General features: G+C 45.2%; 1 protein-coding gene across 1 annotated transcript; it reads right to left on the reverse strand.

Moving 5' to 3' along the window:
• Positions 1-9,756: 9,756 nt before the first annotated feature.
• RASSF2 (Ras association domain family member 2) lies at positions 9,757-58,509 on the reverse strand. The gene is made up of 12 exons (XM_060124109.1): positions 58,350-58,509; positions 57,413-57,487; positions 37,482-37,571; positions 35,197-35,272; positions 32,443-32,594; positions 29,273-29,361; positions 19,656-19,816; positions 18,304-18,405; positions 16,778-16,829; positions 16,170-16,291; positions 14,864-14,961; positions 9,757-13,705 (listed from the first exon to the last, which is right to left on the reverse strand). Exons 3-12 carry the CDS (start codon positions 37,538-37,540, stop codon positions 13,636-13,638), a joined length of 981 nt encoding a protein of 326 aa, XP_059980092.1. The 5' UTR covers positions 37,541-37,571; positions 57,413-57,487; positions 58,350-58,509; the 3' UTR covers positions 9,757-13,635.
• Between the last annotated feature and the right edge of the window lie 13,580 nt (positions 58,510-72,089).

The following is a 72,089-nucleotide window of genomic DNA, read 5'->3' on the forward strand; positions in this document are numbered from 1 at the left end:
AATGACTTTTTGCTTTGGGACTGCATTTGATCACCCTAACCTTGACTCTCCAAGGTGTCCTCTCAGGCTGAGCGGATGCAGAATGTGGAAGTGGTGAGGCAGAGTGTGAGGTAAAACAGGGGGCTAGCAAGCAAAGCTTCATCTGCTGCTCCCCATCGCTCGCATTACTGCAGGAACCAGTGCTTTCATTACTGACAGAACCATATATCCCCCCCACACCTCCCCCCCACACACACATACACACCCCCAACCCGGGAAAAATTGTCTTCCAGGAAACCGGTCCGTGGGGACTGCTGAGGAAAGAGCTCTGACAGGTTCACTCCCCCTAGGCCCAGGGACTAAGAGTGTTATTAACCTCAGCATTACCTGCATCATCTTGTATTCCTTTCCACCAAGGGGAGGGCAATGTCAAATCCCAGAAAATACCCTGGGTGAGTTTGCAGCATTAGAAGTCAGGGTTTTATGCTCATGCAAATAGAAAAGACCAGTCATTAGTTCATTCAGTGCAACAGAGAAGGATGTCTTGACCATGAGGAATAACAGAAGTGAAGGAGACTGAAGAGAGCTCTGTTTTCTGGGAGCTTCCATTTTAGAGGGGGAGACAGACAACATACAAATAAACAAGAAATGTTCTACAGAGCTGAGTGAAGTTGATGAAACAGACAGATAACAAAGCACTGAGGAAAGGTTGTATCTTGATTTGGGATATTGCTACCTGGATGTATACATTTGCCAAAACTCTCTAAGCTGTACATTTAAGATAGGTACATTTCATTGTATGCAGATTTTATCTTAATAAAAAAAACTTTCTTAAATAATGAAAAGAGTGACTGGAGAAGGAAGACATTACTGGGGTGATCAGGATGGCCTCTTTGCAAGGAGACATCTGAGCTGAGACTTGAAAAATGAGAATGAGCTAGAATGAGAATGAGCTAGTTAGCTATGGTAACTATGCAGCCAAGACACTTCAGGAAGAGAAACCCATGTGTTCAAATGGCCCAAGTTGAGAATGTGTTGGTGGCATGAGAAGGAAAGTGTGAGCAAGGGGAGAAGGAGGACAGGTGTGTGAGATGAGCTTAAGGAGGTAGCCAAGGGCTGGTGATGAGGACCTTGAAGACTGTGTAGGAGTTCATTGTAAGTGCAGTTGGAAGCCAGTGGGGGACAGCTTAGAGGAAAGAGAGCTCCCAAGCCTGATGGGCCCCAGGGCCATCTCCAGGCAGAGTCTATGGAAGAGGGAGGAGGAAGCAGCCAAGATGAGAAGCTACCTGAGAACTAATGGTAGGAGTGGCCTGGACAGCAGGTAGCCAACTGGGATCCAAGTTGTCTAGGGTGGGCATTGTGGCCACAGGTGGAAAATACAGCAGGGAACGTGCAGGACCTAGACAAGTCAGAAAGATCCAAGTTCACTTGGCGGGCTCTGCGGCCTGGAGTGTTCTACAAGTGGGCACCAATGTATGACCCCTGAAATGAGCCCCTGGAACAATTGAAAAAAGAATCAGAAGAAAAAGGACAAGGCTGAATGTCACAGCAGGAAGGGCACTGCCCAACCACTGGTCTGAGCTCCCTATATGCCCCCTCCTAGGAGTCCACAAGCCATCTTGTGGACACAGCCTAGGAAGTCCAGTGTTCCAGGAAAGAAAAGCCTGGTTGGTCCCTATGGTGCATAAATTAGTCCCTGAGTCTGCAGAGCAAAGGATTTCTCTAATGTGGTTGGGTGACAGAAAACTCAGCAGTGTGTCCCCAAAATGCCTGCAGTCATTATTTCTGTCTGGCAGATACCTTTGGGTTGTCAGCTGTGTTCTCTGAGGAGAATGAAGGAAATCACCTCAAAGTTGCCCCCGAAAACCTAAATAACCTGGACTACTTAGAGAAAGAAAACCTAAGCTGAATATCTGAGATGGGGCCATCTGTTGTAATCTGAGAATGGAGGCAACCTCACCAAGGTGAAACAAGTTGGAGCTAACTGCTTGGGCCGGAGCAAGAAAATAGAAGGGCAATTTCAGCATTTCATTCAGGCTTGCAAAGAGAAGGGCTCCTCCCCTGGGACACACTGTCTTTCCAGAGATGAAAACACCCTCTTTCTCATCTCTCTGTGTCTGGGGTCTTAATTGATTCTAGTGTTAAATGAATGACAGAGGAAAAGAACCAAAGCTTCCTCAGTTCACTAATTGCTTTGGGAATTACCCATAATTTTTTGGTGGCCTTGAGATGGCCTAGAAGAAGGGAATGAGCTTTGAGACGTGTGGGTGCTGGGAGCTGGGGGTCTGGGGTCAGCCTTGCCTTGGTCTTGTTTCTCTTATCTTTGTTTTTCATGGCTGGGCAGTGTTCCAGGCTTCAAAGTTATGCATTTTCTTGTCTGCTAAACAGGGTCATACAACCGACTGTGGGCATCATTTTTTTCTAACTTCACTTTTTCCAAAGCAGTCCAGGCTTTCCATAGTGTAGTAGGTTGAAAATTCCCCCCAAAATATAAGGTCCTGATCCCTGGAACCTATAAATATTATCTTATATGGAAAAAAGATCTTTGCAAATGTGATTAAGTTAAGGATTTTGAAAGGGGGAAATTATGGTGAAATATTTATGTGGGCCCTAGATAAATTCCTGGAATGGAGGAGAAATGGATGCCCTTTCTATTTAGGGCATCCAGGAAATTGCAAGATGAAGAAATGCAGAAACAAGTTTACAAAAGTGTGGAATAGCTTAAATATTTACATCTAACAAATTGTCACTTTTTTCTTTTTTTTACCTTGAGAATAGGAAGCATGTATTTCTTTTTTTATTGGAGTACAATTGCTTTACAATGTTGTGTTAGTTTCTACTGTACAGTGAACTGAATCAGCTATATGCATACATATATCCCTACAACAACTTCATGTAGCAGACATTGTTCGTATCGCCTGCTATTTCTGTGTACATACACATGACCACTAACAGCCAGCACCTGTGTCCCTTGGCCACCAGAGTCTGTTCTGCCTGTGTACACTGCAAGCCAGATATGCTGGGGAATTAATGGATCCCCCTCTCCCAAGAGCAGCCCCCTACCAATGCCTGATGAAAGTTGGTGTATAAATACCCCAGCTCTCTCACCCTTCAGTGGGAGAACTCTGAGGTGTGCTCTACCCTGGCTCCCAACAGTCTGCTGTGGGATTGAGCTGTAGTTGCCCATAGTGGTAACTTAACTGATAACTCACCCTATATTGGCTTCCTTCCCTTCCCCACTCCACTTCCAGTCTTTCTTGGAATCACCTCCCAAATAAACTTCTAGTCCTCAAATCCAGGACTTAGAGTCGCCTTCTGGAGGAACCCAAACTAAGACACTATTGTATATCATCTAGTGATAGTGTTAAAAGCGTATATTTAAGGCCCTGCATTAATTTGAGCATGAGCCAAATGGCCCTGCTGGTCCTGGTGGAAGCTCCAGATAGGAGGTAGAGCATTAACTCTGGGTATGACAGGTCAAAGCAGACCCAAGCCATTGGTTTGAAGATGCTAGAATGTGTAACCAGTATGGAAAGAGTCAATGGTGTGAAAAGGACCACATGGGCCTCTGGTCAGTCATGTAGCCAGATGCCTACAAGCATCTCTCTACAGATGCCTCTTGTAGAGAAGAGGCACTCCCCTGCTCAGGCCTCAGGAGAGAATGATGTTCTGCTTCCTCCCCACCTTCCAGGGCCCTGGGGCACCCAGGTGCCTAGCTGAGCGGGATGGGTTGTATCCTATTGGATAAGGGCTTGCACTTCAGCCACCACAGCTGGAATGGTGGAGATGCAGATGCCATGATAGTAGCAATGGGATGAATCATAACTTTATTTCAGGGAGGAGGTGAGTCATTGGGACTGGGGTAATCAGAGTCTGGAGAGGCCATCCATAAAGTGTCTGCTCCATTGCCTGTTAGGGTTTAGGATTGCTGACTCATTAATGTCAAGTTTATTAGAGTTGTTAGCATTAATGTCACTGAGACTGGGAAAGTCAGGCTCAATAGATCTAGGCTCCATTGAAACTGTTTCAGGTTAATTTGGGTTTGGGATAATTTTGGGTCAATTAGAATTGTTTAGGGAATCTGGAATTTAAGTGTATTTAGGATTTCTTGGGTTTTTTATGGCCTTTTGGACTGAAAGGGTTTAGAGTCATTTAAAGCAAATTTGGATTTTAAAGGTGCTATAGGGAGGTGTAAGGTTTAAAATCTTTTACAGTCTATTGTGATCCTTAGGGTCATGTAGAGCTGTTTGAGTTAGTTTAGGGTCACATGGGATAATTTGGGGCTTAGGATTTTAAGCATCATTTAAGAAACCTGAGGATGTTTAGTGCTGCTTAGGATTTAGGGTCTAGTTTTGTTTAGGATCTTTGAGGACATTTTAGAATGTAGGGTTGTTTTAGTTTTCTTAGGATCCTTTGGGGCCATCCAGGTTTATGTGACTTCTCTCCTTGTTGTTCAGAGTGCGATTTGTGAACCAGCAACAATGGCATCCCCTGAGAGTTTGATAGTAAGACAGGGTCTCAAGCCCCACCTCAGATCTACAGAATCAACATCTTAACAAGATTCCCTCAAGAAGGCCTCTCTTCTAGCACAGTGCAGGGTCATGTGGGACCATTGCCAGTCATTAGAGCTTTAGGGTTTTTAGACACATTAGCCATTGGGTCATTGAAATTATTGGATTCTTTAAAGTCCTTAGAATTAGGGTCATTTTCATCATTCAGGGTATTTTATGTATTTAGAGTTAGGATCATTTAGGAGGCAAAATATTGAAGGTCTTCTAGATATTTCCAGTGTTTAGCTTCTACTTGGATTGCTTAGAGTTTTGAAGGATGTTTTATATCATTTGGCATCATTTAAAGTCATTGACATTCACTTAGGGCTTAAGTCATTTTGAGTAATTTACTTCTCTTCAGGATCTTCAAGATTATTTGAAGTCTTAGGCCATTTCAGGTATTTAGGATCACCAAGGGTTTAGGATCATTTGCAGTAATTTATGGTCCATTTGCAGTGATTTGTGGCCCATCGGATAGTTTGGGATGTTCCAAAGTCATTTTAGGGAGTTCCCTAGTGGCCTAGTGCTTAGAATTCCAGGCTTTCACTGCCATGGCCATGAGGCACAGCCAGAAGCAAAGAAAAGAAAAGTCATTTTAAGAGGGATTATAGTGATTGTGATAAAGAATTTGGGTCAAGACCTTGAGGTTGTTAACCTTGGTGGTCTTCGCATTTTGAGGTCTTTGTGTTTGGGGTACATCTGGATATTCATTTGTTCATTGCACAAATATTATCAAGGTGCCTACCAAGAGTCATGTCCTACTCTGGGTGTTGAGGTTACCCTCATAGAGTTTGGGTTCTAGTGGAGAAAATAAATAAATCAACAATGCCACCTGAAGTTCAAAACCACTGGCATGGAATTTACAAGGATCTTCAGGATCCTCGAGTTTTTCTAGGGTGGGGAGATTCTAAGGGCATTTTAGGATCACTTAGGATCATTTGAGTTATTTTAGTATTATTTATTGTTGGAAGAGTGTGCATATGTTTTTAGGGTGCTGGTAGATACCTGATTAAATTTATCAATTTATTTGATAATTATCTGAGTCACTCCAGGAAGAATCTTCAATGCCACTATCCCCAGACATTATCTTCCTTAAAGCCCTTGGGAAAAGTACTTTGAGGGAATGTAGGTCAAACCTCCTGGCTCAGACCTCCAGGTGCATGAGACAGGATCGGGAAATAGGGAGTGTCCTGTGTGCTAGAGTGGGGTGAAGCATACATTTATCCAGAATCTACCATAAAAGGCTTTGATTAGCCAAGCAGGCCTTGCTTCTGGTACCCAATTCTTAATAAAGAGAACTTCAGAATGTGAGAAACTGAAAGCAGAGCAATCTGATGGTATATTCTGGCGAACCTCAGGTTTCCAGAATTCGTGATAGGCATTTTTTTTCTCCTTTCGAAAGCTTTTGCTTGTCCAGTTCCTGAAAGGAGCATTGAGAGTACAATTAGAAAGTGAGTTTGGTGTCCAGTGTGACTGAGACTAAACACAGGGAGCTCCTGAGTTTCTCACAAGGAGACTCCATCCTTCAGCACAGTCAAGACATCAGAGTGGCTGGTTTTCTCAAAGATCTTAGAACTATGGATGTGATCTTTCCATTCTGGTGTCTATATGTGTGTGTGTGTGGTGCGTGTACATCGCACACACACACACACATATGGTTTTGGCATATAGAGACTGCATTTCAGTTGCACGATGGGCCTCGTGTTACAACGGGATTTTGAAGTCTTGTGCTTAGAGAAAACTGACACTGGCAGGGAGATGAGAGCCTAGCTGGCTTTAATCCTCTGGCCATTGTTTTCATTGTTTTGTGTTTTTACATTTACATGTGCTTTTGGACACACTAAACAGGAAATTTTAATCCAAAAGCCAATGTAGGGAATTCCCTGGCAGTCCAGTGGTTAGGACTCTGAGCTTCCACTACAGGGGGCACGGGTTGCATCCTTGGTGGGGGAACAGAGATCCCCCAAGCCATGTGCCGGCAAAAAAAAAAAAAAAAAAAATCCAATGTAATAGAAGCATAAAGAAAACATAATCTCACCACTCCAAGGTAACTTTTTCAATAGGCTTTTATATATAGGCCTGCAATCATACTGAACATGCAATTTTATTCACTTTATGTAATGTTTTCCAATGTTTCTAAATAAATGTATAATTATACTTTTAATGGCTGCATAATACCCATGTTTATGGTTTTTATTTTACCTGTAGCATTATCACAGAAGGAAAGAAGAAAGAAAGAAAAAGTCCTACTCGGCTTTGGCTTTTTTTTGATTGAGGTATACCTACTTGGCTTTTTATTGGGATTAATTAGATCAATTTGAAGAGAGTTGCTATCTTTCCAATTCATAAATGAAGTATACCTTTCCATTTTTAAATTTTATTTTATGATCTTTTATTGCTGATACATAGAAATAAAATTAATTTGTATATAGTCACATTGTTTTAGCAACTTTGTAAAATCAATTTATTGTTTCTAATAACTTCTCTCTAGATTATTATGACCACTTTAAATTCAACTTTTATTTGTTGGTTTCTTTTAATGGGTCATGGATGTTGTAGTTTGCTCTTTTTGCTTAGTTAACTTAAGGGTTTTGGCCAAACTACTTATATTAATTTTTGTGACGACTCATGTTATTGCCAAAATTTGGTGAAGGAACTTTTTAAGTTAAACAATACATTACATTTCTGTAAGTATGTCCCTTGCCTTTAAAAATCTTTCTTTGGGGTCATTTTGGATTCCAGGCTTTTTATGGCCCCAGACATTCAATATTGGCTATGTGTGGGAGTTCTCATCAGCATTTTGTTCCTGAAATTACACTCCAGACATCTCTGAGACATAATTATTCCCATTAGTAAGACAGCCCACGCTGTCCTGTTCCTTCTGATCCAAGCTTTGGCACAAGCTACCCTCTGGGAGCCCAGGTTTCTCTCAGTGGAGGATATTTTAAGAGACCCAAATATAGGTGCTGCTGATCCCTTAGATGGTTCTGCAGACACGGGTAGTGTGACATTCAAAGTCACAAGTTAGTGCTAATGTATCCAGTTTTAAAACTCCAAAAGAAAAATGGATTTTGCTCTAATGCAAGAACATTTAAATCAGCATTATCAAAACAGTGATATATAAAATATCCATATTATATTCTGCCTTCCACCGAAACATCGGTTTAGATTTCAGTTCTAGCCTAAAGCTTAAACTTAACATTTAAATTCCAAATTACAGCTTTTCTTAAAAATCTCACATATTAAAATTGTGATAAGCTGCCTTTTGGCCAATGCATAGAGTGACCATATATATCATCCACAATGGGACATTTTGAGAGCAAAAGGAGGTGCTATTAATAGTTACACTAGAGCAACAGACATAAATTGGAATTGTCCTGAGCAAACCAGGACTTACAGCCCCTACCAATGAGCCCATAGTTTTAAAACTTCTAAACTTATGTACTTAAAAAGTATATATTTATAAGGTATTATTTCTATAAAGTTAATTTACATAGTTATTGTTATATAATTACATACTTAAATAAAAGTAATCATTTTTATTTTGTTTGGTTGGGTTTTTTTCTCCCCTGCATTCCCCCCACCTCCTGTTTTTCTTGGTTTTAAAATGAAAAGAGCAATGTCAATTTTATCCAAGTTCAATTTTCAGTAGGTTTGCTTGCATCTAAAGCATTCCAGCAAAACCTACTCAAATGTATTCAGAACTTTAAAGTCTGGTGCTCACAGCAAACTCCATTCAGTAAGAGCTTCATTACCTAAAATGGATACCAATAAATTATTTCATAAAATCTGTTTTCATAAGGCAAGACAAAAACTGCCGACTCCTTTGGCAGCGGCTATTAGTATTTGTTGGGTGACTTCAGGCACTCTTAAATTCTATAAAGTTTACTGCCTGATTTGGGGTCTTGGTGGGGCCCCAAACAGACCATTTATCTTTTGTTTATGTTGCCTACATCCACATACTGTACAGTACAAAACCCTCACTGCCTTGGAAGTGTTACCTTGGAAGTGTCTCCTCATCTATTTCACTTAGTTTAGTTAATTCAGCACCTAAAAAGCTACTGCTTGGAGTGAAAACTCTAAATGTAAGAAATCAAAACAACAATTAAAGGGGAACCACCATTATCCAAACTTTTCTCTCTTTTTAAGTACCTATAAGCATTGTTCGGCGGCATTGATAAAAATCTTGTCTTGGTTGCTACCTTTTTCTAGAGGCCAAATTATGTTGGTCACTCTTTATGCTCCATGGCCAGATTTCCTAGAAAGACAACTGTCAATCACATATTTAAATGTTATGAACCAGCCACACAACGTCTCTCTGTGTTAGAGTTCTCCAGAGAAACAGAACCAATAGGATGGAGAGAGATGATAGATAGACAGATGATAGATAGATAGATAGATAGATAGATGACAGGGATCTACTTTAAGGAACTGGTTCATGCAATTGTGAGAGCTGGGAAGTCCAAAATCTGAAGGGTAGGCTGGCAATCTGGAGGCCCAGAGAAGAGCCAATGTTGCAGCTGAAGTCCAAAGGCAGACTGGAGGCAGAATTCCCTCTCCCTCAGGTGAGTCAGTGTTTTTCTGTTACAGCCTTCAATTGATTGGATGAGGCCCACCCACATTGTGGAGGGTAATTTGCTTTACTCAAAGTCTATTGACTTAAATGTTACTCTCATCTAAAAACACCATCACAGCAACACCCAGACTAGTGTTTGACCAAATATCTGGGTACCATGACCTAGCCAAGTTGCACATAAAATTAACCATCACACTTGTCTCACACCATAGCGTGGAACTTGGGCCCTAGTCTAAAGGTCTTAGGCTTGGCAACCCCTGGGGGGTTGTGCCTCCAACAGAGGCAAGCCCAGGTCCCCAAACCCTGACAGTGGCTTGGTCATTTTACAGATGAGGAAACCAAGTCCTAGAAAAAGTTTCAGTGAATTGGCCCCAACAAGCCAAGGGTAGAGTTAGGACAAAAATCCAGTCTCACTGAATAGCTGTCCCCAGCTGTTTCTACAATTCTTGGCTCCACCAGGGCCTGAACTCAAGATTCAAAGGGAATTTTCTCATTTCACTTCCTTTTTGGAACATTAGAACCAAGTCAGAGTGCCAGTCAAACCATAAACTCTGAAAAGAAAATCAAAGCGTCTCCTGGATGCACCTTCACTTTCCCATCCCCAACCCTCCTGTAATGCAGCGGACACGCACACACCTGTCCGCCGGGGACTTCTCTTTGAAAGTGCTTTATTCAACAAGATCTAAGTCAGGTGCTTTAAAACATATCAAAATGTTACAGAAATTCACAGCTCCCTACTGAGGACTTGCCAAGTTACATTAAGATACCTAAACACATCAGTTTATAACTTCAGAACCAAACATTGAACGAGGTCATGTACCATTGCTCGAAAAGCAAGTTATGATTAAGAAGAAAGATACTTCACAAAGCTAAATCAAGTGAGGAAACCCTTAAGAAACACTAGCAGTAACACACCAGGAACCATCAGCCTGGGAAACAGGTCTGCAATCGCCGGGGAGACTCCACAGGAAAACTGAGGCTCTCCTTTCACAGCTTGCCCATGTCTGGTGCCTGGCTATAACACAGGGGGCGCTGTGACCTCCCATGACAGGGTAAACACTGTCAATTCCCTCTGAAAGAAGGGGTGCCATATTTGTCTTTATTTTTACCTCTCTAGGAGATCATTCTTCATCTCATCTGCCTCCAACAAGACTTTGTGTAAAACAATTTTCAGAGGCTTGACTCGAGAATCTGTACTGCTGCAACAGGTGTTCAAGGAGATCTCTGCCTCCTACCTTGGCCCTCACATCATGGTTTTGTCACTATGAGGCACTGGAATTCCTTTGTTCATATAGGAATTTCTCTTGGAGATGTATCTATGGCACCATGTTCTCTGTGCTACAGAGCTTTGAAATAGTTTTATTTTTTAAAGAGAGCTTCTCTTTCCTTAAGAGAGCTTCCTGCTTTTCTCTGGTCCATTTCTCCTTCCAACCTCCTAACACTGAAATAACAGCCCAACTCCAAAGAAAAGAATTCTTGCCAAGACGTGTTTGCATCTGAGAACAGAGTTTGTTTCTTGAGTGTTTTTGTTTGTTTGTTTTGGTCTTTATATCCTAAAGTCTTATCTACAGAGATAAAATGTCTTTATCTGGAGGTCCCTAGGAGAGAGTATTGTTTTCTTTCTGGTAGAGAGGAGGGAAGGGTGAAAATATTTCTCCTTGAAGTCTCAGACCAAAACCTCAACCTCAGGGCTCAGCATTTGTCACAGGGGTAGGTGGCTAATCCGAGATTCTTCCACCTCAACCTCAACTCACAAAGTCCACAAGTCTGGAGACCAGTGTACACATTCCTCACCAGTTTGCACAGGCAAACCTATTGTTTGTGCTTTTCAATCCCTCCCCAAGGTAACCACTCCCCCCCACCACAAAATTTAACTCCTCACCTTCCCACTAATGTGATGACTAAGAATGTGACCTTGTGCTTAATTCCATCATCACCAGGGGGACTGGATCCCCTTCCCAACGATAAACTCAGGTTTTTCCTTCATTTGATCACCTTGTAACATAAGCCCCTGGAAAAAGACTCAGATGTGGCTATGCCGCTTTTCACAAGTGAGGAAAAACCCTGTAAATTGGCCTTTTTGTTCTTCGCACGATTTCAGGTTCATTGCACACAATTACATAAACCCACACAAATCAGTCCAGGAGTTCAGAGCTGCAAGGCCATGTGATACCAGTGAGAAAATCCAGCTCCACATCACAGCAGAGGGTCTCTATTTCAGTTGCTGCTATTTCAAAGAACCTTTCCAAAATTCCTGACTGGGTCATTAGTACGTGAGAAATGATTTCTAAACAGGGTGAGCCAAAATGGAAAAGTGCGGCCTGCATTAAGTGGAATGTATCGTGTAAGATGCGATTTCCCCTCAATTCCATCCCAACCCCCCATCTTTAAAAAGCCAAGTCTACCTCAGTATCACTTTCTGAGAAAGTGATCTGGCAAATCTGACATTTTGCAACACTCCCATATTTACCACTATCATATTGCTAGTGCAAATTAAAGAGAACTTTGATAAACCAAAAATGGCTGTCCAATAAAAGTTAGCCATTAGTAATTTGCTTTGTGGAAAATTTTTTCCCTAGCCACTCAAGGAAGATTACTGGGGCCAACAAAGGCTTTGAACATTCAAAATAAAAATAACCGGAAGAAAATTTTCCAAGTCATTTCTCAAATGCAAAACTCAGGAAGTATGTTTGCATTCACAAAACTGCCCTTTCCCATCTGTAACAAAGGAAGCCTCTCCCCGGGCCCCCATTTTTTTCTGTGCATTTTGCAGAAGCCCACTGAGGTGTATGATTGAGGCTAAGGCCCTCCAGATTTCCAGTCCATCCCCCACAGGGCTGGTGGCGCTCCCCACAGAGGAGGTAAGCTTGCTAAGAGACCCTCAGCAAAATGCCAGGTAGCAGCATGCCATCCTTTTGAAAGTTAACAGTGAGACTACATGGAAGCCACAGGGGCAGGTAGGGGGCAAGGGTGCCTGGGCAGGAACAGCTCTGCTGCAAAGGTCCACTGTCCTTGCAGGCACGGATCAGTGGCTCTTCTTTCCTCAACTGCCCAGCTCTCCAAACCTTCTTTGGAGAAGAGGTGGAGAACAGATGGGGAGCTTCCCTACCACAACAAGGCTCAGTGTTAGGAGCTTCTGGCCTTGCTTGGTTGACTTCCACAGCCAGGCACCTGCTCCAAGCATCTATCTGTCGCTCTTCAAACAGTATCCGTTGTACTGGAGCTGAGCTACCTGGCGATCTTACCAATGGGGGCCCAGAAGGACAGACTCTTCCTGCCCTTCCCCCTCCATTGGAATATCTCTAAAGATCACCTAGGTGGCTGCTCAGAGAAGCTGAGAGAGAAGCTCCATCCTATCTACACACTCTCATGGGGCAGCCCAAGAAGTATCCCTTAACCCCACACTTGGTCAGTAGCAGGACAAGTCTTCATTCTTAGAGTCCATCTCCACACACGACGTGAGGGCAACTTGCAAAAATCCAGTGGTTGTAAAGTATTAAGCCTTGACTTTGCAAACGCAGGGCCTCAGCTCCAAGTGCAAGAAGACCACTGGATATGAAAATGGGCTGGGTTTACAGGCACCTGTCATTCTGCGAGGAGCCTCCACATTTCTCTAAGGAGGGAAACTTCCCAGCCATACAAGACCAGGCGCCATGTACAAACCAGTGAGGCCTGTTTCATAAGATACTTCTTTCAACTCAGGGAGGCCCCAAAGAGTTGGGGTCATCAGCTTGGCATGCTGAGACAAACATCAGGCTCCCCTATCTCCTAGAGGTAGCCAGGGAGGTGGGGGCGGAGGCAGAATCCATTCTTTACTGGCATCCACACAGACCATCACATATGTCCTTGTTATTTAAAACAATTGAAGTTTCCAGTGTAAAAACCTGTGGGCTTATTGCATCTACCCCACTGATGGTTTATCTTTTTCTTTCCATCAGAACTGCCCCAAGGGCATGGTTTGTTAATTAATTTGTTAACTGCCAAGGATCTCACACTTGCAGATCCTTCCTAGGGATACAGGGAGAGTATCTATTAACATAAAAATACCCCAAATGGTGAGTTTGCTGGGCCCACTTCCCCTTCTAAACACAAGCAGACATGTATGGCTGCTCCCTGGCACTTGAGGGGAGAAATCTTTTCTTCAACCTAAAACCCCTCAGATCGGTGACTCCTCTGATTTTCCTGCCCACAAGCAGAATATCTGCCAGCCTCATAGCACCTGTGCTGGCTGCTTGGAATTGAATTGCATGTGAATATATCATGTGGGCATGTGGATGTGTACCATGTGCACACACACGTGCACACACACATTTTGGGTTCCTCTTATAATAAAAATGGAAAGTCCTCGTGAGTAAAGGAAAGGAGCAGGGAAAAAAGGGTCAGGGAGTTAGTTGTCTGCTGGCTTCTCCATGGTGGTTTGGGAGCTGGAAAGGTTTGCATTTAAACGTTTCCATGGAAGGCGCCCAGCTTCCTGTGAGTCTTCTCAGGTCAACAATGCCCTCCACGGCGTCTGGATCCCCTCCCTGTGGCTCAGATTGTTGCTGGGGTCTCGGCTATCTCCTCCAGCCTCTGCCGAATCATTAGCCGGAGCACGGTGTACCTGGGGACAGAACAGCTTCGGTGGAGAGCAGAAAGCAACACACTCCTTCTCATGACCCTCCCCCATCACTTGGGTCACAGTGTGGGCCAAGTGTCCCAACCCTTTGCTTCTCTCACTGGCCCACTCTTGAACCACTTCGTTACTTGTGTTCATTTCCACAACAGGATGAAAGGGACTGAAGAGGCTCACTCCAAGCTAATTATTTTACTATGATTAAAAAGTCTGGAGAAGAAGAATGAGAAGGTGAAATAACAAGAACAGTAATAGGGATTCCCTTTGTTGAGTGCTTACTATGCTCAAGGCACTATGCCTAGAGTATCATATAATCCTCACCTAGGCTGGACCGTATGAAATTGCCATTACTTTTACCACTTTGGGGGAGCCTACAAAAATGACAACTTCATAAGGTTCAATCTAATATCAGTATCTGCATTTTGCCAAAGACACTATAGCAACTACCAGGCATGGAGGTCCATGGCTTAGTGGTGAGTATGGTTTTTTCATCCCTTCCCTGAATTATGGTAATTCAGATACTGGAGTGAGCACTGTTATGCAGGGCTAACGTGGCTTTGCACTGCACAGCAAAACTATTTTTAAAGTTTGGCACATAGTAAGTGTTCAATAAATGTTAACTGCTATCATATTATTATCATCAACACAGAAAATGTAGCATTGACTTTAGCGGCAAAAAAATCAATTTTTCTGCCATATCTATGAAACGCAGCTCTACTTTATGACTAAACATGACCAAAAAATAACAAAATCCTCCCCAGAACGAAGTTTTAGTACTGGACTTTTCAACCCAAATGCAATTTCCAGAAGAGAAATGTTAAAAAGGGAGAAAGGATGTGAGGAAGGGATTTTAGGGTTACTCTGCTCAAATTTCCACTGCCGAGGCAACCTTCCTGAAATCCTTGGAACAATTTTATGTCCCACATCAAAATGAGAAGTTGAACGAGAAGCAGAACGACCAACACACCGATGTTTCAAGTCCCCACCTGAGATCTGAGATCTGGCATTGTCAATGGGAAGCCCCCTGAACACAGTCCCAGGCCCAGACAGCAGCTCCTCACAGCCCCTGCAAGGTTCCTGAACAGAGACTCTTCTCACTGAGGCCTCAGGAGAAACCCAACCAGCCACCCCAGGGGCTATGCTTACTTGCGCATCAGCTTCTTTACTTCCCGATCTTCTTCCTCTTGGAGCTTCTGAATGAAGCTTTTAAGGACAGGCATCTCAAACTTTATATACTGAGCCACCTGGGGAGAAAAAAGTAAGTCTGGGGTGCAAGACCCCTCCCAGCACTATTCTAATTTTTTTTGGCATCTCTCTCATATAAGGCACAAAGCCTTGGGAAATCTATTTCTGCACTAATCCGGGATTTCCTTAAAGGCAGGAGCCAAGCCTCATTCTTCTCAAGGCTGGTATAGAGTCTATGATGAAGATCACTTCATTTACATGATAACTTCATCTCATAACTTCTCATTTTTCATCTCATGTATCCAATCCATGAGAGGTGATGTCAAACATAGAAAAGCACTTTCTCTTGTCAGGCATGCGGAGAAGACTGGAACACATAATATTCAATAAACCTCTCTGCTCTCCCCTAAGAGAAATTAAGGAACCACGGCTCAGAATGATGATTTGTGCCTCAAGGCTCAAACAGGCATCCAAATGTGAACTGCCTCCTGAGAGGCTATAAGCCTGGGGGTGGCTCCCAGGTGAGCTGAAGTTAAGCAGCCACTCTTCCTCCCTCACCAGAACCCTCACCCTGTTCTACCAACTCTTCTCTGTGGGAGAAGTATGTTTCTTCATGCTGTTAATGGTGGGCTCAGCTATGTGACTTGCTCTGGCCAATGGAATGGGTGTGTGGATGTGATATACATAAAATCCAGGTGGGGGCTTCAAAGGAGCTTACATGGTTTCTTGCATTCCAGCCATCTGCCATGAGAAGCATACCTAGGTAGCCACTGCCTCTTACCCTCGGTCTCTGAATAAGACATGCAATGTCTACCTGAACTGAACCCACAATCTAAAGCAGAACCGCTGTTACCAGCCTACAGAATCTGGAGCAAGAAAGTAAGTGTTTACTGTTGTAAGTGACTAAGACTTGGGGAAGTTTGTTGCTATAGCAAAAGCTATAAAATCACTGCTAACTCCTTGAAGTTGCTTGGAAAAGGTTTGCAGAAACTTTTCAGCCCTCTTAAGTACCCCAGAAAGCCTCAAGAAATTTATTCCTTCTATGGAAATCATTTTGTGCCTGAGCTTTCTTCCAGTTAACCCCCACAGGGCACACCCTCAACCTAGCTTCTGCATTCATTATTGTTTCAAGAAAACCTGGTGTTGAGAAATAGCAACAAAACAGGGCCTGGTCATTGGTCAAAAAGCCAAGCTATACCCCAGTTGTAGTTTACCCAACCAAAACCCCACCCTCCGGGGACAGACATCTGACTGAAAAGGGACTCACATCATAGGTGACTTCCTCCACCTGGTCCTTCTCCATAAGGAACACTTTGGAGACTTGCTCACATGGGCCCTGGAGGATCCGGGCAATCAGGGGGTAATCAGTGTTCTTCAGCTTCTGCTTCTCTGGAACCACACACAGCCAGGAGCAGCCCTGAGTTGCCTGAGGTCTTTCTCACCTTAAGTGGTTGTCAACTCAAGGGCCCAAATGGACCAGGCACCTCAGGAGATGTAGCCATACAAGTCAGGAGACTGATTTGTAAACGAACAATTCAACAGTTCAAAGCAAATGTTACCGCTCCCCTACCCCTCAACAATACTTCCATGCCTCAAGCCCTTTGGAAGATGCTGCATTGGAGAATCTGGTTTTCTCTGTGCTTTGAGAAAATCCAGTTCTTTTTTTAATAGGCAGTTATGTTTTAGGGTTAGTTTACTGACCATACATGGCATTCCCCGGTGGACTCATCCAGCAAGCTCACCAGCCTTGGAGGCAAACAACATTTGGAAGTTTCCAAAACCCAAGCAACAAGCAAATGAGGCAGAGATTTTTTTTTTAACTTGCTATTTTGAGTTAATTAAAAGTTTTAAGTATACTGTGTTCTTTATACTTACCACCACTGGTATGGACCACATACAAAGCAAACTCTTCCGCTGAGTTCTCAATCTGAATCAGGAAGGAGCAAAAGATACTTGCTGAAAGCATATATTTACATATCCTAACTGTGGCCATTTCTTCTTCTTGAACACTGCAAAGCTAAATAAATGATAGGCTCTTTTGAGGGGAGGGCTATTTATCTACAGCATTTAAAGGTGGTGAGGAAATGGGGTGGTAACATTATCAATAATAATAGGTAATAAGAGCTAACATTTATTGCACCATGCCAGGCACCGTTCTAACAAACTCTACATGTTTTAACTCATCTAACATGACAACCCAGTGAGAAATAAAATATTGCTTGCCATATCAGTAAACAAAGGATGTCACAGTCATCAGCAATTGCAGCCACCTCCGATGGTGAGCTGGTGAGCCCTGAGACGACTCAGGAAAGAAACAAAGAATACCTGCCATCTTGCAGCCATCAGACTGCAGCCACTCCCAACGGTGAGCCCTGAGGAAACTCAGGGTGAGAAAACAGGATACTGGCCCCCAATAGCTAAGGTGTGTATCAAAGGAATGATTTCAGTGAGCCCAGACTCTTGCATCTTTCCATATGTAGGAAAACGCTAAATTCCTTAACTTGAGATATCTGATTTTCTTTAATTAACAATAACCTTTTGACATTCAGACTACCTGCCCTTTGTTGCAAAACTCCTATGTATCCTAGCTTCCCCTTCACCTCCTTGGAGCAGTCCTCTCAGGGTTACTTGAGATGCTGCCTTCTGGGTTTGAAGTCCTAAGAATATTCGCTGAATAAAACATAACTCTCAACTTTTAGGTTGTGCAATTTTTTTTCAGTTGACACCAGTAATGGGGTCCTGTTAACCTTATTTCACAGATGGTGAGGCAGAAGCACAGGGAGCTTAAGTCACTTGTCCAACTCCTCCAACCAGCAGGTGATAGATAGAGATTCAAACCCAGAGCCTATGCTTTAAACCACTAGGACACACTGGCTTCTGTTAGAAATAAGAATACCTGGTTTCCAAAAGCCTTAGAAGGGTATTGTGGAAAACATACAGAGCAACAGGACTTCAAAAACACTCATGCACTATAATTTTCACATCTATTGAAGGCTCATCAAAGTAGGTTCCCCAAATGCACAGAAGTCGATATGTGCACGGAGCCCTGAACCAGTCATCAGGTCCAGGGTCCTTCTCTGGAGGCCCATAAAGCACCTGAGGGCTGGTGCTTCTCAGGCTTCAGTGGCACCAGAATCCCAGTAAGCCTTGTGGAATAGGTTCCCTGGTCTCATTTCCGAGTTTCCACTTCAGTGGGTCTGATCTGGGGGAGAGGGGGGCCTGAGAACCTACTTTTCTAACAAGCTCCCAGGTGATGCTGATGTCGTGGGGTCTAAAGAACCTAAACCCTCTCTGCCCTGTGCCCCCCTTACCACACACTCTCCATAGCCCCCACCTCTACACTTCTGGGGCCCCAAGGCACACATGCCACTGTCTGAGGCCAGCCAGCAGAGGGAACTTGCCTTAAATTTGTTGAGCAGCAACTTCAGGACCTGTGGAGTGGTCATGGTGCTGTTGATGCGGACATTGGTGATGGAGCCATAGGCCGGCGTGAACACCGACGTCTGTCAATAGAGGGGTCCAGCTCAGAGTGGGTGTACAGACAAGGATAGGGCACTAAAACCCAGGTGTCCTGGCCCTGTTACCTGGGGTAAAGGGACAGGGACAATGGCACTCAACCTGTGCTCCCTGAGAGTCCTCTGTCCCTTACAACATAGAAGCATTGGGCTTTGATGTCAGTAAAGAGCCCTGGGCTTTGCCTAGCTCAGGAGCTCGCACCCACCCCACCGCAGAAGGCTTGAGGGATCTGAGCTTGCCAAACGGCAGCGCTGAGGAGGGAAAGAGGACCAGATAAGGGAGGCACTCCCTCCAAATAAAACATGCACAAAGCCCCTTCTACTACGACTTCAACATGAGGAGGTCTGTGACCACTCTTCCATGATGCACTTGTTTCTGGGGCCAGATTCAAACCAAGCAGCAGGAAGGAAGAAGAGTCAGCTAGCTTGGGGTGGGGTGGGTGATCTGAGTTCTGCAGCTCTGTTTCAGGGCAGCCCTTAACTCACAGAGAAGTCAGGCCACATAGCAGCTGGAGGCACATGGTGCAGAAAGAGAGTAACACATGGATGGGGGGTTTCTGATGAGGGCTGTTTGTGGGGTCATCTCGCATCTCACCCACTGAGCCAGGAAGAAAGGGGGCAGGGCACAACCATTAAAAGAATGACACAGCCATTAAGAACAGGATACCACAAAAACTGGTTAGAACCTACTAGGCCCAAGATGGCAGAAGATTTGACTTCCAGTAGACCTTCACCTCATTATACACTCATTGTAATACATTAGCATCTAAATGACACACCCACTGGTGCCATGACAGTTCCGAGGTCGACCATAGAAGGCCAAAAAGTGGGTGGTGGCCCAATTCATGGAAATCCCCACCCCTTCTCCAAGACAGAATACTCCTCCCACTTACTAGCCTATGAAATTACCCAGCCCATAAAAACTAATCACCCCCACAGCCCAGGGCTGCTCTCATATTCCAGAACGACCCATTGCCTTGGGGCCACCGGACTCACCTGAGACCTAGGACATGACCATCCTCTTGCACCCCATTTTTTCCTACAACACCATCATTTAGGAGGGCTCCTGATCAGGAGGCCCTTATCTCTCTCAGAGCCAGCAGAGCCTGCAGCCCACTCACGACCCAAAGACTGAGTGGCTTCCCAGGAGTCTGCAGCCCTGAGGTGGCAGCTGGCCAGGAAGGGGTTTTGCCCCCACTGGAGCTGGCGCTTGCCCCCTGCCACCCTATCGCCTCTACCTTGTGGTTGTAGAAATGGCCGTTGATGGAGAAGCGGTGGCGTCTGATTCGCCGCTGGTCGCTGGGTGTCCTCACATTGCCACGACGACGTACCCCAACATCACTGCGTGTGCGCATCAGTTGTGGGGTGTCTTCCTGCAGGGACTTCAGGGCCCTGGAGTCTGAGAAGGAAGGGGAAGATGAGCTCTGTCTGCTTGGACCTGGAATGTGGCAGTGTGCACAGAGTACCCTCTTCCGGACCTATGCTACAGCACCTACAGCTTCCTCAAAAATATATTTTATAAAAACAGTATTTCCTGCTGGGGGAAAAACATGATGCATAATTTACCAAGAAGCAGTACAGTGACAAAGTTCAGAGCACAGACTCCTAGGTTCAAACCCCAGCTCCACCACTGTCATTGTAGGGGAGCAAAACTTGCTACCCCCGAATGTCTCTGGCATGCTGAAAACAATCAAGCCCCAAAAGACTGATAAATGAAATACAGCCTGCTATATCAGTAAACAAAGGATATCACGGTCATCAGAGATTGCAGCCACAGGCGATGGTGAGCTGGTTAGCTCTAAGGGGACTCAGGACGGAAAAGAACACCTGCCATCTAGCAGCCATTACACTGCAGCCACTCCCCACGGTGACCCCTGAGGAAACTCAGGAGGTGAAAACACAGGATACTGGCCCCAAATAGCTGAGGTTCCTATCAAAGTAATGATTTCAATGAGCCCAGACTCTTGCATCTTCCCATACACAGAAAAGAGCTAAATTCCTTAACTTGGGATATCTGGTTTTCTTTAATTAACAATAATCTTTTGACATTCAAACTACCTGCCCTTTGTTGCAAAACTCCTATGTATCCTAGCTCCCCCTTTGCCTCCTCAGAGCATTTCTCTCAGGGTTACTTGAGATCCTACCTTCCAGGCTTGAAGTCCTAAGAATATTCGCTGAATAAAACATAAATCTAAACTTTTAGGTTGTGAACAATTTTTCAGTCAAAAAACTCAGGAAGAAACTCTGCCTTTTCCCCTAACTGCCTAAAGAATTTAGATAGCGGGCTTATTACTGGACTAGAGTTATCACCAGAGACATCTGCAAAGAATATGGGCTAAATGTGGTGAGGGAAACTCTTAGAGATCAGAGTCCACCCTGTGTCACACTGTCTTTGCAGGCCCAGCAAACATTTGTTTACCAAACGTTTGTTTTCCATCTCCATGTGAATTGCCTTCCTCCCCTGAAGTCCCAAATCACTACCCCCAACATCCTCTTTTGTCTTTAGCTGAAGATGGCAGTTAAGGTGAGGGCATCATCAATCGGGAAGATGGCGGAAGAGTAAGACGCGGAGATCACCTTCCTCCCCACAGATACACCAGAAATACATCTACACGTGGGAAAACTCCTACAGAACATCTACTGAACGCTGGCAGAAGACCTCAGACCTCTCAAAAGGCAAGAAATTCCCCACGTACCTGGGTAGGGCAAAAGAAAAAAGAATAAACAGAGACAAAAGAATAGGAACGGGTCCTGCACCAGCGGGAGGGAGCTGTGAAGGAGGAAAAGTTTCCACACGCTAGGAAGCCCCTTCGCGGGTGGAGACTGCGGGTGGCGGAGGGGGAAAGCTTCGGAGCCACGGAGGAGAGCACAGCAACAGGGGTGCGGAGGGCAAAGCGGAGAGATTCCCGTACAGAGGATCGGTGCCGACCGGCACTCCAGCCCAAGAGGCTTGTCTGCTCACCCCGCGGGGCGGGCGGGGCTGGGAGCTGAGGCTCGGACTTCCGTCAGAGCGCAGGGAGAGGACTGGAGTTGGAGGTGTGAACACAGCCTGCAGGGGGTTAGTGCACCATGGATAGCCGGGAGGGAGTCTGGGGGAAAGTCTGGACCTGCCGAAGAGGCAAGAGACTTTTTCTTACCTCTTTGTTTTCCTGGTGCGCGAGGAGAGGGGATTAAGAGCGCTGCTTAAAGGAGCTCCAGAGACGAGCGCGAGCCGCGGCTAACAGCGCGGACCCCAGAAACGGGCATGAGACGCTAAGGCTGCTGCTGCCGCCAACAAGAAGCCTGTGTGCGAGCACAGGTCACTCTCCACACCTCCCTTCCGGGAAGCCTGTGCAGCCCGCCACTGCCTGGGTCCCAGGATCCAGGGACAACTTCCCCGGGAGAACGCACTGCGCACCTCAGGCTGGTGCAACGTCCCGCCAGCCTCTGCCGCCGCAGGCTCGCTCCACATCCGCACCCCTCCCTCCCCCGGCCTGAGTGAGACAGAGCCCCCGAAGCAGCTGCTCCTTTAACCCCATCCTGTCTGAGCGAAGAACAGACGCCCTCAGGGGCCTACACGCAGAGGCGGGGCCAAATCCAAAGCTGAGCCCCAGGAGCTGTGCGAACAAAGAAGAGAAAGGGAAATCTCTCCCAGCAACCTCAGAAGCATCAGATTAAAGCTCCACAGTCAACTTGATGTACCCTGCATCTGTGGAATACCTGAATAGACAACGAATCATCCCAAATTGAGGAGGTGGACATTGAGAGCAAGATTTATTATTTTTTCTCCTTTTCCTCTTTTTGTGAGTGTGTATGTGTATGCTTCTGTGTGAGATTTTGTCTGTATAGCTTTGCTGTCACCATTTGTCCTAGGGTTCTTCTATCCGTCCTTTTTTTTTTCTTTAAAAACATTTTTTTCTTAATAATTATTTATTTTAATAACTTTATTTTGTTTTATCTTACTTTATTTTATTTTATCCTCTTTCTTGCTTTTCTTCCTTTCTTCCTTCCTTCCTTCCTTCTTTCTTTCTACTTTTTCTCCCTTTTATTCTGAGCCGTGTGGATGAAAGGCTCTTGGTGCTGCAGCCAGGAGTCAGTGCTGTGCCTCTGAGGTGGGAGAGCCAACTTCAGGACACTGGTCCACAAGAGACCTCCCAGCTCCACATAATATCAAATGGCGAAAATCTCCCAGAGATCTCCATCTCAACACCAGCACCCAGCTTCACTCAACGACCAGCAAGCTACAGTGCTGGACACCCTATGACAAACAACTAGCAAGACAGAAACACAACCCCACCCATTAGCACAAAGGTTGCCTAAAATCATAATAAGTCCACAGACACCCCAAAATACACCACCAGACGTGGACCTGCCCACCAGAAAGACAAGATCCAGCCTCATCCACCAGAACACAGGCACTAGTCCCCTCCACCAGGAAGCCTACACAACCCACTGAACCAACCTTACCCACTGGGGACAGACACCAAAAACAACGGGAACTACGAACCTGCAGCCTGCAAAAAGGAGACCCCAAACACAGTAAGATAAGCAAAATGAGAAGATAGAAAAACACACAGAAGATGAAGGAGCAAGATAAAAACCCACCAGACCTAACAAATGAAGAGGAAACAGGCAGTCTACCTGAAAAAGAATTCAGAGTAATGATAGTAAAGATGATCCAAAATCTTGGAAATAGAATAGAGAAAATGCAAGAAACGTTTAACAAGGACCTAGAAGAACTAAAGATGAAACAAGCAACGATGAACAACACAATAAATGAAATTAAAAATACTCTAGATGGGATCAATAGCAGAATAACCGAGGCAGAAGAACGGATAAGTAACCTGGAAGATAAAATAGTGGAAATAACTACTGCAGAGCAGACTAAAGAAAAAAGAATGAAAAGAACTGAGGACAGTCTCAGAGACCTCTGGAACAACATTAAATGCACCAACATTCAAGTTATAGGGGTTCCAGAAGAAGAAGAGAAAAAGAAAGGAACTGAGAAAATATTTGAAGAGATTATAGTTGAAAACTTCCCTAATATGGGAAAGGAAATAGTTAATCAAGTCCAGGAAGCATAGAGAGTCCCATACAGGGTAAATACAAGGAGAAACATGCCAAGACACATATTAATCAAACTGTCAAAAATTAAATACAGGGCTTCCCTGGTGGGGCAGTGGTTGAGAGTCCGCCTGCCGATGCAGGGGACAAGGGTTCGTGCCCTGGTCCGGGAGGATCCCAAATGCCACAGAGCGGCCAGGCCTGTGGGCCACGGCCGCTGGGCCTGTGCGTCTGGAGCCTGTGCTCCCCGGTGGAAGAGGCTGCAGCAGTGAGAGGCCCGCGTAGCACAAAAAAAAAAAAAAAATTAAATACAAAGAAAACATATTAAAAGCAGCAAGGGAAAAACAACAAATAACACACAACGGAATCCCCATAAGGTTAACAGCTGATCTTTCAGCAGCAAGTCTGCAAGCCAGAAGGGACTGGCAGGACATATTTAAAGTGATGAAGGAGAAAAAGCTACAACCAAGATTACTCTACCCAGCAAGGATCTCATTCAGATTTGATGGAGAAATTAAAACCTTTACAGACAAGCAAAAGCTGAGAGAGTTCAGCACCACCAAACCAGCTTTACAACAAGTGCTACAGGAACTTCTCTAGGCAAGAAACACAAGAGAAGGAAAAGACCTACAATAACCCAAAACAATTTAGAAAATGGGAATAGGAACATACATATCGATAATTACCTTAAATATAAATGGATTAAATGCTCCCACCAAAAGACACAGATTGGCTGAATGGATACATGAACAAGACCCATATATATGCTGTCTACAAGAGACCCAATTCAGACCTAGAGACACATACAGACTGAAAGTGAGGGGATGGAAAAAGATATTCCATGGAAATGGAAACCAAAAGAAAGCTGGAGTAGCAATTCTCATATCAGACAAAATAGACTTTAAAATAAAGATTATTAGAAGAGACAAAGAAGGACACTACATAATGATCAAGGGATCGATCCAAGAAGGAAAAATAACTATTGTAAATATTTATGCACCCAACAAAGGAGCACCTCAATACATAAGGCAAATACTAACAGCCATAAAAGGGGAAATCGACAGTAACACATTCATAGTAGGGGACTTTAACACCCCACTTTCACCAATGGACAGATCATCCAAAAAAAAGCAAATAAGGAAACACAAGCTTTAAATGATACATTAAATAGACGGATTTAATTGATATTTATAGGACATTCCATCCAAAAACAACAGAATACACTATTTTCTCAAGTGCTCATGGAATATTCTCCAGGATAGATCATATCTTGGGTCATAAATCAAGCCTTGGTAAATTTAAGAAAATTGAAATTGTATCAAGTATCTTTTCCGACCACAATGCTATGAGACTAGATATCAATTACAGGAAAAGATCTGTAAAAAATACAAACTATGGAGGCTAAACAATACACTACTTAATAACGAAGTGATCACTGAAGAAATCAAAGAGAAAATAAAAAAATACCTAGAAACAAACGACAATGGACACACAACGACCCAAAACCTATGGGATGCAGCAAAAGCAGTTTAAGAGGGAAGTTTATAGCAATACAATCCTACCTTAAGAAACAGGAAACATCTCGAATGAACAACCTAACCTTGCACCTAAAGCAATTAGAGAAAGAAGAACAAAAAAACGCCAAAGTTAGCAGAAGGAAAGAAATCATAAAGATCAGATCAGAAATAAATGGAAAAGAAATGAAGGAAACGATAGCAAAGATCAATAAAACTAAAAGCTGGTTCTTTGAGAAGATAAACAAAATTGATAAACCATTAGCCAGACTCATCAAAAAAAAAAGGGAGAAGACTCATATCAATAGAATTAGAAATGAAAAAGAAGTAACAAATGACACTGCAGAAATACAAAAGATCATGAGAGATTACTACAAGCAACTCTGCCAATAAAATGGACAACCTGGAAGAAATGGACAAATTCTTAGAAATGCACAACCTGCCAAGACTGAATCAGGAAGAAATAGAAAATATGAACAGACCAATCACAAGCACTGAAATTGAAACTGTGATTAAAAATCTTCCAACAAACAAAAGCTCAGGACCAGATGGCTTCACAGGCAAATTCTATCAAACATTTAAAGAAGAGCTAACACCTATCCTTCTCAAACTCTTCCAAAATATAGCAGAGAGAGGAACACTCCCAAACTCATTCTACAAGGCCACCATCACACTGATACCAAAACCAGACAAATATGTCACAAAGAAAACTATAGGCCAATATCACTGATGAACATAGATGCAAAAATCCTCAACAAAATACTAGCAAACAGAATCCAACAGCACATTAAAAGGATCATACACCATGATCAAGTGGGGTTTATTCCAGGAATGCAAGGATTCTTCAATATACGCAAATCAATCAATGTGATACACCATATTAACAAGTTGAAGGAGAAAAACCATATGATCATCTCAAAAGATGCAGAGAAAGCTTTTGACAAAATTCAACACCCATTTATGATAAAAACCCTGCAGAAAGTAGGCATAGAGGGAACTTTCCTCAACATAATAAAGGCCATATATGACAAACCCACAGCCAATATCATCCTCAATGGTGAAAAACTGAAAGCATTTCCACTAAGATCAGGAATAAGACAAGGTTGCCCACTCTCACCACTCTTATTCAACATAGTTTTGGAAGTTTTAGCCACAGCAATCAGAGAAGAAAAAGAAATAAAAGAATCCAAATCGGAAAAGAGAAGTAAAGCTGTCACTGTTTTGCAGATGACATGATACTGTACATTGAGAATCCTAAAGATGCTACAGAAAACTACTAGAGCTAATCAATGAATTTGGTAAAGTGGCAGGATACAAAATTAATGCACAGAAATCTCTTGCATTCCTATACACTAATGATGAAAAATCTGAAAGTGAAATCAAGAAAACACTCTCATTTACCATTGCAACAAAAAGAATAAAATATCTGGAAATAAACCTACCTAAGGAGACAAAAGACCTGTATGCAGAAAATTATAAGACACTGATTAAAGAAATTAAAGATGATACAAATAGATGGAGAGATATACCATGTTCATGGATTGGAAGAATCAACACTGTGAAAATGACTCTACTACTCAAAGCAAACTACAGATTCAATGCAATCCCTATCAAACTACCACTGGCATGTTTCACAGACCCAGAACAAAAAATTTCACAATTTTTATGGAAACACAAAAGACCCCGAATAGTCAAAGCAATCTTGAGAACGAAAAATGGAGCTGGAGGAATCAGGCTCCCTGACTTCAGACTATACTACAAAGCTACAGTAATCAAGACAGTATGGTACTGGCACAAAAACAGAAATATAGATCAATGGAACAGGATAGAAAGCCCAGAGATAAACCCACGCACATATGGTCACCTTGTCTTTGATAAAGGAGGGAGTAATATGCAGTCGAGAAAGGGCAGCCTCTTCAATAAGTGGTGCTGGGAAAACTGGACAGGTACATGTAAAAGTATGAGATTAGAACACTCCGTAACACCATACACAAAAATAAGCTCAAAATGGATTAAAGACCTAAATGTAAGGCTAGATACTATCAAACTCTTAGAGGAAAACATAGGCAGAACACTCTATGACATAAATCACAGCAAGATCCTTTTTGACCCACCTCCCAGAGAAATGGAAATAAAAACAAAAATAAACAAATGGGACCTAATGAAACTTCAAAGCTTTTGCACAGCCAAGGAAACCTAAACAAGACCAAAAGACAACCCTCAGAATGGGAGAAAATATTTGCAAATGAAACAACTGACAAAGGATTCATCTCCAAAATTTACAAGCAGCTCATGCAGCTCAGTAACAAAAAGACAAACAACCCAATCCAAAAATGGGCAGAAGACCTAAATAGATATTTCTCCAAAGAAGATATACAGACTGCCAATAAACACATGAAAGAATGCTCAACGTCATTAATCATTAGAGAAATGCAAATCAAAACTACAATGAGATATCATCTCACACCAGTCAGAATGGCAATCATCAAAAAATCTAGAAACAATAACTGCTGGAGAGGATGTGGAGAAAAGGAAACACTCTTGCACTGCTGGTGGGAATGTGAACTGGTACAGCCACTATGGAGAACAGTATGGAGGTTCCTTAAAAAACTACAAATAGAACTACCATGTGACCCAGCAATCTCACTACTGGGCATATACCCTGAGAAAACCATAATTCAAAAAGAGTCATGTACCAAAATGTTCATTGCAGCTCTATTTACAATAGCCAGGAGATGGAAACAACCTAAGTGTCCATCATCGGATGAATGGGTAAAGAAGATGTGGCACATATATACAATGGAATATTACTCAGCCATAAAAAGAAACGAAACTGAGTTATTTGTAGTGAGGTGGATGGACCTAGAGTCTGTCATACAGAGTGAAGTAAGTCAGAAAGAGAAAGACAAATACTGTATGCTAACACATATACATGGAATTTAAGAAAAAAAAATGTCATGAAGAACCTAGGGGTAAGATGGGAATAAAGACACAGACCTACTAGAGAATGGACTTGAGGATATGGGGAGGGGGAAGGGTAAGCTGTGACAAAGTGAGAGAGTGGCATAGACATATATACACTACCAAACGTAAAATAGCTAGCTAGTGGGAAGCAGCCGCAAAGCACAGGGAGATCAGCTCAGTGCTTTGTGACCACCTGGATGGGTGGGATAGGGAGGGTGGGAGGGAGGGAGACGCAAGAGGGGGGAGATATGTCAATATATGTATATGTATAACTGATTCACTTTGTTATAAAGCAGAAACTAACACACCACTGTAAAGCAATTATACTCCAATAAAGATGTAAAAAAATAAAAAAATAAAATAAATTTCAAACACAGACACAAAAATAGGTGAGGGCATCAACCATTTTGGTGAGTTACTCAGTTTTTCTGGGTCTCTCCCAAGTTTACTTGTTATTAAACTTTTGTTTGATTTTCTCCTGTTAATCTGTCTCATGTCAATTTAATTCTTAGACCAGCCAGAAGAACCTAGAAGGTAGAGAAAACTGTCTTCCTTCCCAACACCATATATCACTAACTCTCTGTGCCTCAGTTTCCTCATCCATACAATGGGGATAACAATAGCACCCACCTCATGAGATTGTTGTGAGGGTTTAAATAAGTTAATTCATTTAAAGCGCTTAGAACAATGTCTGCACAGGATAAGCACAATATAAGGACTTGCAAGATAATGTCGAACTGACAATATCTAACAAAATTGCAAATGCACATAGCCTCAGATCCAGAAATTCGATTTCAAAGAATCCTACAGACACTGACAAATGTGTGAAATGAGACATGTATAAGGACACTCTACACTTTTGTTTGTCTAAAAGACTAAAGATGACTTAAATGTTTATCAATAGGGAGCAATTAAATTATCATTTTTTTCATACAATGTAATACAGCAGAGATGTAAAGAATGCAGAAGTTCTCCATGGGTTTGTATGGAACAATCCTCAAGACAAACTAATAGAAAAGGGATGTGCAAAATGCAGCCACTTACATTAAAATGGGAAGAAAAGAAATGACATCCAACCATTAAGCTTTGTTGGTGTGTATTTCCTTGTGCTTGCAAAGAGTATCTTGGGAAGAATGCCTTCAGTTTGCTTCTAGGGAGGGAAACTCAGTGGGTGGATGAGATGGGAAACTTTCAATTCTTTTTTTTAAATAAGTTTTGAATATTGAACCATGTGAATTTTGTTTTCAAAACATAAGTAACAGTGAACAACATTCATCACATCAGTCTTCACACAGTCGGCCCCAAACTAGAGGATCCTCCCACCATGCATGTACCTGTGGGACTTGATGTCTGATCATTCTCAGGCAGGGCATCCACCTCTGAGATTGGAATGTTGGGCATGGTGAGGGGCTTCAGGATAGTGCTGGTGAGCAGAAAACAAACAAAAGGTTCAGCCCCTGCAGAAGAACGCCCCCAGTCCCACCCCACCCCACTCGTACAAAGGGAGCACTTGGCCTGTGCAAGGCTGGATACCAGCACACAGCAGGTCACAAAGGACATGGTAGGCTGTGCTGAGTGTCTCACGAGGCTGGTCCAGTTCCTGGGCTAAGCACTGGGCAGGGAAGGGGAGTTCTGGAGGGAGAAAATGCTTGTTCCCAGTATTTGCAGCAACATGAAGTCCAGGACAGAGAACAACAAAGAACACCTGTGTGGTGCCTGTGCTGAGTTTCTAAGCACGTACAAATTCTATAGCTTATTTAGAAAACCCTAATAATGGTCATTTACTTCTAGGGACAAGATTCTAGTTCAGACCCACTTCTGTTGGAGGAATAACTCAGAAATTGCTTCTACCATCTAGCAGGAATGGAAAGTAATAGGTTGGCTGCTACAAGAGTCAGGGCAGCTTTGGAAGTGGCCCTGATGGCAGTGTTCTCAGGGTTGCTGGAGAAAGGGTCACAAGCAGGCAATCTGAGTTGAGACCTGGTATTGCTATGATAGCTGGAAAATACTCCTCAAAGCCTAAAAGTACAGTGGCAGTTCAGAGAAACACATCGAAAATCAACAGAGGATTTGGCCAGAAAGGAGACTAATATTTAACCAATTAGGACCATCCCATGTTGAGAAGAATGCAGGTGCCCTGGTGACACAAAGCAGACCCTGTGGGGGCTTCCCAGGAACAGACCCCTGTATCCCGCTCCTCTTGTTTGTAAAAAAGCTTTAGCCTCCTAGGCCTTCCCTGAGTTCCAAAGAACAAATTTAATCAGAGAAGTGAGAAAATGCAGAAACTAAGGAAAAGAGTCAAGCAAGACAAAATATTGATAATAACAGTTTAGCCAAAAAACAAAGTCAAGGACCTTTAGTTCCTCCTCAAGGGCTATAGATAGTATCCTGAGCCATGTCCATGAGTTGCTTTGCAAATATTAAAAGTATCTTCTTACACCAGGTGTAAGAAGTTAACTGCATTCTGACCACAAGCAGGTAAACCCCAAACCCCTTGGAACCAGATGATGTTGACTCCTGAAATACCACCCAGTTACCTCACCAGCAATTAATCAGAAGAGCATCTACCACCCTGCGACCCTCTCCCCTCACCTTGCCTTTAAAAACTCTCCGATGAAAGCCATCGGAGAGTTCGGGTTTTTTGAGCATTAACTGCCTGGACTCCTTGCTTGGACCTGCAATAAACGCAGCACTTTCCTTCACCACAACCTGGTGTCACTAAATTGGCTTTACTGCACGTAGATGAGCAGACCCAAGTGTGGTTTGGTAACACTGGGACTCAGCAGAGATAGGATAATTTTTTTTTTTTTTGGTCACATCATGTGGCTTGTGGGATTTTAGTTCTAAGACCAGGGATTGAACCAGGGCCCTCTGCAATGAGAATGCAGAGTCCTAATTACTGGACACCAGGGAAATCCCAAGGGATGCTAATTTTAAGTGAAGACAATTTAAAATTGAAAATCTGAAAGAACTGCCTATTGTATTATAACCAGTGGGCTTCTGAGCCCCAGAATGAAACTGAGCAGAGTCTCTCAGGAATGGTGAACTTTTGGCACCCATAGCAGCCCCTTCCCACTCCCTTGTCCAAAGCACTCTTTATTGCCAAAGCAGAAACTGGTCTCAGCATGCTTCTTAACACAGTGGTTCAGGCATTCACTTTATTATAGCAGGCACTGGGACAACATTATTTACCATTCCTGAAAACTCAAAGTATTTGCAGGTTTCAAGAACCAACCAAGACCAGCTTGATGCCACAGGGAATGGAAAAGAAATAAGTGTATAGCATGAAAGACCCCTTAGTAGGCCAGCCAAAGGCCACATGGTCAAGTGGAATTTTAAAAATCATTTCACTTAGGAAACGGAATGTAACACCCCAGGGCCTGGGCTGGCGCTGTGGAAAGGGTTTGGCCCACTCGAAACCAAATACAGTGAAAGTGCTGAAAACAAAGCAGACTATAAAACCGGCAAAGTTAGATGAAACCAGAGAACCTTGACTGGACGCCCTGGCGCTGATGGGACAGGCAAAGATTTTCCTCCTTAAATTCCCTTGGAAAGAAACCAGATCAGTAACAGGCTTTGGCCACATTGTAGGTTTCTCTCAACTTTAGCAAAGAATAGATTTGGCTGTGGAGTTTAACAAAATGTTCAATGGGGTCAACAGAAAGGGCTTGGTTCTTACTTAAAACAGAAAAAACATCACTGTGGTTTGGCTGAACGGTTGGCGCACTCCACCCACGCTCTGGCCCCAAGGCATTCAGTATCAGCAAATTTTAGGATGGAACAAGGGATAGTCACTTGATCCTAAAAACTGAAGCCCCAGAAAGACAGTAAAGAGGGTGTGCCTTACTAGATGCATTGAACTACTCATTTGGCTACAGGGAGGAACAGGCTTAGTCTTCACAGACCTTCCAGTGGGAACCAAGGAGAGGGGACCTCTCAAGACCATCACGCCACCACCCAACTCCAGGTGTGGCCTGAAGCAGACCTTGCTTGGCTGGCTTGGACAGGACCTGATATTCTTTTTCCTCTTCCAGGTTCCCCTCAGACACAGAGAGCTTTGGACAGAAGTTTTGAGCCCTAAATGTCTCTGGGGTGGGGTCGTTCTATAAGGAGTGGTCCCAGTGGGGAGGATGCTGGGGCATCAGGTGTTCTTTCAGAAATCTGCAGACTGGGCCTGGCTGGCCACTACGATACCCCTCAGAGACTAGGGGTCTCCACGCTGGGGAAGGCATGCTGCTCACCCAGGCCTTAGTGCTCCTCCTCTCTGACTCAGCATCTCCCCTCATCACTCTGACTCTCACTCAGTGATTGTGGTGACAGGCATGGAAGCCCAGTAACACCAACATACACCCCTTTCTCCTCATCCCAAGTCGAAGGCAGGGGGCAGTGGGAATAGGTGCTGGGATCAAGGCTTGCTGGAAGAAGGTGGAATTTACCTGCTTGAGAATAGATGGAACCCCCAGATACCCCTGGTCACCCCCCAGTCCCATCTCTCTTCACTCACCCCTGAGCTCCTAAGTTACAGCCGGAGTGCCAAGAGGAAGAGGATGGAGGAGGGCGAATGCGTTCATTGTCATCCTGCATTTGTAGACGAATGGGCCGGCGCAGCCCCCAGGAGATGTTCAGCAGCCCCTCCACGATGAACTCATCTTCTTCCTGCCACAAAACAATTGGCAGGGTGAGCCCAGAAAAGCCTCAAGGAAGCCAGCACCATGTTGTTGGGGGTAACTGACAGCATCCTTGATGTGTCCAGCTGGGTGCACCCAAGTTACAGTCACACCCCAGCTCCAAGACACTCTCTCCACTTGTAAACTACCCCTGAGGCTCTGAAGCTGACCTCAGAGGTCAGGGCAAAGTTGCCTCAAAATTCATAGACATGTGCAAATTATAACAATGTTTTTTGTTGTTTTTATACTAATGACTTTAAAGAAATTAACTACATTTTCTTTTCTTTTTAAATTTATTTTTAGCTGCGTTGGGTCTTCGTTCCTGTGTGCGGGCTTTCTCTAGTTGCGGCGAGTGGGGGCTACTCTTCATTATGATGCATGGGCTTTTCATTGCGGTGGCTTCTCTTGTTGTGGAGCATGGGCTCTAGGCTTTAGTAGATGTGGCACACAGGCTCAGTAGTTGTGGCTTGCGGGCTCTAGAGTGCAGGCTCAGTAGTTGTGGCGCATGGACTTAGTTGCTCTGCAGCATGTGGGATCTTCCCAGACCAGGGCTTGAACCCGTGTTCCCTGCATTGGCAGGCAGATTCTGAACCACTGTGCCACCAGGGAAGTCCAATTACATTTCTTAAAGTATGTGAGACTAACCCTGCTAACAGAAGCAAGAGCTAAAACCTTAAACTAGCTACTTTCCCCTCCCCTACTATGGAAAGTGATGTGTCTTTAGCTATAACATGTTATATGTTAATCTGACCCACTGGTTGAAGGAGATTTAAAGTAATATTTCCTCAAGTTTGTTTAACAGAATACTAGCTCCTCTACCAGATCAATTGTTACCTTAAAAAGAGTATCGTGTGATCATGAGTTGGGAGATGATGTGTTAATCAGATTTCTTAACAGCAGAACTTCCCAGGCCAATAATTAGCTAATGTGCTACATAACAACTCTCCAAGAGGTGAATAAATCCTGTAAGAATTCCAACTTTATACTCAAGGGTTGTTGACTGATAAGAATTTAAATGTGAAACGCTTATAAAAACATTTGCATGTTTTATCCCAAAGAAGTGGATCTCACTAATCACCATAAAACCTTTTAATCACCTATAGGACACATCTCAGAAAAGCTGTTTAACGACCAAAATCTTGCTAATGGTCCAGCCACTAATTAGTAGAGGGTTTGAGGACAATGCCTAAAGGGTCAGGTTTTCTTTCTAGAGTTTCAGAAAAACCTTTCTGAACCCATGTTTTTTTGTTTTTGTTTATTTATTTATTTATGGCTGTGTTGGGTCTTTGTTTCTGTGTGAGGGCTGTCTCTAGTTACAGCAAGCGGGGGCCACTCTTCATCGTGGTGCGCGGGCCTCTCACTGTCGCGGCCTCTCTTGTTACGGAGCACAGGCTCCAGACGCACAGGCTCAGTAATTGTGGCTCACGGGCCCAGTTGCTCCATGGCATGTGGGATCTTCCCAGACCAGGGCTCGAACCCGTGTCCCCTGCATGAACCCATGTTTTATAAGCAGGCCAAGACCTGATATCTGGGCTATGGCCACATCTTCAGGACAAGCCACATAAATGAAGATGATACTTGTTCACTGAACAACTAACCTGGGCCCCAGGATCATCCTTAGAGAGGGAGGGGGTAATAAAGAAGGCAGGAGAAGAGTGCAGCAACTTTAGGGCATTTGGGGATCTTAGGGAGAAAAGCTTTATTTAAGCACAGGTCATATATGGCCTTCTAGCTGGTCAAGGTTGGCATCATTAGTTTATATCACATGATTGTAGGGCAGAATTTAACCTAAGTAAATTAAGTAGGACTTTGCCTATGTGGTGTGGTTTGAGGCACATACAAAAAGCCACTACATAATATTCCCAACCAGCCTGCCTTAGTAGCTGAACTTCTGCCATCTGGATATCCGTTTGTTTCTATGAATTAAATCCCCATGGCTTGACAACCTGAAAATGTGTTTAGAAGGGTATTACACACAACTTCTTATCAGTCAAGGACATTTGAGTATATATTACTCCACCATCTATCTGAAACAGGCTTTACAGAAATGGATACAGTATGAATAAGCTTAGATTCAGGATGGGGGCTGGGGAAAGACAGATGGATAACAAAGAACACTCCAAGAAGGCACTCGAGGAAGGCTGCTGCAGTTGTGGGGAAGGGCCAAGAGTTACCACCCAGAGCTTATGTAACTTGTCCAGGTTGCTTCAGCAATAGGACATGGGCCCAGATGTGTCAACGTAGAGGACTGTGTGAAGTTCCTGAATTGCCCCAAAGGAGGAAGGCTGCTTGAGAGTTAGCTGAAAGAGTCATTTCATGAAAGGGAGGGTTCTTTTTTTGAGGCTGGCGCTAGCCCAGCCACACAGCCGCAGCAATGTCTCCAGAACAGAAAAGCTCATCCTTTTTAGAACAAATTTGGGCCTGGGGTCTCCTTCTGAAGAACTCTAGGGACTCCCAATAACATCACTAGCATCGAGAGGCTCCTCACTGTGGCAGGAGAGGCAGGGACTCTCAGACCAGGAGACATGGAGACAAAGACTGGGCTGGCCACCAGGGAAGGAGCCTCACAGATCTTCCTTGGGACTCCTTACCTCACGATGTCGGAGCTGCAAATTCTGGCCTTCATAGTACAAGTTGTAGGTCTTCAGATGCAGAAGAAGTTCGTTCCTTAAGGGAAAAATACAAGAGGTGTCACAATCTCAGGTGAAGCCACTTATTCCCTCTTTTTCTCACCTCTAAGCTGGCCTTCAGTCATTCCAGTCTGGGTGTTTGTCTACATGTGTACATATACACATACACACACCCAGAGTTCAAGGTCAAGGTCAAGAGTAAATACTACCTAGAACAGACTGGATGTAAAGAGCAACTCCAGAAAACCAACGCAGGTCTGGTCTGCTGACAAAGGTTGGCATCTCTCACAACACTCCCCAAACCCAAGCTAAATATGCAGGCCTTAATAAATCACAGATTCATAGAGGCAAACACACTTCAAAAGCCCATAGACAGGATTTCTCCAGCCTCTCCACAGCATTTCCTCCCTGACACATGCTGTGAGTGAGGAGGGGACAATCACTACAAACCTTCACAAGACTCAGAAACTCCTAGAATTTCAGAAAGTTAAAGGGACAGGCCTGGGTCCCACTGGCTTATGCTTCATTGACATGACCTTATCATGTGTTTAAAAATGTACTGACTCCCATCAAGAGTGGAACAGATGAATAAAGGCAGCTATGGTCACACAATGGAGCAGCAATGAGAATATGAATGAACTACACATAACACGGATGAATCTCAAAGATATTACGCTGAGTGAAAGAAGCCAGACACAAAAGAGCACATATTGTATGATTCCATTTATATGAATTCAGAATTCAGACAGTGGTTCACCTTTGGGAGTGGTGACTAGAAGTGGGCATGAGGGGGCTTCTGAATCCTAGCAATGTACCCTTCTAGGTGCTTTTATCTTTTTAATCTATTCTAGGTGCTTTTAGTTTATAAAAATATTTTTTAAAAACCTTACAAGGCCTCTAAATACTGGTTTCCAAGTGGCCCCCTGGGAGCACAGCTCTACTAAATGTGAGAGAGCATGTCACACCCTTTGTGATCAGAGTGAGAGCTGTCAAACCTGAAAATGCTGTGATCAAGTTTTATCTGAAAGTGAATGAGGGGAGGCCTGGGAAGGGCTTGAGGAGGCTGAGGTGTGTTCTTTTGCCTATACTCAGGCAAGAGGCAAGGCAGTTCAGTCGCTCTAAGTCCAGCCATTCAATGGAGAGATTTGGGGCCACACAGGAGGTCAAAACTGGCTGGAAACTCCAAGAAGTTCCAGACAAGTTAAACCTAGATAAGCTGGAGTGAATTAGCAAAAAATGTGACTCCAAATAACCTAAAACAAAAGCTGTTTGATACTTTTGAACACAAAGATCTGAAACTAGGATTTAAAAGTACTGGTCAGTAGAAGCCCCAGGGGAAATCCATCAGTGAAGAGATGAGTATGATCTACAGCTCACACAACGGTGTGCCTGTGTATGGCCAAGTGTGTCTAAAGGAATTCAAACAATTTGGTCTCAAATAAATTAAACATTTCATTAAGATAGAGAAAAATATGTACAAATCCCTGTGCTGAATGTAAAAATATATCTGCAAACTTATAATTTAAAAAAGTCTATTTTGGCTTAGGCCCTGCCATATCAGCAAAAATCTGAGTTCAAAAGACTTTAGTGCATATAAAGCAATGAAACTGTCTCCTGCTATTCAGGGGGCACCTGTGCCCACTTTAGCCAGAACCCCAGCAGCACAGGGACACAACCCAGCCAGGACTTCCCTGGGGTATACCACAGACAAGACAGTGAGCAGCCAGCACCAACTCCTCCTCCTGGAAGCCCTCCAGGACATCATCTCTTTTGAACCCGTAAGGGTGCCATGTCCTAAAGACCTCCTTAACTTCACTCTCTATGGCCAGGCTCTGGGGGCATGTTTTTTTTGTTTTTTGTGTTTTTTTTGCGGTACGCAGGCCTCTCACTGCTGTGGTCTCTCCTGTTGCGGAGCACAGGCTCCAGACGCGCAGACTCAGCGGCCATGGCTCACGGGCCCAGCCGCTCTGCGGCATGTGGGATCCTCCCGGACCGGGGCACGAACCCGTGTCCCCTGCATCGGCAGGCGGACTCTCAACCACTGCGCCACCAGGGAAGCCCCATGGGGGCATGTTTTTTATCTATAGCAGCAACCTTGCTGATGCTCTCACTAGTCCACACTCAGTTGCTTTCTCCTTCTCACACACATGAGCTCCTCTCATGCACAGAGGAGGTTCCTCTGCCAGTGGCTTCCATTGACATGGGACTGGCCACTGCAAACACAATACCATAGCAAAAAATCTTACTTGGAAATGTATTTATCTTGTCCACATGGGACTAGGGAAGTTTGGTGACTGTAGTCCATTCTTCCTTTCTCTTTTCATCAGACGAGAGGCCTATATTTGAAAGGTGAAGACAGAGGTTAAAGTCAGGTTGTGTCCTTAGGAACTCAGTAGACCATGTACCAGAGGCAGGGAGCACATGGCTCTCTGTCCCTGCCCCAGATCCACAGCTCGAGCAGCCCAACACTGACCCAGGGCCAGGGAAATGCCACACTGCTGGCTGCTGCCACTGCTCGCCACAGCCTCTGAGAAAAATCCCACTTGATCATGGTGTATGATCCTTTTAATGCACTGTTGAAATTCAGTTTGCCAGTATTTTGTTGAGAATTTTTATATTTTCTTTCATCTAGTATTTCAGCCTGCAGTGTTTTTTTTTTTTTTTTAATTGTAATGTCCTTATCTGGCTTTGGGATCTGGCATTGTAAAATGAGTTTGGGAGTGTTCCATCTTCTTCAATTTTTTGGTAAGAGTTTGAGAAGGATCAGTATTAACTCTTCTTTAGATGTTTGGTAGAATTCACCAATGAAACCATCTGGTCTTGGGGCTTTTCTTTGTTGGGAGGCTTTAGATTGCAGATGTTCAATATCACTAATCATCAGGGAAACGTAAGTCTTGCAAACTATTATATAAAGGATGGATAAACAACGACGTCCTACTGTATAGCACTGGGAACTATATTCAACATCGTGTGATAAACCATAATGGAAAAAATATGAAAAAGAATACATATGTGTATAACTGAGTCACTTTGCTGTACAGTGGAAATTAAATACATTATAAATCAACTATACTTCAATAAAATTTTTTGAAAAAACCACAATGAGATATCACCTCACATTTTGATGAATGGCTATCATCAAAAAGACATGAGACAACAAGTGTTGGTGAGGATGCAGAGAAACTGAAACACTTGTGCACTATTGGTGGGAATTTGTAAAATGGTGCAGCGCTGTGGAAATCAGTATGGCAGTTTCTCAAAAACTTAAAAATAGAACTGCCATATGATCCAGCAATTCTACTTCTGGGTACATACCTAAAGGAACTGAAAGTAGGACCTTGAAGAGATATCTGTACAGAATTAATGTTCTTCACAGAATTAATCACAACAGCCAAAAGGTGAAAGCCACTCAAATATCGATCAGTGGATGAATGGATTAACAATGTGGGGTGTATATATATATATATATATATATATATATATATATATATATACACACACACATATATATGTGGGGGGCATATGTATATATATATATATGTGTATATATATATATATATATATAATGTAATATTATTCAGCCTTAAAAAGGAAGGAAACCCTGTCACACATTACAACATGGATGAACCATGAGGACATTATGCCAAGTGAAGTAATCTAGTCACCAAAGGACAAGTACTGTATGATTTTACTTACATGAGGTACCTAGGTCAAATCCATAGAGACAAGAAAGTAGAATGGTGGTTGCCAGGGGCTAGGGAAGGTGGAATGGCAAGTTACTATTTAATGGGTATAGAGTTTCAGTTTTGCAAGATGAAAACAGTTCTGTGGCTGGATGACAGTGATGGCTGCACAACAATGTGAATGTACTTAATGCCATTGAACTGTACACTTAAAATGGTTTTGATGGCAAATTTTATGTGTGTTTTGCCACAAATTTTTTAAATGGAAAAAGCAGGCAGAAAATCAGTGTTATAGTGACACAATGCGAAAAGGATTCAACCCACTGTTGCTGGCTTTGAAGTTGGGGGAATCGGGTGCGAGCCAAGGAATGTGGGTGGCCTCTGGAAGCTGGAAAGGACAAGGAAATGGATTCTCCCCTAGATCCTCTAGAAAAGAACACAGGCCCTGCCAAAACCTTGATTCTAGTCCAGGAAGACCCATGTCAGACGTCTGACCTACAGAACCAGAAGATAATAAATTTGTATTGTTTTAAGCCACTAAGTTTTGGTAATTTGTTATAAGAACAACAGGAAACTAATACAAAGGCTCCCTAAGGAAGGGGTATAAGTGGGAGGAGGGGAGTGGAGGGCAGAGTTCCATTCAGAAAATTCATACCCCACCTGTATACCCAAAAGTGGTACCCCAAGAACACAACTGTTCTCTCTAAATTTTAATTTTTCAATTCTTCAAAAAAGGAAAAAAAAATCATAAAATTTGAGTATATATGTACTGCAAAAAAAGGAAAAGGAAAGAAAGTCAGACTACTGAGAAAGTTTTTCTTTTTTTCTTAAGTGACAATTACCATAACTAGTGAGTACCCATTTTTTTTAAAGCACCTCTTCTATGCATATGTAAATGTATACGTTCATTTATTGTGTGCCTAAGATGTGTCAGAGCTTTGCGTTTACTGATGGCAGTTCAACAGCAAGTAAACTGGCACAGCCCTGCCTTCAAGTGTACATAGTCCAGCAGGAGGGGATATGAGGGGAAAGACAATTCTATCGAGGAGGGCAGGTGCCACAGCAGCACACAGGAAAGGCACCTGATCTGGACTTGGGTGGGGTCCCAGGAGCTTTCTGGAGGAAGTGAACTCTAAACTGAGACCTCAGTGATGAGACAGAGCTGGCAAAGGTGAGGGGCAGAGTGGTCCAGGCAGGAGCATGCACCAGGATGGGGTGGTGTGTGTGCTGGACCTTGACCATATGGAGGAGTTTGGACTTTGCAGTACAATGGGGGGTGTGGTAGGCTGAATAATGGACTCCAAAGATATCCAGGTCCTAATCCCTGGAACCTGTCACTGTCACCTTATATGGTGACAGGGACTTTGCAGATGTGATTAAATTAAGGATCTTGAAATGGGAAGACTAACCTAGATTACCTGGGTGGGCCCTAAATGTAATCACAAGTGCCCTAATAAGAAAGGCAGAGGGAGATTCTACAGACAACCTCAGCAGAGAAAGATATTTGAAGATGCTACGCTGTGGATGAAAGGTGGAGAAAGGGACCATGAGCCAAGGAACACAGCCAGAAAAGGCAAGCAAATGAAATTACCCCCACAGCCTCTAGAGGGAGCGCAGCCCTACTGACACCTTAGTTTTGGTCCACTGAAACCAATGTCAGACTTCTGGCCTCCAGAATGTAAGTGAGTATATTTTTGTTGTTTCAAACCACCAAGTCTGTGATGATTTTTTTATAGTGGCAATAGGAAAACAAGGGGAGTTATAAGGGAAGGGTGTGATCTGAGTTGAGTTTTGGAATGATTATCACACTCTGCTGTCTACTTTGAGAAAGGATTGGGGAAGAAAACAGAGGTAGGGGGACCAATTGAGAGGCCTGTCCCAGGGAAGCAGGCAGTGGGGATGGAGTAACAGAGTCTAAAGAGTTTAAAGAGGTAGAGAAAAAGTCATGATCCATCAATAAAAAGATTTGGAAAGGGCCAGATTCGACATGGGGGTAAAGGCAGAGTCCAGCACGATGCCTGGCTACTGGTGAGGATAGCGATGAAGGTGGCCATGCACAGTCACAAGCACTGGTGTGAGGAACACGGGCTGAGTCTGAGGCAAGGCCATGGAACCCCGTGATGCAGATGACAAGAAGCACAGCCAGGCCTGCGGCCCAGGAGAGTGACACTGTGGAGCTCCCAGGGAGGGAATCCTGGCTTGGCTGAAGGAAGGGAGGTCAGGAGAGTGGCAAGATTACCAGGGAGAGAGCAGGGAGGGCTGAAGGGGCAGGGCCAAGGGCAGGGATTCAAAGGACCCAGTAGGTCAGGGATGGGCAGAGAAAAGATGAGTCCCTATAAGGGGAGGGAAAACAGGAGACGCAGTATCCTGGAAGCCAAGAGAACAGGGGGCCCTGAGAAGAAGGCCAAGATCAGCAGAGCCAGGAGCTGGTGGTGGGAGCCCAAGGGAAACCCAGAGGGGCCTCTGATTTACCACACAGAATCATAGGGGACCTCGGCCAGAGCCAATGCCAAAGCTTGGATGGAGTAGAAATCAGATTAGTAGTGCCTGGCCATTGACAGACCTCATCCTGAACATTCAGGTCTTTCTCCAGCCAGGGAAATATCCTATACTTGCTTTGATTCCTGCTTCTCTTCCTTCCATTCTTGTTTTTCCTTCTGCACTGTCTCTATCCCCTCTCTCCAGCACTATACATACATACATACATACATACTTACATACATCCCTGCAGTTATCCTCCAAGTCTCGTATAATTTTTACTCACAGTCTCCACCTCCTTATTTTCCCCAGAATTCTACAGATAATTTTCTAAATCACTGATTGGATTTTCTGCAGGACTCTCATTCACTGCCTCCATAATAACCTATAATTTGGTAATTTTGTTTTGGATCTGAAAGCAATCTGTCCTGCTCCCAAGACAAATCCCTTTTGACACTACATCCTCTTAAATCTACTGAAAGTACCAATTAGAGAAATTAAGTCTTCTCTGCAGTTACTAAAACTATTTGGTACTTGAGGAAAACAGGCAGATTAATGAAACAATATCACATACAGAAATAGACCTAAACATATTTGGGAACATAGAATGTGTGCTACCTTTCTAAATAGCAGGGAAAAGATAGATTAATAAAACAAAATGTTGCCGGAGAATTGACTGGCCTTTGGAAAGGGGGAGATGCGGAATCTAAATCCCTACCTTACTCTTCCACCAAAAGGAATCATAAATGAATTAAAAACTTAAACATTAAAAACATAAAATGCTAGAAGGAAATGTAGGGAAATTTGAACTGGGGAAAACTTTCTTGACCCAAAACCCAGAAGGCATGATGAAAAAAGAAAACTAGATACCAATTTGTAAAAATTTTAAGCTTCTGTTTAGAAAAAAAGTTTACCCTATCCTGAGTCAAAAGGCAAATGACAAATTGGGGGAAAATATTTACAATACATATTATGAAAGGTTAATCTCAATATGTAAAAGTCTTTAATAATTCAATAAGAAAAAGACTACACTCAATAGAAAATTTGTCAAAGCACATGAACAGATAGTTCACAGAAAAATAAATACAAATAGTTAATAAAGATGTTCAATCTCCCTTATCACTATTTTTTACTTACCAGGTTGATATAAATCATCAAGTAGTCTGATGGCCCAAATGTGGGAATTCTCTAAAGCTCTGTCTACATATTGAGTGACTTCACCAAGGCCATTGTTATAAATCTGACCTATAGACTCACTTGGCCCAATCTTTGTCTTCAGCCTGACTTCTCCCCACCTTTTTTCTTACTTTTACGTTTCTTGGGTTAGGAATGTTAGGAAAATACTTACACAGCCGACCACATTGTTGAACTGAAATTACAGGTAGCTGATTCTAGGACCCAACCCCTCCTTTGTCTATCTCAAGGACAACAACTGCATCTGTCTTCATAAACTTTCCAACCATCACCACAAATCACTGGCTACCTCCAGCCAGCTGGAGAAGAAAAAAAAGCCAGCTACATTTACATACACTTTAAGGCAAACACAGTAGCAGAGCAAACAAAAGGCCGGAAATTTAGAGTTCAGTCCAATATTGCTTAAGCAGAGTATTGTTCTCACACAAGGAAGAGTCAGAGGAAGAAGGTTGATGGGGCTGGGATCCACATTCAATTGGACACTTCTGCCAAGGGTGCCTGCCAATATCTACAGTCTCGAAGAGAGGGATTTGCTCAGCTAGCTGGCTGCAATTCTTCTGCCTTCTCTGTTATTATCAAGAATTTATGAAGCCCTCCTGGACTCCACAATGCCTTGTAAGGATCATTTCCAAGCATCGCTTCCACATTGCCTTGAGAATATAGAACCAATCTTCACCATCTCTTTGAAGAGGGGAAAGCAAGACAGAGAGGAAGGAGGGTGCTTCCCACATCAGCCAGCATCTCAGGCACAGAACGGAGACAGCTCAGTGCTTCCCATACAGAGAAAGGAGGAGAGAGACAGAATGGGACAGGAATGAAAGGGCAGATTTGACACAAATAATCTTTGATGTGGAGTCACTCTTTAAAAGTCTAAAACATATTTAAACCTACTGAACCCCCCGTGAACGTGGCCATTTAGCCCTCAAGACTTCTAGATCAGTACAACTTCTCTTTAGAAAAACTTTAAAAGATAAAATGTGTATTGAATGTCTACTAACTACAAAGCATGTCTGCTAACATGTCTGGAGATGTGAATACCATTGGGCTTGCCAAGTCAGGACATGAGCCTCCTAGTCAACTAGTTACAGTGGAGACCTGTTGAGGCCACTAACCAGTCAGTCCTCTCTTCTGGCACCACTACATGCCCTGGCATGTTCTGGGTTCTCCTCAGCTCCATTAAATGCCTGGGCAATGCCATGCAGCCTGTCAGCAGAACCTAGCACTTCCCATGTGAAGACCCATCCACTACTTCCTGCCTGTTCCCAGGACAACTTGAGGGCACAACCATCCCTAAGATCCAAGAGAATGTCTTGACAAAGGGAAGGTTCCTAAGCTATTGAAGATGATGACATCCCAGCTACAAAGAACTTTCTATGCCTGTTTTTCATGCTCTGTGAGTGTGCCCATGCTTTTCAGACCCAAACAAACTCACATGTTCCCTAGATCCGGATCCAAAACTTACCTCCTCCTACAAACTGTTCTCGCTGTCCCTGGGCAGTGTTGGGGGGATAGGCACCCACACCTCAGCCTGTCCTTCATCACAGCACTTATACCACCACACAGAAACCATTCATTTGGTGTTTCTTTCCTCTCCTAGGCCTACAGCTTTCTCTCTTTGGACCCCCAGCTCTCACACTGTGCCTCTCTCCTGCAAATATTCCCATTCTCATTATTAATTCTTCAGCGGAGACAGTGGATTCAACAGTCAGCCCAAAGAAAGCTAACCTGCTGTCTTAGGTTAGGGAATTCCTAGAGGCAGAGGTCAAAATGAGGATTCTTGTGCACATGAGTTATTAAGGAATTGATTTCAGGAGAAACCTGTAAGGGAGTGAGGGAAGAAGGACTGGGCTGGGGAAGGAACTGGAGCCCAGACACAGCCTGATCCCATGGGAGCTCTAGGGCGTGAACAACTCCACCGAATTGTCCCACCCTAAGACAGGCAGGCCAGGCCTTTGTACCCCACGCTAGTCAGTCGCTGGTTGAGAGCCACCTCTGGGAGGAGGGGGTGAGCACCCAGGCATTATCCTGCAAGAGAAATTCTCAAGACTAGGGAGCAACTGAGACCTGTCGGCAGTCCACACCCATAACAGGCAGTAGATAAAGGGGGGGCTTCCCTGGTGGCGCAATGGTTAAGAATCCGCCTGCCAGTGCAGGGGACACAGGTTCAAGCTCTAGCCTGGGAAGATCCCACATGCCGCGGAAGCCCGTGTGCCACAACTACTGAGCCTGCGGTCTAGAGCCCACAAGCCACAGCTACTGAAGCCCGTGTGCCTAGAGCCTGTGCTCTGCAACAAGAGTAGCCACAACAAGAGAAGCCCACGCACTGCAACAAAGAGTAGCCCCCACCTGCTGCAACTAGAGAAAGCCTGCACACAGCAACAAAGACCCAACGCAGCCAAAAATAGAAACAAATAAATAAATAAGTTTATTAAAAAAAAAAAAGAATCCGCCTGCTAATGCAAGGGACATGGGTTCGAGCCCTGGTCCGGGAAGATCCCACATGCCACAGAGCAGCTAGGCCCGTGAGCCACAACTACTGAGCCTGCACTCTAGAGCCCGCGAACCACAACTACTGAAACCTGCATGCCTAGAGCCTGTGCTCCACAACAAGAGAAGCCTGCGCACGTAACGAAGCGTAGCCCCCACTTGCCGCAACTAGAGAAAGCCCGCATGCAGCAACGAAAACCCAATGCAGCCAAAAACAAATAAATTTATTTTTAAAAAAATAGGTAAAGGGGATCTGGGTGGGTACCAGTAGCGGCCACGACACCTGCTCCACGTTAGGGCTTGAAGCTCCTGGCTCTATCACCTTCCTCTACCCACTCTCAAGCTGGGACAAAACAGCTGCCTGCACAGGATCTCCAGGTGCAGTCGGTACAAGGCTGAGCTGCAGGAATGGGGACAGACTTGCCCAAGTTCTAGACCAGTCAAAATCCTGTAGCTACCCTGTAGCTGTTGCACAAAGGATCCTTTCCTCTTTCTTTTCACAGAACCGCTCCCCCCTACCCCCTCCCACTCACAGGTGTTTCCAGCCTCCCCAAGAATAAATGAGAGGCCAGCCAGGCTCTTGAAATTAACCAGCTCAGTTTCCTGTGATGAGGGCAAGTATTAAGTCCTCAGGAAGCTTGAGGAGGTGGGAAAGGCATCAAAGCTCTGTTCAAAGAGAGCAGAAGCTCCCCTGTTCTTAGCTCTTGGTTCCTCCAGACTCCTGTGCCCTCACTCGCTTTCTGTCAGGGAGCCCAGAGAACACACTGAAGTTATCTGGTCGCAGAGCATCCCCAGGAGGCTAGCTAATCCCTACACAGTTTCTGTTCCAGCCTAGAGACCAAGTGTCTCTCATCTTATTGATCAACTGGAAAGTCCCCAGCAGGCAAATACAGAACAGAAAGGGGGGCCACCCCTGGCTGGAAAGTCCAGAGTGAGATGAAGAACCCCTGTGGTGTTTTGTTTGTTTTCTGTTTCCTAAAGGGTCTTTCTGATTGCATAACAGGAGCCAGGACCCACCCCACTCCCACCTCAGCTCCAGGGTAGGATGGGGGGTGCCAGAGCAACAGTGAATTTATAGGACCCAGGCAGTCCCAGTCTCTAAGAAAATATAACTAGGAGAGAGAGACAGGATGGGAAAGGGGAGGGCTTATTCCATGAAGCATTCCCAGTGGGGCAAACCCCACAGAGCCACCCCCTGACCAGTGAGAAGGACATGCACTTGGCAAGCCTCAGCTGAAACCAAAGTGGGAAGGAGTAACAGCTGAACTCAGGACACACAACATCTCAGAGGTTCTAATTCTGGGTGCTCATTAGACTCTCTTGGAGGGGGAATGGGGTAGGGGGTTAATTTGAAATTCCTGATGTCAGGGCTGCAACTCAGACCAATTTCATCAGACCCTCCGGGAGGAGGTCCAGCCACAAGCATTTTTAAAACCTCCCCAGGTCATGACAATGTACAACCAGGGCTGAGAACCGCTATGAAATCTGATGGGGATAGAGCTGTGTGAACTGAGGACACCCCCAAATGCATCTCAACGAAGACTTTCAAGAATGGAAGGAACAGAATTTTCTAAAAGCAAACTGAGTTGAGTCTTTAGTGACCCCCTTCCCATTACTAATATTTCAAAGGGGAGAGGGGACAGTGCAGAGCATCCCCGAGGATCAGTGTGTACAGGCACAGAGCTGATGCAAGGGGCCCCATCACCAAACCAGGGCACCACACCCCAGAAGCCAGGGAGCCAGCTGCAGGCCCCAGATGCAAAGGAAACACTAGCTGGGGGCCTGCAGCTTCCCCTTTTGGGGCCTCTCCCCACCTCTTCTCTGAAGCCTGGTCGGCCCTGCCCTCTGGGGACGATCTGGAGCTCTAGGGTTGGAGAAGAAAGTTATCTGACACGGTGCTTCATACTATCCATGGCTTCATGCTATCCGAGGCAGCATCGAAGACCGCCTCATCAGGTCTCCTGAGGGCCTGCTTTGTAACCAAGCAGTGGGAGAGGAGATAGTGCTGGCCCCTCCGCACTTCAGCCTCCTCGTGTGGGGGCAGGAAGAAGTGTTGATGGCAAACAGGAAACCCCAGCCCTACTGCGCCACACAAGGAAGGAGACTTGAGCTGCGACCTGGGGCGCTGCCAAGATCTAGAGATTACAAGAGATTCCACCTGAGCCTGTCCTAAACATGGGCAAAATTCGTGCTGCCTAGGAAGGAAACGGCATACTTTGCCTTCCATCTACATGGTTTCTTCAATAAAAGGCCCACTTACTGGTCAAACCCGTGTGCCTCCTCCATCCCTTTCCCACCCCGTGTCCAGGCCCCCAGGGAACCACCCACATGGTTCTCAGTCACTCTGCTCAGGAAAAGAACATCAAACAGCACCAAAGGGAGAGATAAGGTCAAGTGTACTGGGTATATGTACTCTACTTCCTCAGCTTTATTGTGAATGTGAATACAAAGCTTTGCCCCTCCACACCCCAAAAGGACGTTAGAGGTTAGGGAAAAGCGAGGCGAAGGTATTTGGGAAGAGGTTGGCTTGTCCTGCCTGAGGAGGGAGGGCACTTAACGTGGAGGCAGGTAGCAAAGAGAACTAACAGAAGACTAGTCAAAGGAGGCCCTGGTCTCCTGTTTCCCTCACAAATAGGGAACAGAACAATCACAACAGTATTACTATGTTAATAATAAAACAACAAGTGTGAATAATAGACAACTACCAGAAATGCAAGCTTACTACAAGCTAGATATTACCTGCTTCGACTCATTTAATCCCCGTAACAACCCCATGAAGAAAGAAACAATAATATTCCCATTTTGTAGATGAAGCAACTGAGGCACAAAGAAGTGAAGTAACTTGTCCAAAGACACACAGCCAGGAAGAGGCAGAGCTAGAGTTCAAACCCAGGACTGTCTGATGCAAAGCAGAAGCCTTATTTAGTACAGCTTCTCTTGAGGTGAATGGGAAGAAAGAGTTTTCAGCTAAAAGTCACCTGACCTGGCCATATTCTAGAGAAGTGTATATCAGAATCCCCCAGAGGGCTCATTGAATACAGATTCCTGTCCACCTCCTCCCAATTTCTGATTCAGTACCTCTAGAGTGGGGCCTGAGAATGTGCATTCCTAGCAAGCTCCCAAGGGATGCTGGTGCTGCTGGTGACAAGACTCTAGAAGCCTTCTCCTGTTCCTTACAAGAACCCACAGGGAAGGCTTTATTTTTATCACTTTAAAGATGAGGAAACAGAAGGTCCCGGAGGTCAGGTGAATTGTCCCAGGTCACAGAGCTGACATGATGAGGCCAGTGCTCCTTCTGTGGTGCCCTGGCTGGACATGAGAGTCTCCGAGTAGGACAGGCAGCTGGAGGCTGGCTTCAGCTGCTGGCCACAGCCCTGGGGAAGGCAGATGAGTCAGTGACTGGCCTGGCAGACAAGCTGAAGGGAAAGCAGACCTTGCAGGAGCCTGGGATGGAGATCCCATCCAGGGACCCAGGTATTTGCAATGTTACAGAGCCACGAATCCCCAGACACATCTCACCCTCTGTCTAAAGAACAAGCTACCCCCTACACTCATGGGCCCCAAAAACAGCCTGCCCCCCTCCTTCTGGAAAAAACCTGGGTGCCTGACTGACAACAGGTACGAGACCCCTGCTGACAGGCAACCTCACTTCTATCTCAGGAGGCAGTCTCTGTCTGGTCCACCTGCCAGATGAGGACCTGAGATTCAGCAGGACAGGTGGCCAAGCTGGGCGCCCTCCTGCCAGCAGCAAGGTCTGCAAAGCCCCAGCTCCTTCCACTGACAGCCGGGTCCTTGACCCTTCTTGCTTAGGCCTTCCTCACACAGGTGTGAGTCCCTCAGTGTGGCTGGGGAAGATCTGAGGGAATGGTCTCGGGATGCCTGCCGGGAAGGCCTGCCTCCTACTCTCACGCCAGCGGGCAGGTGGCCAGGCGAGTGACCCCGAGAGTCACAACAGTCACCCCCCGCCAAACGATCATTTCGCGGGCCCAGATGAGCAACTACTTGTTTATAGGGAAGTCCCGTCAACATCCACAAGCTTTTGACTTCAGGACGGATATTTAGAAGGAAACCTTAGCCTCACAGGGGATGAGCAGGGTGTTGGAATGGGGCCAAAAAAGTCATTAAGGAAGCAAAAACTCCAGACAGAAGAAGCGGTATGTGTGTGAATGTGTAGGTGTGGATGTGAGTAAATGTATAGATGTAGATATGTAAAGGAGAGTGTGTGTGTAAATGTGTCCGTATGGGTGTGAGAGAGCGTGCAAGTGCACATATGAATGTGTGGTATGGGTGTGTGAGGGAGTGTGTGTGTGTGCAAAGAACTTAGACTCCAGCTCAGAGAACCCAAAGACCCAGAAAGCGAACCCTCCAGTATCTACAGGCCCCAGGGAAGGTCCTGGCCACCTCTGCCTCCCTGCTGGAAGGGAAGCAGCGCCTCCGTCATCTTCAGCCAGAGGGACCCTGCCCAGATGGCCCCTCACAGGATAAAACTCAACAAAGTGCAAAACTCCATGTAACTGACTTGGCATGAGGAAAGAGTGGGAAGTTAGTGGAGGCATACAAGACACATAAGACTAAGCATTCCTTCACCTGCATTTCTCAAAACCGAGGGCTATTTTATGGGGTATTTAAAGTCCTGCCTTCAGAAGGGCAAATTAAGCTTTCCTCCAGCCCAATAATTGCAAGGTTTAAATGGAGCTCTGTCCCACAGGGAGGGCCCAAGGTCTGTGTCACTCTTCATGCTCTGAGCCCCCACTCGCCGTCAGCTCGAGGCACTGCTGGCTTATCGTGGCAGGTGAGGAGGCCGTCTCCAGTTCCCCACTTCCTACAAGCACAGGTTTCTTTCTGGCCATGCTTCCTGTTTACTAAGTGCTTCTCTGAAACTCATCTCTGACCTCACATCCCCTTCCTAAGGGAACCCCAGCAGTTCTTCCCTTTTTTGGTGTTATAGGCTGAGACTATGAGCTTTGTGTGCAGAGATCTTAGGGTTTCCTCTCCTTGCTACCCAGGGCCAGGATTGGAAACCCAAAAGCCCAAAGCGCTGGCCTCCTCCACCGCCAGAGACAGGCAGGTTCCTCGCCCTTGAAAGCTGTAAGGAAGGTGAGCGGAGGAAGGGTCAGTGTGTGCTGAGCCCTACCCTGGGGTAGCCACTGTGGGGCATCTCACATCCACCCTTTTTTAACCTCATTAATGCCCTACAACAGGTGTGGGGAAAGCTTCACATAGCAGATCTCAGACCCAGGAGAAACAGCTCATCCAGGGGTTTCCAGAACATTTCCAGGAGGCTGAGGGGAAGTTTTCCACAAAACCACACTCACACCCTCCTCTGCCTGTCCTGCAACCAGCTGACTAACCCTAAAGAAAAATCAGCACCACGAAAAACCAAACTTTTCAAAATGGACTTCAAAGACTGTTTCCGTAAAATCTTTATACTTCCCCCACTGTCTGGGATTAAAAGAGCAGCCTTCTGCTGGGCAGAAAGAAAACAGGCAGAGCCAGGTGAAGAAATTTCCAGAGAACACAGTAGGCACATCTGTCCTCCCAGACCTACATTCTTTCACCAGCTCGCTGGAGGGTTGGGGCAGGCTCTTCTGGGAGATTGCTTAATGAGAAACTTAAAAACATTTTCCACAGAACAAGACATCCCAGAGTAAAGCCGCTTGACCCACTCCCATGACCCCTGAATAGAGCCACACAACCTAGTATCCAGTTTCTGGGTACCAAAGCTTCCTGACCTCCTCTCACCTCAGGCCAGACTGAAACACACATACATACCACCTCCCCTGCCCCCACCCCTCTGCACCATGTTCCCAATTATCCTGTCATATACACAACCCACCACATGCACAAGAGATCAATCCTTGCCCCAGATATCTGTATAATCAACCGTAAGAGCCTATGTGGAGCCTTAGGAAGAGGGCACTGACTATCTGAGGCCACTACCCATCTCCCCAGAGTGCTTAGGATCTCATGGATTCCACCAGTTAAAGTCCTCCCTGCATCCCTGGCAGGCTGACCCTGCCTGTGGACAAAGGATTCAGCAGCCATACCCACAGCTGCCATTGGTGGGTATTTAGTAGGTTGAGTTGAGCCACAGGGTCAGAAATACACAAAGGAGGCTTAAAATAGAAAGGCTGAGGCTCTCCTTCTCAATCTTTAAGAAAGATGGTCTCAGCAACATGACTTCCACCTGGTTTGGACCTAACTGCATGACAGCTGTTAGGTTTGAGGCACAGTGAACCCCAATCACACCCTTCCAATCCCACCACCACACACAGAAAACCCTGGGATAAGATGAATTTGCCAGCAACCAGCAAGCCCCAAACGTGATTAGTTCTGAGGCCCACTGGTCATCCACCTTTGTCCTGCCAGGCTGAGATGGAGGTCAGACGCTGACCCCCACCCCAGGTAATGGCGGCGGAGGCAGCAAGGATGGCCAGGACCTTGTGGCCCAGCCTGAAATGACAGTACCAGAGACCAAGCACCACAATTCTCTCCCAGGTCTTTCTTGTTCCTTTCCTTTTTATTACATAAGTAAAACAGACTTTTTTAATTTTAAAAATATAGATAGACAAAAAGATTAGGATCCACAAAAGGACAACTACTGTGCAATTGCACTTTTATAAGAAACCTAGAATAGGGAAATTCATGAAGACAGTAAGTATAATAGAGGTTACCAGGGGCTGGGGTGCGGTGAGGGAATGGGGAGTTAATGTTCAACGGGTACAGTCTCTGTTTGGGATGATGGAAAAGTTCTGGAAATGAATAACGGCGATGGTCATACAACACTGTGAATGCACTTAATGCCACTGCTATGGTCTGAATATTTGTATCCTCCCCGAATTCATATGTTGAAATCCTATGATGGTATTAGGAGGTGGGGCCTTTGGGAGGTAATTAGGTCATAAGGGTGGAGCCACGAATGGGATTAAAGGAGACCCTTCCAAGCCCCTTCTGCCATGTGAGGATATAATGAGAAGTCTGCATTCTGGAAGAGGAACCTCACCTGACCACGCTCACACCCTGACGACTCCCAGACTCCAGAACTGTGAGAAATAAATTTCTGTTGTTTGTAAGTCATTCAATCTGTGGGATTTGTTATACAGTATAGCTCAAACAGACTAAGACAGACACTGAACTGTATACTTAAAAATGGTCAAAAAGGTAAATTTTATATTGTGTATATTTTACCATAATAAAAAATTGAAAATATTTTAAAAAGTTAAGATCAAAATCTTCCAAAATTCCACCACTCAGAGACAACCACTATTAACATTTTTCTATATATCATTCCAGAGGCAAATAAGTGGATGATATGATATATCTTACAAAAATAGCACATTGTTTGGTAACCTACTTTTTAGAAATGTATCATATTTTCCCATGTTAACAGATACACATCTGTATCCTAAATTTTTTGTAGTCACATGGTATTTTAATGTATAAATACACCATGATTAACAATTTTACTATTTGGGGGCATTTAGTCTCCGTTTTTGTTGTTGTTATTATTATTATAAAAAACGCTGCATGGGACATCCCTTATGCACATATTTTTCTTCATGTGTCCAATTATATCCTTAGGATAAGAATTCCTATGGGTGGAATTGCTGAGTCAGGGACTCCCTCAGGAGGATTATCAATGGAGCACTGTGAGTAAAACCCAACTAGGAATGCTGAATTCTGTCATACAGAAGTCTCTTCTTCCACATGGACTTTTCTTGGTTTCCACTTGGGTGTCTACAGCATTGCATAGTGGTTCAGGAAAGTAGGGCATATCCTTTCCATATCCTCCTTACCCACTCCTCAGGCCTCCTCTGGGGACACATCATGCCTACGTCATTAAGTGAAACTGGTACACAAGGAAGGCAAACATTTTACTGGGATAATTCTACTGAAATCCCTTGTGCCAGCAGAAAAGACTAAAACTTTAGGATGGCCCAGTGCTGGGTGCCCCATGGTGGGCAACCTAATTGTAGACATATGAAAGGTTTTCTTTTGTTAAATGTTGTTTTGTATTGACAGAAGGAGAATGCAATAGACTCTTCCTGAGGAGACCAAGGGCCAGAAGGGACCTGTGGAATCATCTAAGCCCTGGCTTTGGAGATGGGGAAACCAAGGCCCCCAAAGACTCAGAGCACTCACTTCAATAATCTTTAACTGAACCTCAGAAGTGTCTCATACACAGTGATTCAGCCAGTTCAGGGCACAGTTGAACATACCTTAAATTTTGACACCTAGTACAATTGGCTGCACAGCGCGGCTTGTGGGATCTTAGTTCCCTGACCAGGAATCGAACCCGCGCCCCCTGCAGTGGAAGCACTGGAAGCCTGTAGTCTTAACCACTGGACCGCCAGGGAAGCCCCCCACTTAGTACAATTCGTATCCTCCTCACCCTGTGTACAAACTCGGAAATTAAGATCACTGATCACATCCCAGCCCAGTCAAGGCCAGGTGTGTGCTAGAGCTGGCTCCTACTGGCTCTCAAGCCTCTCTCTCCAAAGTATTATAATTCTCTATGGTCCACCAAAACACCCATTCCCAAATCCATCATAGCCCCGTTGGTACTACTCAAAGAGCCAGCAAATGTTTGCCTGAATGCTTGCTGTGTGCCAGGCCCCTGTCTGAGCACGTATCACAGTGAGATAGTTATCATTTCCATCATACAGCTGAGGAAACTGAGACTCAGAGACTTTATTTTTTTTTCTTCTCATTTTTTATTCCGTCAACAATATTTAAGAGGAATCCAAGATATAAAAGGCACTTTGCAGGATGCTACCAAGGTGAGTCAGTCAAGGACTCTGCTCTCAAATTTCACAAGGTGAGAGATAGAGAACAATGAAACAAGAAGGAAAGGGATGGGCAAAATGTGGGACGAGAAGGCAAAAGATGGGGCTGTACTCCCATGGGGCATAGTCAGGGAACAATTCCTGGACGCAGTGACATTGGAAGTAGCTGGAAATGTGGCCCCAAGCTTTTCAGCCCTGAGTAGGTCCTGCTGGGTGGTAGGAGTGTTCTACTTTATCAGAACCAGGGTTTATCTTTTTTTTTCCATTATGGTATATTACAGAATATGGAATATAGTTCCCTGTGCTGTACAATAGGACCTTGTTGTTTATCCATTCTATGTACAATAGTTTGCATCTGCTAGTCCCAAACTCCCAGTCCAATCCTCCCCCTTGACAAGGTCTATTCTCTTTGGAGACTCAAAGACTTAAAATGACTTTTTAACTACAGACTAAAGCCTTAGGTTGGTTTCCCCCAGAAGTTGACCATAAGACAAGGATTTGAGGACTTCCCTGGTGGCACAGTGGTTAAGAATCTGCCTGCCAATGCAGGGGACACAGGTTCAATCCCTGGTCTGGGAAGATCCCACATGCCGCAGAGCAACTAAGCCTGTGTGCCACAACTACTGAGCCTGTGCTCTAGAGCCCGTGAGCCAGAACACTATACTGAGCCTGTGTGCCACAACTACTGAAGCCCGTGTGCCTAGAGCCCGTGCTCTGCAACCAGAGAAGCCACTGCAATGAGAAGCCCGCACACCACAACAAAGAGTCATCCCCGCTCACCACAACGAGAGAAAGCATGCATGCAGCAATGAAGACCCAATGCAGCCAAAAATAAATATAAAATAATAAATAAATTTATTTAAAAAACATAAGAGAAAAGTATTTAAAAAAAAAAAGACAAGGATTAGAGTGCAAGCTGAAAGGGAGTGGGAAAGTGAAAGAGGGAAGGGAAGGCAGCCAATGAAGGGAGACAGTTATTACTGTTAGCAACTGGGATATGGTTCTACAAGGCAACTCTGAAAGACAGCATGGAATATGCCTCAAAGTTACCCCAACAGAGAGGTGAAGGAGTTGGAGTATTTATACACTTTCTCCCATCACTCACTGGTTGAGGTCAAGGGAACACAGGAAGGATGTTGACAGCATCTATTACATTGCCCAATATCATGCTGCTAGAAATTCTGAATGCCATTCAAACTCCAAATCCAACAGTTCTTTCATTTCTCTATAGAAAGGAGCAGTTAATCAAACTAACACTATGGATAAAGTGTTATGCTGGTAAAAGTAAACCTATTTGCCAAATCACTTCGGATTAACATGTCCAAGGAAATATAAGGTATCTTTTTGCTAATTTTTATCAATATAAGGCATAGAAAAAGCCATTCTAAGTCACTTTGCTCATCTCACGGGAATTAACCAAATGCCCTTCCCTGCCGCTTCTTCAGTGAGAGGTTGCCTTCTTTAGTTCAGTCACAGCTGCCTTGGGCAATTCTACAGCCTCAAGCTGTCATCCCCGAGCAGCTGCATCAACCTCTGATTACAGGCTCCAGAGTCTATCATCCAAGGGATGATTAAAAAATGACCCTCTGGCCACCTAGCCAATGGAGTCTGGAAGATGTTCCTGTTTACTGTGCCCTGCTCCCCCACTGCCTCCTGCCCCATCCCCTCCCCCACCACATCCTCCATGGGAATCCACAAATAGCCAAATAAATGAAGCCTTCAGTCATGGGCCTGTGGTAGCTTATGCAGCCTCAAAGATTTATTTACAATTCTTCTGGAGAGGCAGGGAGGTGTTTAAATAGCACAGTGTGTCATTGGGATAAATAACGACCAAATTGTGAAGAGTGGTGGGAGGGGCGGGGAAGTGTAGAAGGAGACCACTGCCCTAGTTTTACAAACCCAGCTGTAGCAGCTCTCCGCAACTATAGCTTGAAGACAGAGACTGTACGTCTTCTTCCATTCTAAGAACACTACTGAGACCTGCCCAGTTTCTCACTCTGGGCAGAGGAAAATGAATGTGGACAAATCCTGAGACTGCTCTTGGGATCATCCAGTCTCTCAAGTTCTCCAAGGGATTCTCTGACAATCTGGTCCCCCCTCCACACCTCACCTCCCAGTGAGGACACTTCCTGCCAAAAGTATCCTAGAGAAGACTGAAGGACATAATTAGGCCAAGGTCCTTTTGTACTTTGGTGATAGGACCCCCTTCTGGCAAGGCCCGCAGTCCAGCTCTTGGCACTCTAGCACAGGTGCCAGAATACTTGGTCCTGGACACCTCTCCAGCCAAACTCTGTTGGCCACTCCTAAGGCGCTCATGCACAGAAGGCAGACAAAAAGTTTGGCTCCAGGAAACAGACCAAGAAATCAAAGCAAAACTCGGTAACTGAGTGGTCCCAGGTCACTGCATCCAAGAGTGACGAGGAGAACTGAGGGGCTGAAAACAAGGTGTAGGGTTGTCAACCATCCTGGACCAACTCCTAGGATAACACAAACTGGAGAGAGGGCCTGAACCCAGAACAGAAGCCATGCAGAGATGCAGAGAAGTGGACTCTGGGGCAGAGTGAGACCACCCTCAGGAAGGCGGGGGTGCTGCCAGCCAGAGGTACAGCAGGGACAGAATACTGCACAGGCCCTGGCCCACTCAGCCAGGTGCAAAGGGCACATCTTCTACCTTCCCCTGGAAGAGGGTATGACTAGGGGCCCCAGATCCCCTGGCCTTCTCTCAGCCAAGCTCCCCAAAAGTATTCCTCATCATTCTAACCAGATTTCACCAGCATAAAAAACTAGGACAGAGGAACATAGGATATGCCTAGGTTGCACTCCAAAGATTATCCTATCCCCCCTGCACTCCACCTCTGCTCTCCCTTCTCCTGAAGGAGGAGCAGGATTCACCTTCCAGCCTTCTCAGCACAGGGAATCCTGAATCGAACCAGCCCAGACTCCCAGGTGCCTGGGCAGGTTGCATGCTCTATCTCCACCTCCTTGTCCCAAGGCAAGAACTACCCTCTTTCCAAAGCTACTGTCCCTTTCCGAGCACAGGCATCATTTGAGGTCCTCTTCTGTCCCCCTGAGGCCCACCCGACTGCAGCAGCTCCCAGGCATCAGGCTGACCTGTTCAGAGGAGAAAGCACAGCTGGGGCCCACACTCATGGCCATACTCCAGGGTCTCTGATCCCAAATGGGCACCTCACAGGCAGACTCCACATTCTCTGAGACACTGCATTTGGACACAAGTTTGAAAACAAAAAAGCAAAACAAAACTCCTCAAACTACCCAATATAGCCACTGAGAAGTTTCTTTAATTCTTCAGACCACCTGCAGAAAAATTTCCCAGTAAGGAAATGTGGATTGGTGAATAGAATAAATCCAACCCCAGATTCCTCAACCAGATGCTTGGGAAAGAAGGCCCCTGGCTCTGTCTCACAGCTGTTTAAAAGAATCATTGTTTCTAATTCTTTCCTCCCATTGTACCAAGATCAACTGTGGCAGGAATTGTTATTTGTCGGCTCATTGGTTCATACATTCATTCATCACATGTAAAGTACTTACTATAAATTTGGCCAGTTCTAGACATGGCCTCTGTTCTCTGGGAGAACAAGTTTTAGGGATCCAGATTCCACACACCTAGAAATAAAGTGCATCGCAGCGTTCAGAAGCCTGGCGCTCAGCTCCTCCTGTCACTGAGGCGCAGAGGTGCGGTGGACAACCCAGGACCCACGGAGTGCCCCAGGGTAAGATGGAACCCTATATCTCCCTGTCAGGCCACCGTGCCTCTCTGCTGTCCCCAGGGATCTCCCAGCTTAGGAACTGAGTGCAGTGCAGGCACTCGAAATGCAGAAGTGGCCGAGGTCGGCCCAAGGCACTTGCCTCTCTGGCGAGAGAGGATGCAAAGCCGAGAACCAGCGACCTCCGGTATCAGCTCCGGAGACGGGCCGCGAGCCGGCAAAGGGGAAGTACAACGAGGACCCAGGGCCCCCGCGCATCCGGCGCCCTTCTGAAGGCCAAGGGAGGCTCGGGCGCCGGAGGTTGGAACCCGCCTCCAGGGAATCGTCGGTTGAGCCGGGAAGAACAGGACCAGATTAGGATCGGACACCCCCCAGGACACCCCCCGATAAGGGTCGGGGCCTGCCATCCCTGCACCTGCCCGCCCGGCACCTTCTAGCCAGGGCATCCCGGGGACCCCGGGGATAAGGTGGGGGCGCCTTCCTGCAGCCGCCCTCGGCGTGGAGAGAAGGAAGGACGCCCCAGGAATCGGAGGGGGAGGACGAGCCTAGAGCCACAACTTTCTCCCGCGGAAGGCGGGCAGGCTGGGGTTCCTCACCTACGCGGCCCCTGCGGAGTCCACACGCCCGGGAACCCCCAGTGTCTGGGGAAGAAGGGAGGAGAACAGGAGCAGACGAGGACTGAGGGGCTGACTTGGACGGGGCAAGGGACACTACAGGAAAACTTTCGGCAAGGGGAGAGAGGACCGCCCAGTGCACCACACCTTGCGCCCCGCAAATCGGGCCCGGAGCCTCGCTCCCCGCGGCCCGCGGCCCGCGCCTTGCCTGCGTCCGGAGCCGGCTGCACCTCTCGCGCGCTGCGGGGACCTTGGAGTTGGAAAGTGGGGGTGTTGCGGCCGGGGACGGCTCCAGCCAGCGTCTCGGTCAGCGGTCGGCGGGCCCGGCTCCCTTACAGCCCTGCTGAGCTTGAGGCAGCCGCGCGATTGGGGGTCGGGCGCCCAGTCCCCCTCCGCCCCTCCTCGCCCTCTCTCCCGCCCCTCTGCCTTTATCTACCCCAATCGGATCTGACCGCCCTCCCTCCCCCTTTTTCTTTAGCTCACCATCTCTCCCTCCACCCCTCTTCCCTGGCCTTTCTTCTTCCCCCTCCTCTCCCGCCCTCCCTCCTCCCCGGGGGGGCGGGGCTTCTCCCCTCCCTCCCAGACAAAGCTGTAGCTGCTCATCCCCTGCGAGTCCGGGCTCAGGCTGCCAGCGCCTCTTCCGGCCTGGGGTGGAGGGGTAGAAGTGAGGGGGTGGGGAGGATGAGCTGGCTCGCTCACCCCATTCTCCGCGGCCTTCTCCAAAAGGGATATAGTCTTGGCCCGAGCCCCTTGGTTTGCTCCGGGCGGTGACAGCCACTCCCAGAGAACAGTCACGCTGCCCCGCGGAGCCCACGTCGAGCGCCCTGGATTCCCCAGGCAGAGGATACGGGATTTTTTGATATGGGATTTTTTTCTAACACCTGCTTATTCCAAAAAGGGTTTGAGCTGAGCAAGGCCCCTTGGACTTCGCGGGCTGGCAGACGTGACAGAAATGTGAAGGAGGCCAAGTTTCTTTGTCCTCCTCTCACCTCCCCCTCTTAGCCATCCCTGGACCTCCAGGGCCTCTCAGTATACACGGAGCCCTAGAGCACCCCAGATTTGGGGCGCCCTATTTGTTCCCTCGCTCTTATCACAACTGTCCCCCAACATACATACTCCAACCCTGCAGGGTCGGTCCCCATGCCTTTCAGCGTGGAAGGGGGACTAAGGATTAATGGGTAGACAACCCTCAGGGTACAGCTGGGTCAACTCATCCCTCCTGGAAGCGAAACATTCTTTACAAATTCATTGTTTGGATCGTGGAATGTGTTTCCCTTAGAAACAATGTTGTAAATGGTGACCTGCTTCCCAGACTGTCCACAGAAGTTTTTTGAACCCAAAATGCAGCTGAAGTTTGGTGGTGAAAACTGTGTCAGCTACCCCAGAACAAGGAGACCGCTGATCAACTATAGAAAAAAAAAAATTATCTTCTGGTTCTTTCTGGAGCTATAAACAGAAAGGTCAATTATTAATTCCCCCTCCCCCACCCCAAATTTTGGAGTTACTACTCTGTATTAGTAAGCTTCTTTGCTTTGCAGGTAATAAGAGCACACTCAGGGGAACGTATTATGAGGACATGGGGATTTCCCTACAACCTCAGGGTCAGAACTGCAGGGAGAGCTTGGTAAGAAGCAAACCTAGAACTTGAAGGGCTTCCAGTAACCCAGAAAGTCTTCTCTGAGAAGCCAACTTTTCTCTTTCACCATAGACTGGCGTTCGCTGCACCCCAGACACATGGCAAAGGGTGGCCATCACTTCCATCACTGGGGCTTAGAGCTCCCTGTTGAAGAAGGCAGCCAGGTGGAACTAGAATCCCTTAGTCTCTACTCCGGTTTCCCAGGACAGCAACTCATTGGCCCAGTTTAGGTCAGGTGACCATCCATCGTCCAAATGAGGCTGCCAGGAGTCCTGACCTGTTTAAAACAAAATCCATTCCTCTCCACTTAGAGTCTCCATCTTGGTGAATAAATTGATTGATTAGTTCAAGACACCAGAAAACATCTTTCTTTTCATCAATTTCCCCATACAGAAAGCACAAGAGAGAAAGGAATATGCCTTTATCCTTCAAGGCAGTGTAGGGCCAATACTTCTGTAACAGGGGTAATATATTGCAAATATTAAACTGCTATATTAAAGCCTCCTTAAACCATGTTTTCTTGTAGACTTCCACCCCCATGGACTAAACCAGGAGGCACATGGCCCCAAAGAAGCAGCAGAAAAGTATTTCTAGAGCCATCCTCTAGTAGAAATACAATGCATGCCACAGTTGCAATTTAAAACTTTCTAGCCACATTAAAAATAATTTTAAAAAGTGAAATTAATTTTAATAATATATTTTATTTAACCCAACATAACCAAAATATTACCATTTCGATGTGTAGACAATATAAAAAAATATTCATGAAGTATTTTATATTCTATTTTTGTACCAAGGCTAAAATCAGGTGTGTATTTACACTTCAAAACATCTCAATATGGATGTTAAATTTTGAAATAAAATTTCAAAAATTTAAAAATACTTGATCTGTATTTAGGTTTTATAAAATCTTCACTTGAAAAAGTATATTCACATACCCAAGTTGTTCCAACATGCTTAAAAGTTTCCCAATAACTGAATTATCAGTTTTTAAATTTAAGTTTTAATTAATTAATTAAGTTTTAATTTTAATTAATTAAGTTTACATAAACTTAATACTCAGTTCCACTAATCACATTTCAAGTGCATAAGAGCGACATGTGGCTAGTAGCCACCATATTGGGACAGCACAAGTTTAAGAGCAAAGAGGTCACTGATGAACTTGAGTCTCAAAGCCAACTTCCCAAAGTTCCCTGGTGGTCCAGTGGTTAAGATCTGTGCTTCTAGTCCAGGGGGTGCCAGTCGGGGAACAAAGATCCCACATGCCAGGTGGTGCAGCCAAAGAAAAAAAAAAGCCAACTTCCCTTTTCTCTTTAGCAAAACAGTGACAGAAATATCAAGCTTGGTCAGAGAAAATGATTTTCCACATTCTTTTATGTCCCCCTATAACATCTGAAGAGGCAGACTTTGCCTACCTAGATCAGAGTTCTACTTTATGCCTGGGAAGAAGCAGGAGTTGTAGAGAAGTGGGGAGGCCAAAAGCCTACCCTTAAGTACCCAGGGGATTCTGGGAGAAGGGAGGAAGAAGTGGGGGACATAGTAGGAAATGCACCTTCTTCATTTGTGACTTCGACCAGAGTGAGAAGATATGTTGATGGACTGAAGGGAGTTCTGGGGATAAAATAGAGGAGATTGCCACACTGGCTGCCTACCTCTTTCTCCCCAGTTCTCAGACACTCACCTGGGGTTGGAGGGCAGCCTCATTAAGGTCAACTTAGTGGATCGCTTATGTTACATAAAGGGAGGGCCTGGGTTTTTTTCTGGGGTCACCCACAGTTCCTGCATGGCCTAGACCCGATGCAGAGTTCCCCCCTGCTCCCAAGGACCAGAGGCCTCAGAAGAAAGCTAAATTGTGAGCCAAAGCCCTTCTATAGGGCCTTAGTTTGAGCTCCCTCAAAAGCAGAACATGAGACAAGAACTTGGGTGCAGGTCGTTTACTTAGGAGTTGATCCCAGGAAGCAAGAGAAGACAGGGAAGGAGGAGAAGCTAATAAAGGATATACAACTAGCACTCCATTCCTCTGGGGACCCTCTAAGCACCTGTGTAAAATGCCCCTCAGAATTGTTCGCTCTGAATGTCAGGGAGCTGGGGATTTATCAGCTGACTCTCATTCCCCACTAGTTGAGGATTATTCCCAGGAGAGTTTACCTCTTCTTACTTCCTGGTTGTGTGGATATCTTTGGCTTCGAGGAAACATCTGAGGCAGAAAAGCTGGAGCCACTGCCATTGGCACTTGAGGTGGGACGAGTTACTGTGCATGGAGCTGCCCACCACAGCTAAGCCAGGGTGAGAATTGGGCTGAGGGGAGGCGACACAGGACACACAAATCATCTGCTCTAAGACCCAGCATGAAGAGGGCAAGTTGACCCTGGAGGCTGGCAGGACAACATGATGGGGACTCAGAGGGAGCAATTGGTGAGGGCTGAGTTATGGTTAGGGAGGACAGGGAACACTACAGAGCTCCGAAGGAGCATGGATCACCCAAACCATGAGGTACACAGGCTGCAGGCATCAGCAGAGTATGCCAGCCAAACGCTCATGAATGGGGCCACCACCCCTCAGCATGTTGCTTTCAAAGGTATGGTACAAAGCAAGCCCTATTCAGGGGAGCCAAGAGAACTGAGGCACCAGTCTCAAATGCCACTGCAAGAGAAGGTAAGACAGAATCTCCCCCAAAGATCTATCTTGGAGAGAACTGGGAAGGGAGGAAGAACTTGAGAGAGTTTTTAACCTAACGAGACCAGCAGGACTTTTAAATTATTGCGTCATACTCCACTTTGTCCCTCTGCTATGTAGGAGGTGAGAACCTGCAAAGGAAGATCCAATGAGTTAATAGAGAAATAAGGAAGCCTAGGTGAGGTCTGTCCCTGGGACCTGAATACACCTGGACATGTCTGGCACACTAGCATAGTGGTCTAGCTGGAAATATATTTGTTGGAGAGGTGAAAAAGGGCCCCCCTTGGAGATAATTTTCATTCTAGAGAAAGAAGAAACCAAGTTCAGCCCAGTAACAAAGCTTTAGTTGAAAGAAGGGAGATGAGAGATTGTCTCTCAGCTCTGCCTCCAACCTGAGTCCCTGGACACATAGTGAGGGGAGGGGTTGAGAAGATAGAAGAGGCTCTAAGTTATAACTTAGAGGAAAAGACTGTTTCATGATATTCAGGGATATTCTGGGGCCTAAGCAGCCATGCTTGGTGACCCTGCTGCTAAGTAACATTTAAGGGACCAACACTCCAACACTCAGCTTCTCTACTTCAAGGGCCTGGTATGTTGACAACATTACCCAGAAAGTGGTAGATGGATTGCCAGAATGGTTACAATTATCCCCTTCCCTGCATACACTTTGCAGTTCCTCTCACAAAGAGGTGGAGTCTACTTCCCCACCTTGAATCTGGGTTGACATTGCTGCTTGCTTTGGCCAGTACAGTAGGATGTGGCAGAAGTCATACCATGCCTTTTCAGAACCTGGGCCTCAAGAAGCCTTGCATTCTTCTACTCTTTCTATTGGAACATTGCTCTGCCATGTGAATAAGCCTGCGCTAGCCGGCTGGAGGATGGCCCAGAGCCAAGGCAGTCCAGATGTTCCATCCAAGGCCCCAGACATGTGGGAGAGTCCAAACAAGATCAGTAAAGTCCCCTACCCAACCTAGAGTTGACCACTGATGCATGAGGGAGCGCAGCTGAGTCTAGCCCAAATAGCCAACCAATAAAAGCATAAGATAAATAGATGGTTGTTATTTTAAGCCACTAAATTTGGGATAGTTTGTTATATAGCAGTAGCGAACTGTTAAAGAACTTAACAGGATTTTAAAAATAGTAACTATATGAGGTGATAGATTTGTTAACTAACCTTATTGGCGTAATTCTTTTATAATATATATGTACATCAAATCATCACCCTTAAACCTACAAAATGTTATATGTCAATTATATCTCAATAAAGCTGGAAAAAAAGAAACACAAAAAATGAAAACCTTTAATGCAAAGAAAAAAAAAAAGAACAGGATGAAGTGTCCATGGCTGACATGACTGGGCTATTGGTCGACACCAGTCTGGAGACCTCTGGATTGTTTATGAGCTTGTGAGAGAGATGCATCTGGGGAACTCTCCTCCCACATACACCCCACCTTCCCAAAGCAATATTTTGGGAAAGCAATACGCTTTCAAAACTGTATTGATAGGTATTTACTAGACATCAATGGTATGCAAGGTGCTATGCTAAGCATGATAAAAAATAAGAAAAATAAGAATAATGAAGCTAAGAAAAATATTAGGCAGCATTTAGTTTAATAACATCACTTGGCAGGCTCAGAAATTGAGACTTAGATAAATCAACTCACTACATCATCTGGTTGCAAGAAACAGAAGCCATTTGAGCCAGCCTAGATAGAGTAAGACTGTTTTTAAAGAACCAAGAGTTTCTTGCAGAACTCATGGGAAAGAAGTGAACCAGGTCCAAGATGAACTAGAATATGACCTACAGGGTTCAATCTGTGTGTGTGTGTGTGTGTGTGTGTGTGTGTGTCTGTCTGTCTGTCTGTCTGTCTCTCTCTCCCTGCTTCCTCCCTCTCTTCCTCCTTGTTTCTTGTATTGCTATCTCTCCACATATGTGCTCTAACTTCTGCCCAGATGGCTGCCTTTATCCCAAAGTCTACATGCACTTAGATCCAGCAACCACCATCAACATATCTCTGTGGCCAGCAGCAGGATAGGGCCAGGATGTGAGATGGGTCAGTGTTCTCAAAATGGGGAGGGGTGGGCAGAGGGGAAAATATTTAAAGTCTCTACTGAGTAGTCACATCTTCTGTTCATCTCCCACCTGTTGACGCTTACATGTCTGGCAGCCCAGGTTCGTGGCAAGGCTTGAGGGCCAGTCTCCATGAAGGCCCCACTCACCCCATCACTTACTCAGTGCTCTCACTGTACTGTTTCAAAATGCATCTACAAGGACCACTTTCTTGGGTCAACCAGCCCAAGAACAAAGTTGTCTTATTTATCAGTTCATCTCCTTCTCCATCTGCCACAATACATATCTGATGAATGAAAAAAATGAATCCCATCTCCTGTTTGCCAAGTTACAAGCATTAACTCATTTAATTCTCATCTAACTCTAGGAGGAGGTACAATTTTTATCTTCATTTTATAGATGAGGAAACTGGGGTAACTAGGTAACTTTCCTAAGATTACAGTCAGCAGGTGCCAGAGCTGGAATATGAACCTGGGAAATGTATCTCAAGTCCCTGTCTGAATCCTTGTGTTTTCTTCCTCCTCAGCCAAGCCAGTCCAGGCATGGAGGTGACACCCGCTGATCCTCCCCCAGATTGCTAGCCTTGATGGTGTCATAGGTGGTACAAGATTGTCTTTTCACTTTGAATGTTGCTGTGCTGAAGTTTGTAGCCAGCCTGATTTTGGGGGCTGGGAGGATAGAATGACCTTTTTGCTGGGTAACCAAAGGAAACTTTATCTTTGAAATATAATAACGTTAATAGGATATGTTTGTATTAGTTGGTTTATTCCTTTAGCAATTAACTCATTGAATGTTTACAGGGGGCTCCCAGGTGCCAGACATTATTTTAAACACTGGGGACATAGCAGTAAATAAAAAGGACAAAAATCCCTGTCCTTATACCTCATGGAATTTACATTTTAGTGAAATACTTAAAAGGCAAAAAAAAAAAAAACCCAAAAAACCCTATATCCATTTCTTCAGAATATAGTATGGCCTTTTAATCTACAAATTTGATTTTTTAATTTAGGAAATTTTTCTTAATTTTTATGTTTGAATGCCAATTAAAACCTGAAACCAGATGGGGAACCTGAGGCTGGCATATGTCGTGGGGTGGGGGTAGAGAGAAGGTTATTGTTTCTTTGCAATCTCTACAGTGATGGGCACTGATAGCCTTGGGAGCATCACCTTGTAGTCCCTGGAGTGAGAGTACTCTATTTCAACTATTAGGATTATGTTTACAAAACAAAACATAAATGTTATAAACCATTATGACGTAAAAACTATAAAACTAGTGAAAGTAAGAATTTAAGTATCCTGATTTGTTCATTTTATATAAAAAGGAAATGAAAAGATGTTTAAAGTAGATAGTCCAAATAATAGAGATGTAAATGAATTAAAATTGTCTGGTACTCACTAGATAGCAGTTTGCAGCCAGAGTAGGGTCTGCGTCTTTGGTGGTACTCTGAGCTTGAGCAGCACTGATATCAGTTAGTGTGCTGGGATCAAACATAATGAGCAACCTGCCAAGGGCTCAACTGTCTTGCACAAAGAAGATTTGTTTCATATAAACACATTCATTCATCCTCATGGAGAAATTAAGCATTAGAAGTAATACTAGTAATGACCTATCAAAACTGAGGAAAGGAGAGAAAAGAGGTGGAGTAAAGTAGAAGCACGCTGATTTCATCATCGCTTGTGGAGATTCAGTTGATATTGTCCTAAGGCAAGAAGATTAAATAAATTATATAAAAATTTGAGTACTCTTTTGTACTATTTGAATTATTTGTTCCATATGCGTATATTAACTAGTCAAAAAATTAAAAGGAAAGGCAGTTTTATGGGATGCAGGGAGCGGGGAGGGGAGAGAGGGAGTGGGGTGACCTGCTGGTTAAGCAAGTCATTTAGATGCTGGTAGAGATTGCTGAGGTGTCTGAGATGCTGCCTCCTCTCTAGGTTTATATCCAGAAAGATGGAGGTAGAGAGTAAGACCCTCAGATGTCAGACCAGTTTGGGATCTGAAAGTGGAGAGGAACTGTGCCACTTTTTATCAGGCACATGGAGTATCCTGGTACCCATGGCACGGTGGCTGCTTAAGCCATCTTCAGGAGTAGAGGGACCTAGTCAGATCCAGAAAGCACCTGGGGATTACAAGGAGTGTGGGAGACAGCCAACATTTTCCACACCCCAGAGACGGCTGTGCAAGCCAGATGGGAGAAAACTGAGGGACAGGAGAGTATCTCACATTTGGGACAAGAGAACCCACAGAAAGACAGTGGTCTGGTCCATGCCAGGGACCCCAAGGGAACTCAGACATCTTGTGGGAGCCAGGATGGAAAGATGCTGCACCCAAAACCAGCAGTATACTCACTTAGGCACAGATGTCGCCTCCCACCCCCAGTTGCCAAGATGTTCCATAAGCCCACCACCACAAGCAAAACTGAGATGAAAGCCTACGGAGAAAGAGAGGCATGGAGCAGGCAGGAAGGAAATTTTCAGAATTAGCTGAATTTAACCTGTAATGACCAAGTTTATCAGAAATTAACCAACATGTTTTCTGCTATTAGTCAACTAGGAGTTCAAAGTAGAGATTAAGTTATACTTTTTAAAAAGTTTCATGTGTTTGACCAAAAAATCCAGGTGAGAGAATGAGATAAATGTTTTCAATCTTCACCTCTCCAAGTATGGTTCGTGGACCAGCAGCACTAACATCATCTAGGCTTTGGGTTAAAAATATAGAACCAGGCCTCAGGCCATGTTCAAGTTTAACAATAAGGCCAGGTGGAGGGCTACCCTAGCGGCACAGTGGTTAAGAATCCACCTGCCAATGCAGGGGACACTCGTTCGAGCCCTGGTCCAGGAAGATCCTGCATGCCGTGGAGCAACTAAGCCTGTGCACCACAACTACTGAGCCTGCGCTCTAGAGCCCGTGAGCCATAACTACTGAGCCCATGTGCCACAACTACTGAAGCCTGCACACCTAGAGCCCATGCTCCGCAACAAGAGAAGCCACCACAATGAGAAGCCCGCACACTGCAACGAAGAGTAGCCCCCGCTTGCCGCAACTAGAGAAAGCCCGCATGCAGCAACGAAGACCCAACGCAGCCAAAAATAAGATAAATAAAATAAATAAATTTAAAAACAAAACAAAAACAATAAGGCCAGGTGCTCTGTGTGCATGCTAATGGTGGAGACCCCTTGCTTTAATAGTCTCGGGTGTTATACGGAAGTGCCTAGGAAGGCAGGACTACATGTGTAAGAGTAGACATTCCAGCATGGAGAAGGACATTCCAGGCAGAGCCATGAACAGACTGGGCGGGTCAGAGAACAGTGTGTGGTCCAGTGTGGCTGGAACAGAAGGTGGGAGGTGAGAAGTACTTTAAGTTCTGCTTATGCAGCCAAGAAACAAAATTCAAGACGACCCTGGTTCCTGTGGTGTTTCAGTAGCACAGTTCCCTTTTCCCTACGTGTGAAAGTTCTCCAAACTGCAGGGCCGGAGGGTGAGCCAATGCCACCTCTCTCATGGAGATGTACAGTGACTAGGAGGAGCTTGCTGGGGGAAGTTTCTTGGAGAACAGACATGCTCTCTTGGCCTTTCAAGATACCTCTGGAAAACCAAGGAGGGGTGGGCAGGACAGCCCGGCCATTGGCCTGTGTAAGAGGCTGACCCTCTGCCCAGAGCTGGACAAATCTCTGCAGTAGAAAGCCAACTGTCAGGGCTTTCACCACTTTGAGGCATTGATTGCCGCTCTTTCCCAGCCCTGGACCACCCCACCTTCCTCAATGCACAGGGGTGCACAGAGAGCAGCATGCAGCACATCCTCTTCCACACTCTACCTAATTGCTTTGCTAGGAGACTTCCTGATCCAGCAAGGATACCCAGGCCTTCCTGCTGTGCCCCTGATGGAGACCAGGCCGGGGCTGTCCAGGCTTTCCGACAACCTTAACCTCTTCCTCCCCAGACCCAGACCATCAGGGAAGGGGTGGGAGGAGGGTCTTGAAGGAGCTAAATGACTGGACAGAGAATGTTACTTCTGACATACAGCCAGTTGGCTCTTGTCCTGAGGGAATGGTGAAAACAGTGCCCAGGCAAGCAGGGAGGAGGGTGCAGGGAGATGGGCACAAGATGAAGCAGGAGAGGCCAAGTCATGCCCTCTTGTATTGCAGGCCACAGTGAGGAGTTTGGGGTTTCATTCATATTGTAATGTGATGCCCTTAAATAATGGATTTATTTTAGAGATTAGCCCTTGCATCTTTATGGGAGAAGCTGGTGAGGTAACATCTGTAAGAAGACCACTGGAGGATTAGAAAAAAGTCACAAACCAGGAACCACAAAGCAAGGGAAGTGAAGAAATCTACAAAAGGCTGTGCCTCTGTGCTCAGTGGTAAACCTAGGTCAGCCAGTGCAGGCTGAAAAGAAAAGCTGGACACAAAGTGGGGGACAGGAAGGACAAATGGGAACCGCAAAAGATGTACCAGAATATGTGAGGACAAACCGGAAGCTGTATTTGTCTTTCACAATCTGTGGGTGACCTGCAGAAGCTGGTACGCTAGCCTCAGAGCTGCATTTGTCATGTGTTGGGACAGTTGGGACAGCTCTACTTCATGCTAAAGAACTGACCCTCTGTTCTACATTCTCTCATCTTCCAGAGACCAGTGGGCTAACCAGGGCATGTTCCTCTCCTGGTGATGGCTGAGGCACAAGAGAGCAAGCCTCACTACACAAGCACATCTCAAGTCTTTGTCACGTTCCACTGGCCAAAGTAAGTCACATGGCCAAGCCCAAATCCAAGGCATGAGAAGTACACTCCACCTCTAGTGAGAGGAACTAGAGTCACATATCAAATGATGCGAACTCAGGGTGGGTGAATAATTGAGAAAAGTGATATAACAAGTTTTCAATTCTACCAGTGGCAATACTAGGTAACACTAATCAGTGTGACCAGAGGTAACAGTAGATATGCAGAGAAGAGAATAGATTCAGGGGATGGTTGCAAGCCAGGACCAGTGGGATTTGGTGAAAGATTGGATATGGGAGATGACAGAATAGGAGGAATCATAAGTGAGTGCAGTGGGGCTGGAGGAGATGTGTATTTCATGGACATACCAGTTTGAGAGGTACCTATGGTTGTGTCAAGTAAGCAGTTGGCTTTAGGGGCTGGAACTTGGAGACAAGGTCTGGGTAAAGGTTTAGAATGGCCAGTCATCAGCTTATCAAACCTACCAGAGGGCTTTGTGAAGTATTTGCTTGTGGCCATAACCTGAGACACCATGCAAGATCTGTCCTCATTTCCCCAACCTGACTCCTTCAGATTTCATGTGACTAAGTTCAAGGGGCACCATACTGCCATGTGAGATGACAATTCTCTTTCAGGTTCAAAGAAGCTGAAAGGAGGATATAAACTCTGCATTTGGCAGGAAAGAGGAAATTTGTTCTAGTTTGTTTGTTTGTTTTGAGAAAATTATTTGTAAAAACTTCAGAGTACTATACAACCTCTCCCTTTTCCCACCTCTAGGCAGAGGCACCTGTGAAGTTCAGTGATAGCTGTGAGACTTTGGCTTCCCTCAAATGCAGACCCCAAGACATAGATTCAAGTGCAAGTTGCTTAGACAAGAGTGGGGAGTGGGGAAGTGAAGGAGCCCAGACTAAGGTATATGGAAATGGTTGTACCTGTAGCAGGTTCAGAGGCCCTTTTCAGAGACAAAAGACAACCTGGATATCATCAGCTCTGCAGGAAGAGTAGCCAGAAGTCTGAGCACATGCTCAGACTAGGACATGGACCCCCCAGGCACTGTGCTGTGGCCCTTCACCCTGTGGAAGCTGGGGGCAACTCAGAGTGTGGGAGCCTGCAGAGGAGCTGTGCTGAACAGGTCCTAAGCAGGACCGAAAAGTCACCTACAGGACTGCTTGTACTGGAGAGGACTGATGAAAAATTTTAATAGTTTCTCAGAGTCAAGAAAAGAACAGTTGGGCTTGCCTGGTGGAGCAGTGGTTAAGAATCCACCTGCCAATGCAGGTGACATGGGTTCCAGCACTGGTCCAGGAAGATCCCATATGCCGTGCAGAAACTAGGCCTGTGTGCCACAACTACTGAGCCTGCACTCCAGAGCCCATGCACCACAAGTGCTGAAGCCCACGTGACTAGAGCCCATGGTCTGCAACAAGAGAAGCCACCACAATAAGAAGCCCGTGCACTGCAACAAAGAGTAGCCCCTACTCGCCTCAACTAGAGAAAGCCTGCACACAGAAACAAAGACCCAATGCAGCCCAAAATAAATAAATAATATTTAAGAAAAGAAAAGAACAGTCACTCATAGACAAAATGTTTCATTTTTGCATATATTCAATTTGCATGTGCCACCTTAGATGTTGATACAAGCCATGGCCATGGTGAGAATGCGCATTCTGAAGAGAGAATAGTCCCAAGATGGGGTCTGTTAGTTGGAGGTACGAGCTTCTCCCTTAAAATCCTTTTGTAACTTCCCACACCTATAAAATTACGTCCTGAAGCCTCCTATGTCTTTGTTTGGCTTCACCAAAGAGCCGATTCTGTGTATTAATTAACTACTGCTACATAACAAATGAAGGCTGGACTGGGGCTGGAGAATCCATTTCTAAGAAGGCTCACAGGCATGACTGTTGGCAGGAGACCTGAGTTCTGCCTCATAACATGGACTTCTTGATAAGGCTACTTGAGTGTCCTCACAAAATGGTGGCTAGCTTCCCCCAGGGTGAATGGTCCAAGAGAAAAAGGTGGAAGTTGTAATGTTTTTAATGACCTAGCCTCAAAAACACACACTGTCATTACTATTGCATTGTTTAGGAATAAGTCATGAAATCCACCCACACTCAAGAGGAGGGAAATTAGCTCTACTTTTTTCCTGATTAGCTTTTATTTTTCTTACATCTTTATAGGAGTATAATTGCTTTACACTGTTGTGTTAGTTTCTGCTGTATAACAAAGTGAATCAGCTATATGTATACATATATCCCCATATCCCCTCCCTCTTGAGCCTCCCTCCCACCCTCCCTATCCCACTCCTCTAGGTGGTCACAGAGCACTGAGTTGATCTCCTTGTGCTATGCAGCTGCTTCCCACTAGCTATCTATTTTACATTTGGTAGTGTATATATGTCAATGCTACTCTCTCACTTTGTCACAGCTTCCCTTCCCCACCTGCCCCCCATGTCCTCAGGTCCATTCTCTACATCTGCCTCTTTATTCCTGTCCTGCCCCTACGTTCTTCAGAACCACTTTTTTTTTTTTAGATTCCATATATAGGTGTTAGCCTACAGTATTTGTTTTTCTCTTTCTGACTTACTTCACTCTGTATGACAGACTCTAGGTCCACCTAACTCCAAATAAATCAGTTTCGTTTCATTTTATCGCTGAGTAATATTCCATTGTTTTTTGTGCCACATCTTCTTTATCCATTCACCTGTCGATGGACACTTAGGTTGCTTCCATGCCCTGGCAATTGTAAATAGAGCTGCAATGAATATTGTGGTACATGCCTCTTTTTGA

Source organism: Lagenorhynchus albirostris, chromosome 15, assembly GCF_949774975.1.
Source record: "Lagenorhynchus albirostris chromosome 15, mLagAlb1.1, whole genome shotgun sequence".
Classification (NCBI taxonomy): Eukaryota; Metazoa; Chordata; class Mammalia; order Artiodactyla; family Delphinidae; genus Lagenorhynchus; species Lagenorhynchus albirostris.

What these genes read in the sequence shown, in the direction of transcription:
- RASSF2 (XM_060124109.1), bottom strand. Translation starts at nt 37,540, where the DNA reads ATGGACTACAGTCACCAAACTTCCCTAGTCCCATGTGGACAAGATAAA. An exon ending in TGTAACTTAGGAGCTCAGGG is followed by an intron (nt 29,362 to 32,442) that starts GTGAGTGAAGAG and finishes TCTGCTCACCAG; the next exon opens with CACTATCCTGAAGCCCCTCA. An exon ending in TGCTGCTCAACAAATTTAAG is followed by an intron (nt 16,830 to 18,303) that starts GCAAGTTCCCTC and finishes TTCCTGATTCAG; the next exon opens with ATTGAGAACTCAGCGGAAGA.